The 61,536-nt window shown below is 34.9% G+C and overlaps 4 protein-coding genes across 6 annotated transcripts in view; 2 read left to right on the forward strand and 2 right to left on the reverse strand.

Moving 5' to 3' along the window:
* The window catches only part of LOC126965794 (broad-complex core protein isoforms 1/2/3/4/5-like), a 9,938-nt gene extending 7,431 nt beyond the window's left edge, over positions 1-2,507 (forward strand). Inside the window, exon 4 of the mRNA XM_050809563.1 lies at positions 1,405-2,507. Within this exon, the coding sequence (XP_050665520.1) occupies positions 1,405-1,706 (302 nt within the window). The 3' untranslated portion in view covers positions 1,707-2,507. The remainder of the gene's footprint in view (positions 1-1,404) is intronic.
* Positions 2,499-14,443, reverse strand: LOC126965790 (probable ATP-dependent RNA helicase pitchoune). Its single transcript, XM_050809558.1, has 9 exons — positions 14,015-14,443; positions 13,792-13,944; positions 13,352-13,513; positions 11,372-11,513; positions 11,128-11,290; positions 9,420-9,572; positions 7,650-7,817; positions 6,083-6,257; positions 2,499-2,677 (listed from the first exon to the last, which is right to left on the reverse strand). Exons 1-9 carry the CDS (start codon positions 14,247-14,249, stop codon positions 2,598-2,600), a joined length of 1,431 nt encoding a protein of 476 aa, XP_050665515.1. The 5' UTR covers positions 14,250-14,443; the 3' UTR covers positions 2,499-2,597.
* An 11,397-nt stretch (positions 14,444-25,840) lies between these two features.
* On the forward strand, positions 25,841-40,380 carry LOC126965785 (probable ATP-dependent RNA helicase pitchoune). 2 transcript variants are annotated; one of them, XM_050809550.1, is made up of 11 exons: positions 25,841-26,033; positions 26,189-26,272; positions 27,115-27,249; positions 30,112-30,372; positions 31,789-31,938; positions 33,571-33,735; positions 35,659-35,800; positions 36,915-37,074; positions 38,450-38,602; positions 39,467-39,637; positions 40,009-40,380. In XM_050809550.1, the coding sequence occupies exons 1-11, from the start codon at positions 25,934-25,936 to the stop codon at positions 40,327-40,329; spliced, it is 1,842 nt and encodes a 613-aa protein (XP_050665507.1). In that variant the 5' UTR covers positions 25,841-25,933; the 3' UTR covers positions 40,330-40,380. The 2 variants fall into 2 exon arrangements, with proteins under 2 accessions (XP_050665507.1, XP_050665508.1); XM_050809551.1 differs by lacking the exon at positions 40,009-40,380 and having other exon boundaries at positions 39,467-39,643.
* Positions 40,381-43,326: 2,946 nt separating this feature from the next.
* On the reverse strand, positions 43,327-55,934 carry LOC126965792 (ATP-dependent RNA helicase DDX18-like). 2 transcript variants are annotated; one of them, XM_050809560.1, is made up of 9 exons: positions 55,475-55,934; positions 54,125-54,274; positions 50,694-50,858; positions 49,104-49,242; positions 47,782-47,944; positions 46,290-46,442; positions 45,916-46,083; positions 44,676-44,853; positions 43,327-43,412 (listed from the first exon to the last, which is right to left on the reverse strand). In XM_050809560.1, the coding sequence occupies exons 1-9, from the start codon at positions 55,722-55,724 to the stop codon at positions 43,381-43,383; spliced, it is 1,398 nt and encodes a 465-aa protein (XP_050665517.1). In that variant the 5' UTR covers positions 55,725-55,934; the 3' UTR covers positions 43,327-43,380. The 2 variants fall into 2 exon arrangements, with proteins under 2 accessions (XP_050665517.1, XP_050665518.1); XM_050809561.1 differs by lacking the exons at positions 54,125-54,274; positions 55,475-55,934 and adding an exon at positions 49,413-50,530 and having other exon boundaries at positions 50,694-50,814.
* Between the last annotated feature and the right edge of the window lie 5,602 nt (positions 55,935-61,536).

Below are 61,536 nucleotides of genomic sequence, written 5' to 3' on the forward strand. Positions count from 1 at the left end.
AAAATATTGTTTTTTAAGAATTTGTCAATAATATTTCATTACACCAAGAATTAATTTGTAAAATATGCTCCCTGTCAATGACGTTCTATATTATGTATAGAACGTCAATGCTCCCTGTTGTTAACTATAATGAAATTGTTTCACAGCTGAACTGTCAAACCGTGCGTCAATAAATTCTCTCAAAGAAAATAATATGTCCATAGAAAACAAATATTGGAGATAAAAATAATTATGGGTCCCAAATCGAAATGATAACTATCCTATCTCTCAAGTTGGACCAAACTGCACTCCATGAAGTAATCCCCATTAAAATCTGTTCATTAGTTTAGGAGTCTCACGTAATTTATATATTGTATTAAGATATTATGTATTACATTCTACGTACGTTCAAGGAACGTACAACAAATATAGATCCAGCTTATTATTTAAAATAGGTTCTACTACAGCCGAAATATGTTTTAAAATACCGTCAAAATAGAGATTTCCGCGCCGTTTTTTACTGTTTTACCACAAAAACACCTTTACAATTGAACTTTAAATTAAGCCTGCTAGACTAATAAAGTATTTTGATTAAACTAAACAAGATAATAATATATTATCTCTCTTTTCTCTCTCTCTCACACACATTTACCTCTATCCTTTGGAATTTCAAGCCTTTTAGTCACTGTGTAAGTGGAATCCTGGTGACCAGTAATACAGGTATTTTATTACCTACCACAGGCACCAGCGATCCACGACCAAAATTTATGTATCCCCTGTATTTTTAAGTTTTCGCTATATTGTAATTTTGGTTGTTGGTGAGAAATAAAAGTTATATTATTATATTCACTCAATTATTGTAATAACAAAATATGTAAAATCGGTTACCTATATGACGCTTACATAGTTTGCTTTTGGATAACAATTTCATAAACTTGCTGGCTCAATTACTTAGCAAGTTAAGCCACGCCCATTTTCATGCGTTTTACTTAGGAGACGGGCTTAACAAGAGATAAAACAACCGTAGAAAATTGTTTTCACGGGACTCTAATAGCCGTTCCCAATATACTATCTACAGATAGATAAATTACTACCTTCTACTGTCAGTAATTAGCTGTCAATAATCTAAAGCTGTTCCAATATACCCGATAGGTCATTCTTATCGCCTTATATGGGGACGCGTGAATTGCAATAACTTCTTTCGCTGGTAAGCTATACATCGACCCATTGACAGACAGCGTGTACGGACAAGGTGAGTTACCGTCCATAAGTTTATTGGGACAGAAAAGTCAACGATAGTTACGATTTTTATCTCAAGTAAGAGATAGATTGAATATTGGGAACGGCCGTAAATCATTATTATTTATTTAATTTAATAAGCATATACCTATTATAGGCAAAGATAACGGTTATTTTTAATTCCAGGTGCCCTGTCGTTAGTCATCAATGGCAACGAAAATCAGTTACCAGTTCGATATAAATACATATATAGTAGGAAAGGACACAAGCAGTTGGTTCATAGGAACTTTGTTTACACGAAACATTCAACAAGTCATGGTAAAACTAGCTGGAGATGTGTTCAATACTTCTCATTGAACAGGTGTCCAGCGACTGTGGAAACTATAGACTCCATGATATATTCTGTCAATCATCAGCACAATCATGAGAACTGCTTCGATAAACTGGCTAAAAATAATATCTATGAAATGGAAAATACTGACAATTAATAAATGGATTAACCGTAAAGCACTCGAATGTCTGTTTAATAGAATATTTTTAATATTTAGCCATTACCAGATCCTACAGATTGGTTCGATACTCCCAATTGATTGGAGCATCTCTGGACACTTAAATTTCATTTGAACCCAAAGGAAGAACTTATATTTGAGAAATGGCTTGTTTTTTATATTATAATATGTTGATGAAGAAAATGTCTAAAATATAGATACTTTAAACGGTTCGCCTATGTAGTGCCAATGAAACAGACTTATATAAACACCACTAGTGGGAGGCTTTTGCAGCGGCTAGATTATGAGTACCACAACGGCGCCTTTTTCTGCCGTGAAGCAGTAATGTGTAAACATAACTTTGTTTCGGTCGAAAGGGCGCCGTAGCTATTGAAATTACTGGACAAATGAGACTTAACATCTTATGTCTCAAGGTGACGAGCGCAATTGTAGTACCGTTCAGAATTTTTAGTTTTATCAAAAATCTTTAGCGGCACTGCATTGTAATGGGCATGGCATATCAATTACCATCAGCTGAACGTCCTGCTCGTCTCGTCCCTTATTTTCATTAAAAAAAAACAAGTAAATTAACATGTTTAAAGTTCCTAATCAATAATTAAATTAAATGTAAATAATACTACTTAATTAATAGTAAGGTTTGTAAATAGTGTAATGTATTACAATAATTTCATTGATTTGCCTTTTCTAGTCACAAAAGTAACTTTGTCATAGTTCTTATACTTTTAATATATTTAAAAGGAAACATGTTTATATATATTAATAAAGAATAAATTTCTTAAAGCATGTTTTATTTTTATCCCAAAAAATATATAATATTTTGATACATATTTACATTACATTTACATTTTGCTAATTAAGTTACGCTTTTAATTACTTAGTTGACCCTACAGTTGTGGAAAGTAAAGCCGCTTTTCTTTTTCGTGCTCTGTGCTTTTTACTGAAGCCAATATCTGAAAATAAAAAATAAATTAGTATTATAAATTTTCACAACATGTGGTTGCCTCGATCTTTCATGGTCTTCAACACAGGATGTATCGGTACGTATATCTTTCGATATCGATAGTACGGTATACGATCATAGTATCTTGAAAATTACAGACGGCTCCATACCCACTTTGTGCAAGTCAATCACTGTAATTCTGACTTTGATTAACACCACATCCATTCGTTTTCCGTGTATTTATACTTTAAGAATCAACGTAATAAAGTAAAATTTTTTTTTGTAAATAGTTTTTCCACCATATGCCGATGTTTGCTGAGGTTGTCATCACTAGTTTTAGTACCGCAGACTCTCGCTACATGGCCACCAGCGCCAAAATGGCGAATATCAAACAGGCACAAATGCACTTTCACAGCCGCCAGTCCAGTGGTATACACAGGGTTACAGGAAAAGTCGACCTAGATCCGTTAAGGGCGTGTAGTACACATCATTTCTGGATTTCACTATGGAACCCCCCATCCTAAACTTAACCGTTTTCGAGATATTCGAGTTTTATTTTTTTTATGAAAATGCCCAATTTTTCGGCTATTGAATTGAATATTTTGAATTTTTTTGACTCTTATGATTATTTTTTTGGTTTTTTACATGAAGAATGAGATGCTTAATGACCTCAATGACTAAAATTGCACGTAAGTTAACTAAATAAGTCATTGTAGACGATGAAACTTAAGAAAATAAGTACAAATTATAAAGAAATATTTTTCTTTTCTGGACATCTCAAAAAAATATTATGGCACTTGCTCTGCAGCTTAAAAACATCTACATTTTATCAGCTATCCAACGAGGTATAACACTCTAGGGTATTTATTAACCTCAAAGGTGAAACTTAGTTTCTAAGGCTACATGGCAGTCAGAATAAATAGCGCTTATTTAATCTAATTAATTTGACTTAAGTTCAGCATCCTCATTTCAGCCTACTGGCTTCCACTACTGAACATAGGCCTCCCTCGGCTAGGTACAACCTTCATGCATCCATCGATGTCCCGCTATCCTGACCTAGGATATCATTCAGTTTTTATAGCATTTTTTTTCGTTCAGATCGTCGATCGTACAAATAATGACCGTACGCCAACTATTAGTTGAGCGTAAGTGACTAGATACTGGCTTTTGTTTGGAAAATAACGTAATCGGTGCGTTGTTAACGCTAGTTCGCATACAAAGTCACTCACGCTCAACTCATAGTTGGCGTACAGATCCTCGGTGATTGTAGTAAGCTAAATGAAACAATAAATCAGTTCAAAATAACATTTATTCACCTAATGTTTTTGAAGTTCATGTTCTACGTGTCCGCCTCTATTTCGCACACATTTTCTCATTCTTTCATGTAGTCCACTTTTCACTACACCAATGGTTAATGATCTTCTTATGTCGTTAATAGCATTAATTAGGTTGGTTGGGCTCACTGTAAACGAGGCTATTCATGTGCCCCCATACATAAAAATCCATGGGGGTCAGGTCGGGACATCTGGCTGGCCAGGGTAAAGGCCCACCTTGTCCAATCCATTTGTTAGGATAGTTTCTGTCCAACCATTCCCTAACGCTTCTTTTGAAATGAGCAGGGCAGCCATCATGTTGAAAACACATGTCCCGCAGTAATTATAATGGGAGATCATCTAGTGAGTCACCTAAGTCACCTCTTAAGAAATTTTCATAAGTTTCACCATTCAGATTGTCTGGAAGAAAGTAAGGCCCAATCAAATGGTTGGACATGATGCCCATCCACACATTTACACTAAATCGTCGTTGTGACCCCTTTACTCTTTTCTTATTTGCGTTATGGTAATTAGTAATCCCGTCCTTATCGAATTTGGATTCATCTGTCCACAATATGAATTTTAGGAAATTCGGGTCCTCGATATCTGCATTGAGCATGAATCTGCAGAAGTCCATGCGCCTCGCGGGATCTCCTTCTTCAATTACATGTACCGGCGTGTAGTGGTATGGATACAGGCCTGCCGTATGAACCGTAAATCACACTTTCCACTGACTTAGGCCCAGTTCGAGGGCAACAATATTGGTCGAAGTGGTTGGGTCTCTTCTGAACCGTTGTACGATTTCGTTGTCTTGTTCCTCGTCGTCATCAATGACACGTGGTCTTCCTAAGTCCGTACGTCGTCGCGAAACAGAGCCAGTTTCACGAAGTCGTCGGTAAACTCCGTCGAAAACGCTCACATCAGGTACCCGACGGTCGGGATAGCGTCGTATGTACTCAGTCCGAGCTTGTGCGGACACGCAATTGCAGTATCCGTAGCAGATAAGCATATCCGCATATTCTTCGTTCGAGTATGTTGCCATTTTCAACAGTCCAGTATCACAAGCACAAATCAGAGTCCAGTAAACAAGCACAGTAGTCACGGTTAGAAAAATCAGTCCAGAAGCACGATAGCACAATAATTCGCATCTACCATGGACGAATCGTTGTCGTGGACGAATTGTTTTTTTCTATGAGTTTAAATACAACCCTAGGTTGTTATACCTGGTTGGATAGCTGATAAAATGTAGATGTTTTTAAGCACATCTGCCATAATAATTTTTTGAGATATCCAGAAAAGAAAAATATTTTATATTTTGTACTTATTTTCTTAAGTTTCGATCGTCTACAATGACTTATTTAGTTAGCTTACGTGCAATTTTAGTCATTGAGGTCATTAAGCATCTCATTCTTCATGTAAAAAACCAAAAAAATAATCATAAGAGTCAAAAAAATTCAAAATATTCAATTCAATAGCCGAAAAATTGGGCATTTTCATAAAAAAAATTAAAACTCGAATATCTCGAAAACGGTTACGTTTAGGATGGGGGGTTCCATAGTGAAATCATACAGAAATGATGTGTACTACACGCCCTTAACGGATCTAGGTCGACTTTTCCTGTAACCCTGTATATAGTAGAGGTCAGTGAGACTAGTTAATAAACGTGTTCCAAATTTGAAATAAAAAAAAATAATTAGAAGTTTTTAAGTTGTAACAATATTTATAGTTATACTAGTTATAATCCAAAGTTATCAGAATGATATATAAGATTGGTATATCAGCAATATACATATGTACCTAGAAGAAATAAAAAATCATCTCCAAAGATATTTCGAATCATCCCAACATATTGGCCTGATCAACAGCGACTGTGTTCAGTTCACCCGACTAAGGAGATATAGTGTGACTAGCTTGATAACACGTTTTGAATAGAACAACCAACAATCGAGGCACGTGGCCAATGGGTCACTCTCAAGTAAAAAATAAAATCCCAGCGCAAGCAGACAAGAGTGTTGTTCATTGTTGGAAATTACCAACAGATCGCTACAAGTGCAATAAAGAGAAAAGAACAAAAAAAAACTAGTTATAATCAAAACACTTACGAATATCAACGTCCGGTTTTTCTTTGAGACCAAAAGACTTGGCTACAAGATCCATATCCATGCTAAGTACATTGAACACGTGTTTTAATCTCTTCACTTCTAATGCCCTTATGTACCCTTCAAAGGCATCCACAGCCATTTTGTGAAATTCTGGATCTGTCATGGCTGCTTCCAACTATATTCAGAAAAATATTTTTACTACTTTTTTCCTTGTATCTATTTGACGTGGTTTTATAGCTTGGTTGGCATCTTTATGTGACATAAGTACATATTTTTTGTAGTTAAAAATTAAGCGGCCTTACAAATATACTTGGTATAAAGTTATAACTGATGATAAACAGAGAAACAACACTGTCAATACAATGATAATTCTGAAGTTTTCCAAATGACAAGCTGCCTTGCAAATAAACGCGGGAAACGTTATACGTCCGAACTCCGAACAAACCTATCGTAAGCAAAATGTCTATTTGTAAACATTTTACATATTCTTGGTTTATGCTTGGTTATAACTTTATGCCCATTTTATTTGTAAGGCCGTATGTGTTTTAAATTGTATTTTAATCTATGTATTATTATATGTTTATACATCCCTGAAAATGGACAAAAACATGTGTTGCGAAAATTTGAAGAAAAGTTATAAATGTTTGTGTGGTAAATGTTACTACTTATTGCTTAAATTACTTTGTAAATGATACCACAGCTGTGGAATGGACCACCACCAGGCACCATAAATTATATCAAACTGGCTCCATTCATTTTCTAGCCTAATTTGTAATTATATAATATAAATAGCCTATGTTGACTCGACACGGTGTCTCCAGTTTAATGTTTTTGTATTTCAAGTTCATATGTACGTTTATTTGACGCTCTAAGTATATTCAATAAGGTTGGCAATGCTCTTGTGATGGTTATAATGGTCGTATGGGTTGCAGTGATCACTTGCCATCAGGTGACGTGTATGTATGCTCGTTTGTCCTCCTCTCCCATAAAAAAGTGACGACAATAATGGTAGGGTTTGTTAGAACGGGCTATACAAAAATATTGATCCTTAGTACATAAACCACAACATATATTTTATACCAAAAAATGTGCAATTTTGAATATTTTGGTATGCTTAGGGAATAATTTCGCACGAATTGTTTTATTTATCGAGTACGAGTTATATTACATAAAAAAATTAACACTTCAGAAATATAACAGTTATTATTACATTAAAAAGTTTATCATTCATCCATAATAAACTGTAAAAATATTTCACGGCTCAGATTTGATCCCTCGACCTCGCGGGGTTTCGACTTTGCAATCACAAAGATCCAACCACAGTCACAGTCCAATGACGGAATGACATTTAGTTGAAATAGCCGCACTCTAATTAGAGGTATAAATCTTTCATCCATAATTTTAACGACTGTCTTACGAATTTTCGGTCAGGCCACGAGTCCTGAGGCGAGTTTAACATTTTATACCCATCCCAAGAAAAGTGCTCGACGCCGCTAACGAAGATTTCACTCCAAAAAATTAGTGTAACCAAGTGAAACCGCGGGAAACAATTATAATCAATAAATACCTTTGGCTGCAAGTTGCTGTATTGGTTCCAGCCCTCGTACTTATCCAAATATATCATAGCTTCCTTCAAATAATCAACAAACTCAACCTCTTCGGGCCGCAGCAATAAAACAGCGCTGCCCTCCGCGCCAGATCCTCTAGCAGTTCTTCCAACTCTGTGGATGTACTCCTGCAAAATATATTTCGTGAGCATTTTATATTATACACATATTTTTTGTTATTCGAGTCGAGTTCCCGTGGCAGGTCTCGCATTGCTGTCATTGGTTGTTGACTAGAATCTACACCCATGAAAATACAATTTTTACCTTAATTTGGCCTTGTATACCAACCAGGATAGTAACAAAAATTGTAACACGAATAGCATATATCGAGCCTCTCATTATATCGTCATTAAAGCGAATTGTAATTTTATTTTAAGGAAATAGGAAGTGTACCTAAAAATTGGGCAGCGATTAGCCAATTTAAATTAGCCTTCTTTTAATATATTTTGCTAAGCATGCTAGACATAGTTTTGAAAGATAAAGGTCTACTTAGGTGCCTTTCGTTCAATATAAAGTTAGGTATTTAAAATTTAAAAAGAGTTACTAAATTTTGTTAATGGTTCAACTTACTAATAAAAACTTTATTCGCGCTATTTTCAAAAAGGTGTGAGCATTGAATTAGTGTTTTATAATGATACCGCGCCGTAAAAAAAGTGCGCCATAAAAATAACACGTTCGGGTCAACACGCGCTAACGCAGACGACGCTCACGCATCACTTTAGTCTGTAGCAAAGAGTATAATAATATATATATTATTAGGTCTGTAGTCCACACTTGCTAGTGCTTGACGTGTATCATGGCGCTAGACATCGATGTATCGATGATTCAAGAAATTGAAAACAGACCAGCACTGTATGATACATCTTTGGCCAAGTATCATGACAGAAGTTTAAAAAGAAAATTGTGGGATGAAATGTGTAAATTTATTTGGATATAGTTTTAGAACTGAATGTTTAATATGAAACAGTCCCTTTAATAATCTTTCTGAAAGAATAGGATGTACCCAAAATTCTCTATTTCTTCTTCTTATTTTATATCTCAAGTACGAAATAATAAAGCGTCTATAAAAAATCTCTGTACTTCCATTGCGTGTTCCTTATAGTTGTGCTGACAAAATGACCGAAAATGTACGACGTGTGCGTTGAGTCTGTGTAATATCTGCCAAAGACATTTTGCGTGCAATGCAATGACTTTGTGTGCCGTTGATTCGATAGCACAACAAATGCGTCATCTGCGATAGGCCTTATACGCGGGCAAATGGCTTATTGTAAGGTTTACAATATCTTAATATATATATATTTCTTGTGTGCGTGTGTATGTCACTGAACTCCTAGGTGGATTCGAAAATGGTTTAGATTCACAATTGAAGTACCTTCTAAACGGCTAGACTGATTTTAATGTTTTTTTTTTGTGTATTCCAGTCAATTTGAGATTAGGTTAGATTCTCAATTCCGTCCATATAATATAATTCTTATGCTCATGTGTATGTTAGTGAACTCCTCCTAACGGCTGGACCGATTTTTCAAGTTTAAGACGTGTGTACAGGACGTCTGTCGGTTCCACTAGTAAAATAATAAATTTTTGATAAAAAAATTACCTACGATAAATGATATAATAATTTCACTAGCTACATCACCCATCAATCGACACACAATAATATTTGCACATCACTGCTTCACTAAGCCACGAAGCCACACACAAAAGTAGAAGAAACATAAAAAGTTCCTTACATTAGTATCGGATGGTGGATCGAACTGCACTATCCAATCAACAGCTGGTATATCTAATCCTCTGGCAGCCAAGTCTGTACAGAAGAGTGCAATTTTCGCGGAGTTATAGAATTGTGTCATGGTACAGGTTCGTTCATCTTGGTTCATCTTACCCTATAATGATTATCTGTGGATTAATAAACATACAAATGCTAAAAATACTAGAAAATTAATTTTGTTATCTTGGGGCACAGTAAGTACAAAAGGTATTTTTTACTAACATTCCACCTACTAGCATTGAAGCTGATCGAATTTTTCAGCTAATAGGTTCTAAGCAATGTTATTTTTTTAAAGTGATAAAACTCTCACTTCTGGGAGACATCATTCATAAATTATATTATATAATAAATAATATTTCAAATTTAATTTGAAAAATTTATTAATTTTAAAGCTACCTGTAAGGTGGTCATTATTTTTTATTACGACACGCGAATATCCACAATTACATACAAGTATTAAATTGGTCTAAACCATGATAATGATTGAATTAGAACCCTTTAGATTTGATAAAACATACACAACATGTGAAAAACGCCAAAATATTTATATAGTAAATTGGAATGGCTAGGTCAGCGCAGCCAGTTAAATTTTGAAACAAGGTTCACATTCAATGTCCTGTCAGTCCCACTCCATCATTCCGCCTCTTTTAGAGGAAGTTTTAGGTACAGTGCCACCAAGTGCTGGAATGATATACCACCACCGTTTCGCAATCTGAAGACTGTTGGAACTTTCCAGAAAAAAGTTAAAAATCTCATCCTTACGTCTATTTAAATTATTAAGTATCTGCTTACAAATTATGTGCATAAGTCCTACATTATAAGATTTATCTTATTAATAATACATAATGAGATCGAAGTTTTAGTTTGTTTCTGCAAATATTTCTAAAATTGCTGTTATTTTAATATTTATGTATGTATGTATATTTATGTAATATTCTGAACAAGTAGAAGCTAATTTCAAATTATCATCTTTAAAAATAATATGATGGAACCTTTAATAAAACTAAATTTATTTTTTAACATTAATAGTTACTCAATGGGTCACCTGGGGGCTGCTGAAAATCAGCGCTGTGTTGGTATTATTCCAATGCAGCATGACGCTGAGTCAGTTCCTTTTGATAACAATGACTGCTACACAGTACTTTTAAATTAAGATAATCACTATAATATTAAGCATACATTTGTTTCATTTTTTTTTTTATCATTTGTATATTTTTATGCTAAGTATAAGTTTTTAATTATTATTTTTTTAACTCTAAGTCTTTCTTAGTTGTATTATTCTGTGTGGTTTGTGTTTGTTATTAATAAAGTTTTCATTCATTCATTCAAAAGCCAAGCAATATCGACATTTTTGTTGATGAACTCTCAAATATACACTATCATGATCTTTATAAAGTACCTACTTATACTTCTTCCATGTACTACAAAGCTGTGGAATGAACTTCCTTGCGCGGTGTTACGGGACGATATGACATGGGTACCTTTAAAAAAAAGCGTGTACACCTTCCTTAAAGGCCGGCAACGCTCCTGTGATTCCTCTGGTGTTGCAGGAGATTGTGGGCGGCGGTGATCACTTAACAAAAGGTGACCCGTACACTCGTTTGTCCTCATATTCCATAAAAAAAAATATATACTAAAATCAAAGTGAAAGAAAAAAAACACATTCTTACGTGAATACACAGTACATCCAGATTACAATATCTGGTCATAAATTCATGATGAAACACAACAGATTTACAACTCGAGAAAAATACCATGACCTTTTGCTTTTGTGACTTCTTTAACATTTTATGTAACCAATGTAATCTGTATTCAGTCTCACAAACAACATAGCTGTAATAGAAATATTATCACTTTCATTATCAAAGTAAAATACTTAAGTTAATTTGAAAAAAACAATTTTTTTTATGTTACCCTTGTTTAAGACCATCAACTGTCGCCTTATCATTATCCTCATTAGTATTAATTATATGTACATCTTCTTTCATAGCAGACTCTATTAGTGCTTCTGTAGTCTCTGATTTTGTTGCACTAAATAACATTGTTTGTCTGTCCTCTGTAAATTATATAAATTTTATTGAATAGACCCATTTTTTATGTATCTGATCTCCTAAAGGGCTTCACACACTGCAGCTATAATGTATAATAATGTACATTAACACAAAAGGTAATATAATGAAGCTTTTCCTTCATTCCATTGGTATACGACCCGAGATAATTGAGATTTTTAAAGATGTATCAAAATATAAATGTATATTTTCATATCACTCTGTATCTGTATGAAGATGTGAAAAAGCATATTATAGCTGCTGTGTGTGGAAAGCCTAAACCACATCACAAGTAGGTACATAAACTGTTTGAACAGGCTAAATGTTAAAAAAAAAAGTATAACCAATCAGAGTTTAAAATCTTTTAACTCATGTAGTTCTGCTTTGTTTGAACATGTAGACTTCAATCTATTTATCTCTATCACTAATCACTTTATCATATTTTTTTTGTCTTTGACTATCTATAATAAAAAAACATTTAAATGTCAAAATTTAAATGATAAAAAATGTTCCTTCACTAAAGGTAAATAGGGGAACCCTGGTCACAGTAAAAGAATATTATTAACACAATAATAAGTATAAAGAGGTGAAAATGTGAAGGTTTTGTAACCACAATATGGACTAATTTTTTTTTGCATGTGTTGTGCTATATGTTGTGTCAACTTTATTTTATCTTTGATATTTTCTAAAGAATGCATTAGAATGATACATAATATGATATAGATGAGGCAAATTTTATTCTACATCAAAAAATTACCATTTTTAATCAGATTTGGGTTACTTAGTTATAAATAAGAGTTTATTTACTATATAGAGAATAGCATAACAACTCACAAGAAACGGAATTAATTAGTTTTAAATAAAAGAAATGTTGACTGTGTGTTCACTAAAACTGATTTGCAATTGCGATGTTTTCTATAAGATTTCAGAAGAACTGCTAATCCTTTTGTACATCATTTTTATATGTATCTCTTAGAGCAGGGGTGCTCAAACGGTCAATCGGGATCAACTGGTCGATGGCAGGTGCTTTTTGAGTCGATCTCGAGAAAAAAATCCGGTATGATAAACTAAAATCGGTAATTACATACCATCTTATGAAAAGTATGCTCAGGACATGCAGTGTCAACATCCAAAGTCGCTCAGCTTAGAACTTTAGAACGTGTTTGTTTTGTAAGAACCAATAAACTCGCAATTTTGAATAATAATTATAAGTTTTTTAAGTAAGAGCAGACCTACACTTACCTTGACTAAAAAAATTGATATTTTGCGCAAAACTAATATCTATGTCATTGTGACACTCTACCTAGACGACAATCCTTCATCACACATACTTGAAGCTATTAATTTTAAGCTAATATATTTTTGGGCAACTTGGTTCTAAAATATTGTTTTTTCCAGTTGTATGAAAACTTAACCTTCCCAAATTGGCAGTACCCCAGGTCACTAGTTTTTTCTCATACATTAAAACTGAGTGTGCTGTACCGCAATCTACTCCCTCACCAAGTTCTGACCTTTATTTTGTTTATAGGATGGTTTATTTCGCATGGTCTTATAGCTTGTTTCAATAGTTTTCAGAAACATTCACTCAAATCATACTAATTATAAGCCAATCTATTGCTACACATCAAATAATACACAGTGACAGAATGCTTCTGCGACCGCCACAATCAGAGGCATACCACAAGATCAAAGTTTCCCGGAATGAAAAGGTTAATTATTAGGTTATTATTATTTGAAAACCTTATCAAGATACATGGTTTATGAGGAGTTTGAAGTTATACAAACAGACTTTGTTTTATGCTGTATAAAGATGATGGGGTAAATTAAAATATTTGACATGACTTACTAGGAAGTCTGGTGATAATCTGTTTTAAATCTTCCTCAAACCCATATTGATATATCTTATCAGCTTCATCTAGCACCAAACAGGAGACATTTTTATAATCAAACTCTTTGGTTCTCATGTGATCAAAAAGTCTTCCAGGAGTAGCAACAACAATGTGAACACCTAAAAATATAACATAATTTTTATTCTTATTGTATACAAAGAAATATCTAAGTGCAAACATAATATGAAGTTTTTATTTATTCGTTTTCACAGCATAGTTTTTGCAGAACAACCTGCTAAGTCACCTGAAAATGTTTATTAGAGGAATATTGCTATTGCTCTCTTGTAGCTAGCTAAATTTAACATTGATGACAACCTCTTATGATACAGCCGAGCACTAGCATATACATGAAAATATAAGTAAATTAATGTGATATAAAAATATTTTGATCACTTACCATTGAATAAATGTTCACTTTGTTTCTTTCTGCTTTCACCACCAATAATTAATGTTGAACTTATATTATTGTAAAAACTGATAATATCTTTCAGTACTGTGTAAGTCTGAATAGCTAACTCTCTTGTAGGTGATATAATAATACATAGAGTCACTGAAACATAAACTATTTAGTTCTCAGATATAATTGGAAAAAAAAGGAATGTAAAATTCAATAGAATCACCTGGAATTTGATCATTCAAATTTCTTACAACAACCTCCACTACTGGAATTAGAAATGCTAATGTTTTTCCTGAGCCAGTTTTAGCTGTGGCTACAATATCATCACCAGATAGCGCCTTAGGTAGAACAGCAGTTTGAATATCAGTCATTTGGCTTAATCCCATCTTTTTTAAGGCCTTCAATGTTGGTTTTGATATATTAAGTTCTTTAAAGTTTGGATTTAGATTTTCATTCATTGTCAAAACGTTTTAAATTCTATCAAATTTTTGATAAAAGGATTTGGAGGTTTAGATAATGTCACAATTTACACCGGATCGTTATGTAAAAATCGGAGTATTTAAGATTAGTTAGCTTCTTGTATAAAACATTCAATAATTCCAATTATTAAAAATAACAAACTCCATGTGTAATTTAAAACGCATTGTTTACAAAACAAAATGCGCACGCTGTCTGCTGACACGCACAGTGCCATGCCACATGTCAAATTTGACCGATGACGTTAATTTTTTTTTTTTTTTAATTAATTCGTTCTTTCGAACAGGCTATAGCCAGGGGCCTTACTGCCTTGTCGTTAGTATTTTCATTTCTTTGGTATTTATTATTTTCACTATTTTGTTTTACAAAAAGTCCAATCCAGTTTTCTCATTTCATCTTACATTATTTCCATTTTCCTTTTCCAATTATGTATATTCGATAGCGAATATTTATAGTAGTTTCTTTCATCAAATCCAATCCAGTCTTAAAGTCATCAGTTATTTTACCATTTCCGTTAATGTATAATTCTCTAAAGAATATTTTCCATATTTTCCTTTTAGTAAGTCCAAATCCAGTAATATAGTCTCTAATAATTTTCCCCTTTTCTTAAAGTCAAATCCAGTGTAATTTGCATAACTTTTTAGAATAATACCTACCTATTTACATTATCTGTTCAGTTCGCGAATTGCGCTATGCTATTACTAGTTGTATATGTACAAGTTATAACGTATTTACATAATTATAAACAAATTTACAACGTATGTATCTACAAATTACAATGTATTTACAGTACTACATACAAATTTATACAAGGACATATAAGTTGATGTGTCCTTTAATAGATCTATTACTGAGAGCGGGATTATATTGGGTGCACCATATATTTCCAGTAGCTCATCCATCAGCACAAGGCGCTGTATGCCAAAGGACGAACAATCAAAAAAGATGTGATCCAGAGACTGATCTTGTTGCTTATTACAATGGTCACAAAAAGGAGAGGAGACAATTTTTTTGCGATGAAACTTTCTGTGAGCGTTATTTTTAAACTTACAAAACCAGGGTGTGCTATTAACGGGATTATCTAACAAAGTATACGAATGAGCCTTATTTTCAACTTCTGTACAATTGTACCAATATCTTCCCCAAAGAAGAGTCATACGCTGTTTTAGATTACTTATTATATCTGTATATGGTATGTTAATGTCTAGATCTTTGCAATCAGGATATAGGGATAGATCGGATATATTAATGATAGTTCTAGCTAGAAAATCAGCGCTTTCGTTTCCTGCTACTCCTATATGGGACGGGACCCAAACGAAATCCACTTTAATATCGATTAAACATAGTTCGAACCACAATTCCTTTATAGCAAAAATGATGTAATTGATGTTAGCACTCATTTTGTTATTTGACAAACTTTTTAACACACTCATACTATCACTAACTATTACCCACTTCTTATTAAGTTGATTTTGTTTCTTAATATGCTTTAAAGCAAAAAGAATAGCGACGGCTTCAGCAGTAAAAATACTGGCATATCTATTAATCTTAAAGCCAATACCCTTCCTAATTTCAGGAAGGTAGATTGCAAAAGAAACATTATTATTGTTTTTTGCGCCATCCGTATAAACAAATTTACAATTAGACCATTCTGACAATAATACATGAACCTCCTCTTTTGAAGTTAAATTTGGATCTATTACAACATTAATTGCAGAATATTTACATCGAAAAGAACCTGCATGGCAGGGAAGTATATCATTATTCCGATGAATATTTAAATCTTGTAGAAATTTAAAAAATGAAGAAAAATCTTGCAAGATAAACAACTGTCTCGGAAATGAAGACGATTGATAAGCAATAAGATTCTTAAGAAGATTGTTCGTCGGCAAGCTATAGAGCTTTAAAATAAATCTTTCTTTAAGATAACTAAATCTAATACACAAAGGAGGAAGGTTGGCCTCGATTTGCATAGCAGCTATTGGGCTAGTTTTAAGTGCACCCAATATTGTACGCATACATTTATTTTGTATTTTATCCAGACTATTAACAATTTTGCTGTCTGCGGCGAAACAATGAAAGCCATATTCAAAATGACTACGAATAAGCGATTTATACAAAATTAACAATATTTTAGGGTCCGCTCCCCACGACGTTGCACACAAAGATTTTAATACATTATAAGCTTTATTCGCTTTAATTATAACAATATCTGTATATTTTTTCCAAGAAAGTTTTGGAGTAAATGTTACACCTAGAAATTTTATGTCACATGAAATAGGCAGTGGAATGCCATTGTATAAAATGGGAGGCAATATGATGCGTTTACGACCAATCACAAAGACTTTTGATTTGGTTGGATTTACATTTAAATTAAGATAAGAAAAGTATTGATATAAATTTACAAGTGCTTTATTAATAGTAGCGGCTAAATTAATCAGATCAACTCCCGATACATAGACGACTAAGTCATCTGCGTACTGTAGGTTTACTATATTTGGCCCCAAAATAAGGTTCAATCGTCTTATGTACATAATAAAAATTAAAGGAGACAATATTCCCCCCTGACAAACACCTAGAGAAGAAAGTCGTGGTCCATACAAATGTTTATTAAATTTTACATATACTTTTCTGTCAGTCAAAAAGGATTGCATCCAATTTATTATTTTACCTGGTATCCCTAACATTGATAACTCGTCACAAAGCACGGCAATATTTACACTATTGAAGGCACCTGAGATGTCAAAAAATACAGACAAAAGATACTGATTACTTGCTAAACATTGATGCGCATCAAGCTGTAACTGCGCTATACTCTCCCTAGAAGACCGACCTTTGCGAAAACCAAACTGATTATTAGGCAAAAGACAATTTTGTTCTATAAAGAACTCGAGACGTTGTTTTAGAAGCTGCTCAAATATCTTCCCAACACAAGACGTGAGAGCTATAGGTCTATAAGAGTCAGGTAACATTTTATTTTTGTCTGGCTTTAAAACTGGGATTAAACAGTCTGTTTTCCATTCTGCAGGAATAGTATTCTCCTTCCATAGGCGATTAAGATTATTTAAAAAGATGTTGAGACTGTGGCAATTAAGTTTTTTGAGTAAAATATATGGAATGGTATCAAGACCGAAAGATGTATCTCTTCTAGTAAATAAAGCGGATTTTAGTTCTTGTAAAGAAAAAGGCTCTATCAAATATTTATTACTATCATTAACAACATTTACATAGTTAGTTAACTCATTTGATACAAAGTCAGAAGTATACTTTTGTAGAAAATCTGGAATCCAACTATCATTCAACACACTGTCAGGAATGTAAGTTTTGTTAAATTTGCGCATGTATTTCCAAATTGAAGACAAAGGAGTACAACGATTAAATGAATTGCACAAGCCTATCCAGCTATTTCTTCTTTCACTTTTTAAGATAAGTTTTTTTAAAGCCCGCAATCTCTTAAACTCCACATAATTTTCATCAGTGGAGTTGTTTTTAAAATTAATGTAACCATTTTTAGCATTTAAAACTGCTTCTGTACACCTCTGATTCCACCAAGGCAACCAAGGATATTTAAAAGATTGTTGTGAACAAGAACTAGTAACATTATTACTATTAGAACTTTTGGAAAACAGACAGCTAGGGATTGACTGCTTGGCAGCAGAAAGTAAAATATTACAAAAGGAATTAAAAGCATCTATTGAAGATAAAGTGTCAAATTTAACATCATCCAAATAAGAAACAACTAAGTTACTATACATATTCCAATTCACCTGCTTATAATTAGGGTGAGTGGGCAAATGTAGATTATTACATAATGTGTTTTGCAAACTACTACTATCACTACTTACTGCCATTTTTATTATTACAGGGAGATGATAACTACTGCCCAGAGGACTGTCAATAACTGACCAGTCACATAAAAGAGCCAATGATGGAGTTACCAAAGTCAAGTCAAGAGCATTAGGACGCCAAGATGGAGATCCTATTGTGGTAGCTTGACCATTATTCAGAATAACAAGACCATTCTCATCTATAACCTCTAAAACATCTTTACCTCGAGGCAATGTATCAACACATCCCCACAACATGTGATGAGCATTGAAATCACCTGCAAATATCATTGGCTCTGGAATGGACTTAATTAAACTGTTTAAATTGTTTTTATTAAATGGAGGATTTGAATTGGAAGGACTGTAAAAACTTACAATACTCAGTTCTTTGTTATTAATTTTAATTTTAATGCAAACATTTTGTAGAGCACTATCAAAATATGTATTTATGTTAGAAAATGTGATATTATTATGAATAAAAATTGCTACACCATTGTGTTTATTACCACAATCATTCCTTATTGTGTTATAGCCTTTTATTAAAAAATACTGATGTGGTTTTAACCAAGTTTCCGAAATTATAGCAATATGAATATGATTTTCATATAAAAACCTTGTAAAAATAAGCCTATTACTAATAATACTTTGAGCGTTCCACTGCACTATATTCAATGTATCCATAATAACAATTAACTAGATGTCTTTTTTCTAAAAGTGTTATTCAGAATTTCCTTAATACTATTTGAATTTATAGTTAACTTATCTTTATTCGTACAAATTTGTAAAACTGCTTCAACCAAGAGGTTCATAAATTTGTCAGATTTTATAAGATTGCTCAGGTGTGTGTCAATATACTTTGAGTTTAATTGAGGGAAAGCAGATTCATTGAAGAGATCTGAGTATCTAACACTACGGGACTTCACTTTGTTTTCTTCAATTTTTTGTTTTTTCAGAGGACAGGTAGATGAGATAGCTATGTGATCTCCACCACAGTTGGCACATTTTGTTAAAGTTTTTGGACACATTTTAAAATTGTGATTGTCAGAACATATGGAACAAACTTCATTGTTTCTACAAAATTTAGCAATATGGCCAAATTTCATACAGCGTAGACACTGTTTAATAGGGGGTACATATACATTAACCTCATGCCTCCAGTGATCAAGTGTTACATACTCAGGTAACAACGTTGATGCAAATGTGACTGCAACAGTTTGCGTTGGAACAAAGGAGACAACACCCTGTGGGTCCTTTACTCGCCGCATGAACCTTCTCACAGCAATAACTTTTTTACTCGATGCAATTAATTGATGAATTTTTTTGTTGGAGTAATCAGTGGGAACAGAAGTAAGAACTCCAGTGACCTCCGTTTCAGAAGCCGGAATTGAGGCAACCATCTCCAACTCGCTAAGTAACTTTTCATTTTTTAAAAATACATTCGCATTGTTAGGCAGGTCAAAGGTAACACCAACTTTAAAAGCATTAACGGACCTCAGGTGCAACACACCCGATACGCAATGCCTCCTGATTCCATTTGACAGACCCAACCTGTCCTTGTCTGATATTTTGACTTCACCCTGCTTGCGATTGAGAAATACAATAAATTCCTTCTTATTTGAATTTTCGTCGTATAACCTATAATAATTTGTCGCTCTATAAGGGGTATACTTCTCTTTATCCTTTCTTCTTACAATGAGACGTTCAGTCACCTCCGCGTCAGATACCGAGGATTCGGATAGGGGAAGTTCGTCTGCTGGTTCTGCGTCGCTCTGGCCGTTCTTCGGCCTTTTACCTGTACGCTTCCCCATGGCGATGGGGAAGCGCACTTAACAATTTATATATACAAAAATCGAATATTTATAAACCAGGATAAACAATTTACAAGTATGAAAAATATATGCACTATGAACAATAATTTAAACAATTTTTTTTTTGTATAAGCGCGCCTTCCTTCGTTCACTCGTTCCCGCCAAAAAAACCCGATGACGTTAAATAGTTTTATTTATTTATTTTATTTGCCGTAGAAACAACTCTGGTAGGTACTACTATCTAATTTGTGGTGGCTTTTCTGCAAAAGCCACAATAAGAAGAGAATAGAACTTTCACGTAGTACAAGAAGCACTGCGCTCTCGTAGTAGACTTGAATCCAGGGCCGTAAAACATGCTATTCTATTCTATTCTTTCTAGTGGCTTCTGTGGAAGGGGCACCACAACTTGCCAATGTCACGTTTCAGTAGACCAACAAGCTTAGAGTGTGTCATTTGATCGGTGTAAACGAATTTATAAGTGATTATAGTAATGACCGGTGCCCAGAATCAAAACAGATTTATTTTCTTATTATACCTGAAACAAATAAACATGCTGTTAGATTATAATGGACAAACACTGATAATATTACTTATATAAAACATTTATTGTGTTAGTTATAACTTAATATTATTCTGTTTAATATATTTACATAAAGTATTTACAAAAGGAGTGAAAACAAAGGTGAAGAGGCATTTCATGGAGGTGGGGCGGGGGATTTCAGGAGGTATAAAGTTGTACAAGGAAGACTTCATTAAAGGGCAATTAAAGAATAAATGGTCTACATTTCCCTCATCAAGTCCACAGTCACATATAGAATGGTCTCTAATTCTTAATTTGGCTAGGAATACTGGAGTGCAAGAGTGGTTTAAGCGTAACCGGCAAACTGTTGATATTATTGATTTATGGGGAATCTAAATTTCGAGAACCACGGTTTTAAAGGGATTACAGGTTGTATATCACCATAAAAGACGCCTTTAGCAGTTTTGGAAACCTGCCAGATGTTTGACCACCTCTCAAACATACTTATTTTCAAGGTGGAGCACAAGTCATGAGAGACGATTTGAGAATGTTGTTGGGAACCTGTATGAGCAGCTGACCTGGCACAAGTATCAGCATTTTCATTGCCGATTATACCTGCATGGCCTGGTATCCATGCTAGAACTATGTTGATGTTGAGATCATAGCACTCTTTCAAGTTTTCTCTTATCTTAAGTATAATTGGAATCCTACTTTTTGAGCGAAATGGATTTGAGAGGATGGATTGAAGGCAGCTTTTGGGGTCTGATAATATAATAGAATTGTTTAGGCCATGGGACTTAATAAATAAAATAGCTTCAAGTATAGCAATTGCTTCCCCTGTGAATACCGAAGTGACAGTTGGGCAACTATAACTTAATACAATTCTTGTGGAGGGTATCCATACTGCAACACCAACTGGGCTCATGTGAGTTTTAGAAGCATCAGTGAAAATCTTATGCCAATTTTGGAAATCTGAATGCATAACATGAGAAAATGTTTTGTTAGCCTCTATGGTGAATTTATTAATACCCAGATCTAAAATTATTAAGGGTTGGAAGGTGAGTGCATTGAAAGGCATTGAGAATAGGGGTAATTTCGAAAGTTGAAAAAAGGGGTTAGGGAGTTGAGAGTACAATGGGTAACTATGGGCAAGACATGATCTCTTATCTTGAGAAATTTGTTTATTGTTGTATAGGCCAACTAATTGATCTAATTTATGCAGGGATCACCCTTTGATCCCGGAATTCCGCTAATTTAAAAAACAGTTTATTAGCGAGGAACTGTCGACGAAGCGAGAGGGGAGGTTCTACACACTCGACCTGCATAGCATTAATAGGACTAGATTTCATAGCTCCTAATATAATGCGCAAACATTTTGCCTGTAATTTGTCTAACTTATCTAAACCTGCCTTATTGCCTGGAATCAAAAGTAACGTGCCATAATCCATGTGGCTACGAATTATGGCATTGTAAAGCAATCTTTGGGTGAAGGGGTGAGCCCCCCACCAAACGCCAGATAATGAGCGAAGGATATTAATATTTTTTTCACACTTTTGGGAGATGTAGTTAAAGTGCTTTACACCTGTCAATTTTTGATCCAACCATACACCCAAGAACTTAACACTATCGACAAAAGGAACTTCAATATTGTAAATTTTGACTTTGTACAGGGAGACGTCTTTTGTTGGTGAATAAAACTACCCTACTTTTGGAAGGTGATAGTGTTAGCCCATGTTGCAAGAGGTATGATGAGAGATATTCTAGAGCATGACTCAAACGATTAGAAGAAACCTGTATAGACTTATCAGAAGTATATAGAACAATATCATCTGCATATTGCAAGATTTGGCAAAAGGGGGTAACTGTACTAGAAATATCAGAGGTATACAGGTTGTATAGTAAAGGACTGAGAACAGAACTTTGAGGTAAACCTTTCCAAACTGATTTAGGAGGTAGGTATGAGGATGGGCCTTTAATGGTAATTGTTCGCTCCATTAGCATATTGCATATGAATCGAGTTAACTTCGCTGGAATACTCAGCTGAATCAGTTTGCTCCGGAGCAGAGGAAGAGACACATTATCATATGCGGATTCTATATCTAGAAAAACTGCCAAAAGAGGTTCTTTTTGGAAAAGTGCTAATCTTATATCAGTGGTAAAGCTACCCAAGCTATAGTCGATGTTTGATCATATGTTCACATATTTTTGCAAGACCAGATGATAGGGCAATTGGTCTATAACTGGTGGCTTTAGATGGACTCTGACCTGGTTTGAGTATAGGAATGATCACTTGATTTTTCCAAGATGGAGGTATGGCACCGACATCAAATAGGTTATTGATAATTTTGAGATAGTATTCTTGGGATCTGATTGAAGATTGTTTAAGGAAAGAATAGGGGATGTCATCGGCCCCGGGAGAAGTGTCAACTAAGCCATCCAATGCCAGAAAAAGTTCTGAAAAAGAGGAAGGGGAGTCTAAACTATGAGTTGATGAGAGAGGGATTGGAGGTGAAGGGAGATAGTCTTCATTAGGAACTGAAGGGGGTGGCAACCTATCTGCAAAGGCTTCAAGCCATACAGATGGATCTACACTTGAGTCATGCTCCGAAGGATTGTAAGAACCCCTAAATTTTTTAACTTGTTTCCATACAATTGTAGATGGAGTACAGGGAGATAAGCTCTGGCAAAAATTGATCCAACCTTGTTTTTTCTTTTTGGCAAATAAATTAGTGGCCTTGGCAGCAGCTTTTTTATAATTAATGAAATTGGTCAAAGTCATGCTCCTATTATATGTTTTTTCTGCTAATTTTCTATCGTTAGCAGCCTTGGTGCAATCTGAATCCCACCAAGGAGTTGAAATTTTACTATTGGATGGTTTTTTTATGGGAAAATTTTGGTCAGCACTAAATAGCATGGCCTCTGCTAATTTATTATAATTTTGAACAGCATTTGAGTGGTTAGGATTGGGAAAGCTTAAAATTTTTTCACCAAGGCAAGTGGAAAATTGCTGCCAATTAGCATTTGTTGATCTGTATTTGAGAGAAGGGGAAAAATTTTGAGCAGGGATTACTTTATCAGGTAGTGAAATGATAATAGGATAGTGATCACTGCCATTGGAATTTTGAAGGATGTTCCAAGAAATAAGAGAAGCAAGACAAGAAGAACATAGGGTCAGGTCAACTGCACTTTTTGGATTTTGAGAAGGAGCAACCTTGCGGGTTGGTGAGCCATCATTTATTATGCAGAGATTACATTCATCAAAAATATCAAGAAGGGAAAGAGAAAAATAATCAGTAGGTCTAGAGCCCCAAGACATGTGATGTGCATTAAAATCTCCCATTAGAATCATAGGAGAGGGAATAGACGAGATCAAATGGAGGATGTCTACAATCATAGTTGAATGAGGCTGAGGGATGTATATAGAGACCATGGAGATGTTCAAAACTTTTGCAGCAACAATATTTATACCAGGATGTTGGTTTGGAAGGATTATTGGGGAAAAGGGAAGGGTGCGTCTTATAAATAAGGCACAGCCTGCGCCAACACCATCTGCTCGATCATCCCTGAGGCATGCATAGCCCGGGACCCTGAAGTGTGATCCAGGGGCCAGCCATGTCTCAGATATGGCGATGGCAGAGGGAATGTATTTATTTATTAGATGAATAAGGCTTGGTTTCCTAGGACGTAGGCTTCTGGTGTTCCATTGAAGAATGGTCACTGGGGCCATGATTGTTACAAAGGGATAAGATGTGAGATAGTTTATGGGCAACGTTGGACGGTGGAGTGTTACTTGATATGAGAGTTAGAATGAGTGAAAGGAGAACCTCCAGGAGGTTTTCATTCTGTACTGTAGAGGAGGGAATAGACTGATGCATTAATGCTGAGCCATTGGGGAACACTGAAGGTACCTCAGTAATAATGGCCTGATGAGCAGCTTTATCATAGGACTTGCTTAATGGGGCTCTAGAGTGTGGAAGAGAAGTAACAGTTTTCCTATATGAGGTAGTGGGAGCAGAAGGAATACTAGTCTGGCTCATGTGGGTTGTAGGGGCATTATGGGATGAGGAAGGATTACTGAGAATTTCTGTGAATGGCCTTGTAGATTTTGGGCAACGCTTTGCTGCCTCTACATAAGAGATGTTCTCTTGCGACATTATTATTTTAATTGTTCTTTGCCTACCATGTTCAGGACAACCTTTATTGGTGGAAAAATGTTGTCCAGAACAATTAATACAATTTGCATCTTTTTCTAGTATATTACATGAGTCACCAGAGTGGGATTGGGCACATTTATAACACCTTGATTTGGACCTGCATGTAGTTTTAATGTGTCCAAATCTGCAGCAGTCCTGACATTGAATGGTGGGGAAAAGGTAACTTTCTACTGTAAGGGAGTTATGAAATAGGAATATTCTGGTAGGGAGTGATTGTCCTTGGAAAGTAATAACTATAGTTTGGGTTGGGATCCAAGAAACTTTATTATCCTCAATAACTTTTCTATTGAGTCTGCGAGCTTTTAAAATCTTTCCACAACCTGAAAAGATCAACTGACTCGACAAACTCATTCATGGATAAGTCCACCGGAACCTGGCGGACAATACCCATCTTTGTAATATTATAATTAGAAATATTTGCTTCATATTTGTTTGCAGTTAAAAGTGGGTTATCTAAAAATTTGTTTGCATCTGAAGCTGATTTGAAGATATCTGCTATTTTATTCCTACCAACTTTTTTAATACCATCCGGGCATATATTGGCAACTTTATGTCTGTGTAAAAGTTGACCAAATTTTATAGGTCTTATTGTTAAACCTGAAGAGGGATCTTCTTCAGTGCGGGAAACATGAATAATAAATGGACCTTTATCTAATGAGGTGTATTCTTTAATCCCCACAACTAAAGTTGGGTGATTATATATATTCTGTATGGATGCAGAAGCCATATCGGTATCAATAATTGTCTTTTTAGAGACTGCATTTACGTTATGTGTCGCCGTGTCCTGTAAACGACGTTTCGATCCAGGTAATGGAATATCCGGAGGATCCGGAGGTTCTGGGGGGGTTATATCCATAATGGATAAGTTGGTAGTAAGTATAAGTTAGTGCTTACTAACTTTCGTTTTACGCAATTAGATATCTATGTTAAATTGTTAATAAATACTTACTAGTAAAAAATACTCCACCACCAATAAGATAATAAAAACTGCTATACACAAGTTATTAATAGGCACTGTAAGAAAATGTAATTATAAACTGTAATAACACTCGACTCACGCGTGTTAGCTACCCAACCGATACACGTGAATAAATAACCACCTGATTCTCGTAAAACAAGTAATTTAAAAATAAAAATCTATAACTGTCAAGTGTCAATTGTTATTGTCCCAACTGCCAGTGCCAAGTGCCATAAAAATATTATTTGATAGTTGATACCGCATACCACGTGTTTTACTTTGTAAGAGTACATATTAAATAAATACGATAATATAACATTTTAAATTAATTTTTAGCAATGGTTATGCCTGACAAAATATTAATGAGAAAAATAAAAAAACGAGAGAAGAAAAAATTGACACTAATAGCTCAAAAATCTAATGTTAACAATAAAGAAGGTAACCCTATTATTATAGTGTTTTTCAACAAGTCAACATTTGCAATTTATGTATCATTTTATTAATTTGATACAAAATCATACTATTGGAAAGCACATTTTACGTAAATAAATATCTTAAGTATGTATTTAAATAATAACGTATGTATTTTTTAGATTTAGAAGAGAAAGAAAGCATAAAACAGGAGGCAATCAAAAGAACACATGTTGAAAATAACAATGAAATGCTACCCAAAAAGAGTAAGTGTTTAAAAGTGTACTGCACTACAGTTTTATAAGAACAATATGAATGGGGAGTACTTTGGTTCTAACTTCTACAGCAATACACATCAATTTGTTCAACAATTTACATATAAAATTGAAAGAAAAAAATACTGACTGCCTGCGTAATGAAAAAATAAGAATGAATCTCAACCTCTTTATGTCAAATCAAAATCCGCCTGATTCGAAATTCTCTACAACTTATTTTTTTGGTGTCTTCCTTGATTTTCGGCTTATAGAGGTTCAACTGTAATATATGTTTAGTCAATCATCCCTTATAAGTTAAAGAAGATGATATATTGAGTTCAGGGATTACATAGATAGATTCCTGAATTGTAATGAACAAATTTCACAATATATGTCAAAGGTGGATCACAAATTTATACCATCATCATTCTTTAGTTTCGGCACAATGACATTTCGTTTTATGTGGGTGTATAATTCCAACCATCTGACCTAATCAAATAATTATTTTTAAAGTTACTTTTCACTGCAACATATACCTTCTTAAATTAACTTAAGTTTATAACCACTGGTAAATTGAACAATGACCAGTGTGTTTATCAGTGAGCTCAAATAAAACCTTTGCTTAACTTTAAAGTATTCTCCCATAGGCATTGTGATGTGTTTTAATTATCATTACAGGTTTAGCTGAGTTTTTCTGATATTTTGAATAAGTTATCTCTAACCAAAATTTTCATCAGTCCACTATATTCTCTTACCTATACTTAATGGTCTGGCCATTAAAATTTAAAGATCCTGCTGCATAAAGATATTTTACAAATTATTCTGCGAGATAATCATTTTAAATATTTTAACAGAAAAGAAAAAAAAGAAGCCAAAAACAGAATGTAATTCAGATGAACCTGTACCAGAAATAAAGGAAGAACCTGATGATAACAATTCAGAAGCTGATGTGGATAACAATATTGATGAAAAAAAGCAGGATGCTGAGTGTAAGTGTCTGTCAAAAGCATAAGGGTTAGAGGGATAATATGTTACAAGTATACATATACATGAAAAACAAATGGTAGTATTAATCTCTCCTCTCCTCGGTCATTCACTCTTCTTGAGAGTTTTGAGTGGTTATGAGATTGTACTTTCTGCTGTTAATGCAGCTATGAAATAATTTTGTAAACTGTTACTTTTTCATAATATTCTAAATGCTGCTCCTTACAAATGAATATAATGTAACATCTTTCAATCTCACTGCTCGGGCTGATTCTTTGGCAATGTGTAGATTGTTGGTTCTTTCTTCATCCAATGGTAATGGTATAGGGCTCCTGTTTCCGCAATTAAACCACTAGCATGGGTCCATTTTGCGTGCAGTAATGGCCGGTTACTCCAACCAGCCCAGCTCCTTCCAGAAGTTCAGAACATTCCTGGGGTGTTCACAGACTTCTTGGAGCGACCTTGTATTGGTTAAGGTTTTTGCCCGTTGGTTGGCCACCCCCGCACATTCCAGGATTACGTGAGCGACCGTTTCGTCTTCGGTCAGACAACCTCTGCACTTAGGGCTGTCCGTTACGCCGATTGTGAAAAGGTGTTTGTTTAGTGATGTGTGACCCGTTAGGGTGCCCACCATTATACGGATGTCATGTCTGTTGAGGCTCATAAGTCTACGTGTCAGTTTGGGCGATAGTGCAGGTATCGCCACCTTCGACTGTCTACAGCTTGAGACATTCATCCATCGGGTGTTGTGTAGGTCGTTGGTGAGAGAGCGTATCCATGAGCGCATTTGGCTGAAGGGCAGTGGCAGAAGTGGCAATGGACCAGACACTGTATTTGCCGATGCCCGCCTTGCAAGCTCATCCGCTGCATCATTACCCAACGAACCACTATGTCCCTTGATCCATTGCAGAGTTACCTGGTTATAAGAGGCAACTTGCTCCAGGGTTTGGTGACATTCGTGTATTAGTGCTGAGTTGTGTGTGGTACCCTTCAGCGCTGTTAGTACCGCCATACTGTCAGAAAGAAATCTGATGTTGTGGCCATGTACCTTTCTTCTTAATATAGCGCTGGCGGCTTCCTTGATGGCTACGCACTCACATTGGAAGATGGAGCTGTGTGTGCCCAAGGGTATGGAAATGTGTATGTTTAGTTCCTGTGAGAATATGCCGGCACCAGTTCCAGTAGCCATTTTCGAGCCGTCTGTGTAAATTCTTAGTTCGTTTACACCTGACTGGTCAGCATCTTTCTCATATAGCTGTATGTGATAGTTTTTATGGAAGGTATTTGTTTTAGTTATCTTATCACATGGTGCCTCACAGAGTGGATAATCCTTTGTTACCCTATTCCAGAGCTTATCTGTTAGGCCGTCTTCATTCTTCCATACACCCAACAGCTTTAGACGTAGAGTCGCCATTGTCGCTTCTTGTTGAAAGTGTATGTCGAGTGGTGTTAGCCCTAGAATAGTTTCAAGGGCCGAGGAAGGCGTGGTGCGCATGCATCCTGTTATGGCTGTGCAGGCAAGCCGCTGGAAACGCTGCAGCTTGGTTTGTACTGTCACAAGCTCTGTCCTGGGCCACCACGCTATTGCTCCGTAGGAGATAATTGGTCTGATGTCTGCTGTATAGAGCCATCTGCTTATCTTTGGAGCAAGACCCCAGGTTCTGCCTATGAGTCTTCTGCACTGCCAAAAGATGATGCATGCTTTTTCCAGCTTGTTTTCAAGGTGTTTGTTCCAAAGCAACTTACTATCCAGTATAACCCCCAGGTATTTAACTTCTTTAGTAAGGCTTAGTTCGGTGTTGAACAGCTTTGGTAATGTTAGATTACCAAGGGTGCGTTTGTTAGTGAATAGTATTAGTTCCGTCTTTGACGGATTAGCTGTGAGTTTGTGTTGCGCGCACCATTCTTCCAAAATCTTAAAAGCAGATCTCATGAGGCTACATAAGACGTTCTCGACTGGTCCTGTTATTAGAATGGCGAGGTCGTCAGCATAGCCCACCGTGTACAGTTTCTTTTTGTTTAGCCTTGTGATGAGCTCATCTACCACAAGGTTCCAGAGCAGCGGCGAGAGTACCCCTCCTTGTGGGCAGCCCGTTGCCACCACACATCTAGTACTGGTGTTCACAGTAAATCGTATCGCCCTATGCCTCAACATGCTGTCTATCCACCCGGCAATTGTAGGATCTACATCATGAGCGGCTAGCGCTCGGCCTATGCTAGTGAAAGGGGTTTTGTCGAAGGCGCCTTCGATATCAATAAAAGCACCTTATGTTGATTGTTTACGTGATAATCCTTTCATTGCGAGAGATGTTACGCAATAGAGTGCGGATTCGGTTGATCTGCCCTGAGTATAGGCGTGTTGGTTGTCATGTAGCGGTTTTTGTATGAGGGCATTTTCCCTAATATCCCTATCGCAGAGTCTCTCTAGAGTCTTCTTTCTTCATCCATCTGCCATTTTTATTCTTGCTCAGACAAGTTGTTTGGGATTTTGTGTTAAAATGCAAAATTCCAGTTGCATCTCAGGGACCTTCAAGCATATAGCATACTCCGAACTAAAAGGCCGGCAACACATCTCTTTGCCCCTGGGGTTTCGGACATCCATGGGTTGCCTCACCAGTTCCCATTATGTGCATTACTTGCCCATTTGCTCCCTCTTATATAAAAAAAGAGATTTCTGACATTGTATGAATATTTGGAGATTAGAGTGGCCAGTAATTTTTTGGATGTTGATTCAATGGGCCACACTTTAATACTCAAATATTCAATACATTATTGTAGTTTGTATTTAATAGTTTTTAGTCTCTGCTTATGACCTATGGGAATAAATGATATAATTTGATTGAATTTGGTGTTATTCAAAATTTCAGTGCCTGGATCAAGTTTGTGTCTTGGCATCCTATCAGATCAGAAATTTACGTCATTGGAAGGCAAAGTTTGTGAACCCACTCTAATGGGTATCAAAGATATGGGTTTTACAACAATGACTGAAATCCAAGCAAAAGCTATACCACCTCTATTAGAAGGCCGGGATCTTGTTGGTGCTGCTAGAACTGGATCTGGCAAAACATTGGCATTCCTCATACCTGTTATTGAACTCATTTACAAATTACAGTTCAAACCTAGGAATGGTAAGCATGAAAAACATAATTAGGTTAGTTTGTAGAGTTGCATATCGAAAGTGTAACCAATGAGAGCCCTGTTTATTACATAAGACTGTCTGTCAGTAGGCTGTACCCCATATACTGTAATACTTATACAGCTGAAATATTGCCACTATCATCACCATCATCATCAGTCGAAAGACATCCACTGCTGGACAAAGGCCTCCCCCATGGATATCCACGAAAATCGGTCCTGTGCTGCCCTCATCCAACATATTCCGGCAATCTTGACAAGGTCGTCGGTCAATCTTGTGAACGGCCTACCAACTGCATCTTCCGGTATGTGGTCGCCATTCAAGGACTTTACACTATAACCACAAAGTAAATTAAGATGACAAATTCCAAAATGGCTAATTTGATGCATATTAAGAAAAATATTTCTTGTACAAAAGTATTAAATTCCGGTTTAAAGAACTTTATTTCTCATTAAGACAGTTGTAACTTACATGAGAACATAAAATCAGCGAATGAGAGGCGAATTTACTCACTGCTGCAGTCTTATATCTGAACCTGTTTTGAAAAATCCATATTATAATTTTCCATATTTTTTTTTTGGCTCACCTAGAGCTACTGATCTTCTCGCTCTACCATAGAGGTACTGATTTTGTATTTGTACCTGATAAAATGATCTTGGATAAACAGATGTCACTCCTTCCCAATGATCAATTGTGATACATGTAACTGAATGGATGTATCAGCTAGAAGTACATTAATAAAATATGAATACAACATGCATGTAAAAATTCCTAAGAGATGCACTGCTAAAAGTTTTACATGATATAGAATCACTGGAAGTACATTGATACATTCTATCTACTATTTACTTTTATTGTTAATATTGAGGGTATTCGTAAATTATTTGGCTTGTAACATAATTCATATGTCCTTACGCACCAAAAATATGCTATATGTTTGTTATGTTTAGCTATATGCTTTTGTTATGTTTTTTTTACATAATTAATATGAGTATATAGTTTTAAGTTGTTTTCTTTTTCTTTTATAATATGTAGTTAAACTTTAAAATTAAATAATATTATGTGTATCTACGACATTTTGTACATGGTAAAACTTGAATGAGTTTATATTGTATGTATATGAATTATGATTTTTATATGTAATTTGTTAATAATAAAAAGGATTAAGAAATACAATGATGATCAAAAGGCGAATGTGAAATGAACTCCACTTGTCATAATATTTGATGTGAGTAAATCGAGTCTCCAGTGCAAAACTGTTGAGGCATGTTTACATTCATATCAAAATAATGGAAGTGTTTAGAGTACTTTCATGAACACAGAATGGATATCTGAGTTTTATTTTTTAATTAAAGATTTTTAATTATTTCAACTTATTCTTACTGACATTGACTTCATAATATTTTAGGCACAGGTGTCATTATTTTGTCCCCAACACGAGAGTTGTCGATGCAAACGTTTGGAGTATTGATGGAGTTGATGAAATACCATCATCATACATATGGCTTGGTTATGGGCGGTGCTAATAGAAGTACAGAAGCTCAAAAATTATCAAAAGGTAATATAAATACTACAAAATGTTGAGTCCATCTTTTCCCTCCACATTATAATTATTTTTGTTTATATATATGTTAGAAATAGAAATACTCATCCTTTCATATATTGGTTCTCAGTCTCTCTATTTATACCTGAGGGCCTACCATCAACTTTTAATAAGCGATGCGATTCCGATGCAGTTCAGTTTAGGTACCTAAACTGAATCGCTAAAATTCGTACCATGAAGTGCATCTTACTGAATGGCGTTTGGATCGTTTATGAAGAATGAACGAAATAAATTTGTCTGTGGTTTGCGATGTGAGAAAGAGATGACGCTCTACAGTCGTTGCATAGGTTTGTCTCTCTTACTCAAACCATATGCGTTGCGTTTCGAAACCTAAAGTGATATGATTTTAGCGCTTTTTTTGCGTAGAAAATACTAAAAATACATTTTAAAATGCGCTTTATAGCGTCAAATTATAAACCATTAAGCCCTTTTTTGTATATTTGAATTACAATTTAAATGTTTGCTTAAATTAGGTGTTTTCGTTAAAATAACGAGTTATGAACGCACCTCCATTGATGTTTGATTTGACAGGAGCACGGAGTCCTTTTTTTTTAATTAGTTCTTGCAGTTCTCTTACTGCCTCGTCTTAAGTATTGTCATTTTTGGTATTTATTTTCAGTATTTTGCTTTACAAAAAAGTATTCAAATCTCATTTCTCATCAATTTTTTTTTAAATATGAGAGGGGGCAAAAGGGCAAGAGGCTGGGGAGGGATGGGAGGACGGGATGGGGAGAGGTGAGGCAACCGCCCATGGACATCCGCAACAACAGGTGTGTCAAGAAATGCGTTGCCGGCCTTTAAGGTGGGAGTATGCTTTATTCTTGAAGGTCCCTAAGTCGTATCTGTTCGGGAAGACCGCTGCCGGTAGTTGATTCCACAAAATGGCTGTGCGAGGCAAGAAATTTCGAACAAAACGCGCGGTTGTCGAATGTCAGACGTCTACGTGATGCGGATGGTACTTTGCACGTAATGTCCGATGGTGGAATTCGGCCGCTGGAATCAACCCCTTGGTGTCCGTGAGGACCTAACATGGCACTACCACTCCTAAAAATTTTCCTTTTCTGTATGTTTTCACTATTTTTTAAAAGTTATTTACAACACAATTCACTTTCCTCTAAGGAAGTAGCAACTTTTTTCGAATCGCTTACTTTGACACGTAAGCTATCCAGTTTAGGTTGAAATATTACCTCATGGTACGATTGAATGAACGAACTAAATCAGTTTGCGATTCAATTGACATCATTGCGATTTAATCAGTTGATTTGATGTCAACCTAAATTAGATATATCTAATCACGTCATGGTATGAAATAGCAAAGTAGTTCATTTTAGGTTGTCAATTGAATCGCAATAAGAATTTATGGTAGGCCCGCTGATCCCTTTCCCATATATCCCCAATTCGATTGTAGAAGAATATACATTGCAAAGGTATATACATTTTTTCCATCCATCCTGTCTATATGGCGAAACCATCTTAACATTCATCTTTGAGTATCTGTGACTACAGCTTCCCATGTCAACATTAAAGTACAAATATTAATTACTATTACCCATAATATGTCTAACACTCTTAATTTTGCCCAATCAGGTATAAACATATTAGTAGCCACTCCAGGCAGGCTTTTGGATCACTTACAGAATACTCCTGACTTTTTGTTCAAGAATTTACAATGCCTGGTAATAGATGAAGCTGATAGAATTTTAGAAATTGGATTTGAAGAGGAAGTCAAACAGATTATAAAATTATTGCCTAGTAAGTAGTATCTAAAATTATTATATATTATATTTATGGTGTATGTGGATGATGCAGCTACTGTACTTAATAACTTTTGTATTAATTTACATTTACTTTTTTGACTTACTCGTGTAAGACATTGCCTATTTGACGTTTGAGTGTGTTTGTTGCATCATTTTACATTTTACATATATAATTGAAATGATCTGTAAATCTTGATATAAAAGAGTGGCGATGAGTTTCTTGCTACTTCTTCTCATTAGCTCAATCCTTTACAAAGTAGCGGTAGATTCAATAAGATTTCTTTTTATTTTTTTTGACATTCATAAGTGTCATTTCCGTGACCTACGTGAATAAACGTGATTTTGATTTGATTTGATATATCACCATGTATTTTTTTCTGCCATAACCATACTTATAATAAGAAGAGCAGTAAGTAATTATTAAATTCGATACCCGCGTCTTCGTCCAAGTACATACATGTCTGAGCACTTACGGCCATTCCCAATATATCTACTATTTACAAATAGAGATAAATTAATACCTTCTACTGTCAGTTATTAGCTGTCAATAATCTGAAGCTGTCCATATAGCCGATAAGCCATTCTTATCGCCTTATATTGGGACGCGTGAATTGCTATTTCTATACAAACTTCTATCGCTGGTAAGCTATACTTCGTCCGCATTGACAGACAGCGTGTACGGATAAGGTGAGTTACCGTCGATAACTTTATTGGGACAGAAAAGTCAACGATAGTTCCGATTTTTATCTCAAGTAAGAGATAGACTGAATATTGGGAACCGCCGTTAGTGCTTATAATATCGTTGATTGTTAAACTTTATTAATTTTTTATTAAACTAGCCGTTCCAGCTAGGCAAATTTTAAAAGGAAGGACCGTTTGAATTCGAATAATAAATAGCCATAAACCATCTAGGATAAATTTCGCATCGAATGGTGGTAGTTTCATGTCGATACGATCAGTGGTTTAGCGTGATTGAGGCTCAAACAAAGACCATTGTCATTATATATAATATATATACAGGATGTCCCAAAGTTATGGGACATGAAGGGAAAGTACCTTAAATATCGAAGATAGGCTATTTTACTGAATAAGACTTTGTGTTATTTTTAACAGTTAGTAATTCTGCCTTCAAAGATTTTCTAAAAATTACTTGCCTCGTCTGGGAATCGAACCGACTGAAATGTAAAAAAACACACCCCTACTCTTATGATGCCAATCGAAAGAATGGTCAATAATAATGGTCAGGAATAAAACTTAAAAGATTTATTTGAAATCTATCCAACAGTTTTTTCGTGATGTAATACAAATGAAAACAATAATTTTATTAATGTAGATTCTCATTTAAATATTATAACATTATTCTCAGAATGCCTTTGTTTATAGTGTCACGACTAATCGCATTATAATCTAATATATAAAATTCTCGTGTCATGGTGTTAAACATTGAACTCCTCATAAACGGCTTGACCTATTCTCATGAAATTTTGAGTGCATATTGGGTAGGTCTGAGAATCGGACAACATCTATTTTTCATCACCCTAAATGTTAAGGGTGGTCCACACGATTTTTTTTTACATTTTTTTTTAATTTGTTTGATTATGAGTCAGCATTCAAATTTTCACCCATCTACGATCAACAGTTACTTTTGTATCGCGATTTTAATATCGGCAATACCACGTTTGCTGGGTCAGCTAGTATTATATATAAAAACATATAGAATTATAAAAACACATACAATCACAAGTCAATAGGTAGGCTTATGTAAGTTGTCGCTCTAGGCTACAGCCACATATTGCTCTCATCTCTTGAAACACCAGAGTGGTCCAGTGTCTGTTCACACTATTTTCGAAAAGTATTTCTTTTTTTATTAGAGCTTGTATTTCATTGCTAGCATGTTAATGAGATAATAAACTTATAGAAAGGCGTCAAACAATGCTATTCAGTGCGACTCAAACGAAGAAAACTGAAGCATTGACTGCATTAGCTGTGAAGCATGAACCAGTGTATGTTGGTGTTGATGACCACAGGGAACAGGCAACTGTTGACTCTTTGGAGCAAGGGTATGATTTACTAATTAAATTTGATTTTCAAATATAATAATAATCTTTTTTAATGAAAATAAGGGACGAGAGGTGCAGGACGTTCAGCTGATGGTAATTGATACGCCCTGCCCATTACAATAATAATAATAATAATATCATTTATTTCATCCCATATAATGTTAGTTGAATCTTATTCTATTACTAAATAACACATTAAATGCATTTATTTGAACACTTTAATTTTAACAGCCAATGTCTATTCATTATATTTTCAAAATTATTCATTACATTTAAAACAATATTGGAACTTTTACTAATGCGGTCTCTAATAGAAAAAATCTTTTTTCTAATTACTGCATATAAATCATTAACCCTATACAATGCAAACATTAAGGAAGCGCTACAATAACGCGGCAGGCCCATAAACATTCTAAATGCGTTGTTATATTGAACTCTTAAGATGTTCATGTCCTTACGCGTATAATTAACCCAAAGATTGCTTGAATAAAAAGACTGGCAATATGAGGTAAACAGAAGCTTTTTAACATTTTTACTACACTGCTTAAATCTTCTTATAATCATATTAGATCTTACGGATAAACTTCGCCTTTCTCTCTCTATGTCAACGTCGTCGCTTAAGGTACTTGTGACAAAATATTTAAATTTTTCTGCTATTGCTAGTTTCGTTCCGTTCAAATAAATAGGCGGTATGTAATCCGGGCCTGAGCGAAATACCATGACATTACTTTTCTTTTCGTTATACAGTAACCCGTGTTCGCCAACAAAACAATACAGTGCCACTTAGGATTATTGAAAAACAGAAAGATTCTGAGCGGCACTACAATTGCGCTCGTCACCTTGAGACATAATATGTTAAGTCTGGGCAAATCGCAATAATTTCACTAGCTACGGCGCATTTCAGAACGAAACACAATAATGCTTACACATTACGCTTCGCGGCAGAAATGGGCGCCGTAGTGGTATCTATAATCTAGCCGGCATCCTGTGCAAAGGAGCCTCCCACTGATAAGGGGAGTGATGTTTTCTGTAATTCTGTTTGCAATATGACAAATAATTTTGTATTTTAAGTAATTTGTGAGTAAAAATTGTCATTATCATTTAATATTTTTAGGTACATAGTATGCCCCTCTGAGAAACGGTTGATGGTTTTGTTTACATTCCTCAAGAAGAACAGGAAGAAGAAAGTGATGGTGTTCCTGTCCACGTGTATGTCTGTCAAGTATCACCATGAGTTGTTCAATTATATTGACCTGCCAGTCATGTCTATACATGTAAGTAAAATTTTTATGATACCATTATTTTCACTGTGATAGATGGAGGTGTGAAATAAGTATGGTGCCATATATATTCTGGTTTTTCGGAGCTTGACTATGTTTTCTATAGTTATGGTATAGCAGGATTAGTTTTTTTAGATTGTATGTTTTTAAATCAATATTTAATATATTTTAGGAAAAGTGTAAATTATAAGTGTACATAATTTTTGTCCTCGCTAGAAGCCCTCAAACGAATCGCCATCATATTATAAAAAGCGTCGGTGGAACCTTAGATCGTGAAAACGTCGAAAAAATTGAGTTTAGAACTAATCTCTATTTTGAGCAATTCACGCACATTACACACAAAGTGTCTTACAAATTGCGAGTGTAAGACGTAACTTGTCTAATACACGCGCACACTAAACTAATATTCCTGGACTGTTTTTATCGGTTGTCTAACAGCAAGAGACTCTATCTAGACATATAAATTATCTATGGGTAGAACCATCATGTCTCACCATGGTGCAGATTTATCCTCACCCGCCACGTTTCAATGTGTTTTCGGTTATCGAATGCATATGTATGTTAATTCAAAGCTTTGTAAGGTCAGCAAAGTTCTTTCTCTGGTGTTACAAGTGAGTATCCGCCGCTGTGCTGACATTAGGGCTTCCAATCGAGATGCGGGATTACGGGGGCGGGATTTGCGGGACTAGAAAAAAGTGTGCCTGCGATGCAAAACAGGATAATCTGCGTGAATTATTATTCTTAATAACTCAAGTTATTAACTGTTTCGTATTTTCGTGATGTTTATTGATACATCCTTTTAGAATAGAATAAAAATTTAAGGGTGTACGTGAATGAAAGATTCATTCACGTACAAGCCCTTAAAAGGAATACCGCCCACAAGTGTGGAACCAGAAAGGCATTTTCTGGCCAGGCAATAGAGTAAAATACGCAGTAGTTTGGCAGACGACAGTTTGGAAATGTTGTATTTCCTTCGCAAACATTTTCAGTTAATATTAAAAGCTGAAAAACTCAATAATTAAGTAATCATTTATCAGTTTAAAATGTGTTTTTAATAATAGTAATATGTACGTAAATAAAATACCGAGATCCCGCGGGATTGAAAATTCGTAGTCCCGCAAATGCCGAGATTGAGTACAGGCCGCGGGATTGGAAGCCCTAGCTCACATACAACCAGGTAACCCTCATGTCTGCTTGTTTGTCCTCCTCTACCATAAAGAATACTATGCATTCAACAAAGACCTGAATACTAATGAAACTAACTACGACTACTGGGTACATAAACGAAGGCAACACACCTACAATATGCCCTTTGAACCTTGCCCTGGCCCATAATTTGTTATATTATAGTGAGTTTACTTATTAACAGGGCAAACAACAACAATCAAAACGTACTACTACTTTCTTCCAATTCTGCAATGCAGAGACTGGTATACTGCTGTGTACAGATGTGGCTGCCAGAGGACTTGATATACCCGCTGTCGACTGGATTGTTCAGTATGACCCACCTGATGATCCCAAGGTAATAAGAATTCTTCAATATAAGTTTTATTTCAGAAAGAAATCGACTTTGTGAATTATTTAATATGTAAATTTATATTAATTACACGACTTTAATAAGAGCCATACAACAATACTAAACCGTAAACAGTTGTCCGAGATATCGCAGATTCGCTAAAATGTTCCTTTTATTAAAATGAAGGCGGATTCGCAGCAGTCACTTATATACTTCTTACTTGATACAGTACGTAAAGTCCACTTACGGCTGTTCCCAATGTACTATCTACAGATAGAGATAAATTACTACCTTCTACTGTCAGCAATTAGCTGTCAATAATCTGAAGCTGCCCCAATATACTCGATAAGTCATTCTTATCACCTTATATTGGGACGCGTGAATTGCAATTTCCACACAAACTTCTATCGCTGGTAAGCTATAAGTCGTCCCATTGACAGACAGCGTGTACGGATAAGGTGAGTTACCATCGACAATTTATTGGGACAGAAAAGTCAACGATAGTTACGATTTTTAAGTAGGCCACAACCGGAGATAGACTGAATATTGGGAACAACTGTTAATGTTCACTTTATCGCTCAGTTAGTCAATAACTAATTGAATTTGAATATTCTCGAATGATAGCGAACAGAATTAATATTAAACAAGAAATTAAAACAAGTTGTTTACAAAAGCGTTAGGTGGTTCAAGGTCGTGATTCCTTTACGTCGGTAGATACGTATTGAATGGTATGACTCGCAAAAATTCGACGTAACAGAATAAATCTAGTATAAATAAGAGCATATGTAGTCCAATAGTTATAGAATAAACCAACGTTTACGACAAAAGCACGATATGTATTTTGATTGTAATTTTTTTTCTCATTTTCAGGAATACATTCACAGAGTTGGTCGTACTGCTAGAGGTCTTGGTACCAGCGGCCATGCTCTATTGTTCCTGAGACCTGAGGAACTAGGATTCCTCAGATATTTAAAGCAGTCCAAAGTAACTTTAAACGAATTCGAATTTTCATGGAACAAAGTTGCTGATATTCAATTGCAGGTATAAATTTCTTGAAATATTAATAATGAAAGCAGTTTTATTCATTTTATCATCCTTTGATCCTGACTTTAAACAATATCTATAAATTGTGTTATGACGAATTGCACTCAAGACACAAATAAATTCCAGAAATGTAGAAACTTTTTTGCACCTGCCTTAATAAATCGATAGTATTGGCAAAATTTTTATTTTCTAATTGTCTCATAATCAAGACGGTATATCAGCTACCCTGGCTAAAATGAGTCTGCCGTTGGTTGGCGACACAACTTATGGAACTACGGAATTAAGTGCTTTAACTCAATAAATATTAAAGATACGCCGATATTGCAACCGAAAGATAATTATAAAATAAATTCGTTTTATTATTTCAGCTTGAGAAGTTAATATCCAGAAATTATTTCTTGAACCAATCAGCGAAGGAAGCATTTAAGAGCTACTTACGCGCCTATGATTCGCATCATTTGAAAACCATATTTGATATTGATACTATTGATTTAGCAAAAGTATCAAAGTCATTCGGCTTCACTGTTCCACCGGCTGTAGAGCTCAAAGTAGCACCAAAAGGTCCGATGCAAAAGCGAAAAGGTGGCGGTGGCTTTGGATACTTCAAGTCACTTAATGCTCCGAATAAAAGGGTTGAGAAAACAAAGGTGTACCGGCAAAAGGGTGAAAACAGAAGGCCGAGAAGTTGATGTTGTAATAACTGTACTGTTATATTTGATAAAATAAATTATGTAATGAAAGTGTCTTGGCTCTTATTTTACTCGTTATGCGTCTTTTAAATATTTACGATGATGTACATGTAAAATTATCACGGAGATATATTTAACTTAATTTCTGCGGCCCGATAACACGTTAAAGGCCGGAACGCATTACCGCGGCGCTGCACTAAGCGTCAAAATATAGTTTCAATTATTTTGTATGGAGCAGGTCGCACTAGAACGATGCTGTATTGCGCGTCGCGGCATAGTTGCCTCCGAGAGAATATTTTTGACGCGCTGCGACGCGACGCGCAGTGCAGCAGCGACCCTGAGTGCGACACAGCAAGCGACGCGTCTGCATACTGTTAATTGTTGAGTTTATAGTTTTGTCGTCAACATTCTGAAGTAAGTGTGAAATCGTGTAGATTCATTAATAAGTCGAGGAAATAAATAGTGATATTTGCCTTCTTGATAGCGTGCCCTTGGTATTAAGCGATCAATTTCTTCTTATTTTTTTCTCTTCCATAATTCGTTTTTTTACTGCACACAATAAATATAATTACCAAATCCTCGTCACTATCGCTCATCTTGTAATGTTGCTCGCACGCAAACTGGTATATCGATATATATCTATACGACGCGCAGCGCAGCGCCGCTCTAATGCGGTCCGGCCTTTATTGATAAGTGGAATATCATTGTGTGGTGTTTGTAGAGAAGCTTCCTTCCTAATTTTTTCGTCCTCTCTAATTTTAATTTACCTCACTCATAGAATTATTATTTCATACTCTTTCATTCATACTAATAATATATATTATTGTTGTAGGAACTATATAGGTATTAATAATTTCCTAATATAAGTACACATTTAATCAAGTCATCCACTCAGACTCTAGTTTCGTAGTAACTATAGATTCACATACTTTAAGGAGTAGGGGGGAGGGTATGACGTTTGTATTTCAGATCCACCATAAGAAACCTCTTAATTTTTACACGCTTTTTATTACCTTCACCTGTATGTGTGTTTGTTTGTGACCGACTTATTTGGGCACGATTTTGACCCATTTTCAATGGCCAGAATTCGTCCAAACTTCGTAGATTAATCGAGGACCGTCGATAATATGTTAATTTGATAAATTTTTCAATTTGCAAAACAAGATTTTTGTTAACTTATATAATTTTCATTTATAAGGCAGTAATTAATGTTTATTTTAATTTTATTTCTATAAAAAGCGTGTTTTTTAGTTTTCTTTAACTACTATTTATATTGGTTCTGTAATACGTAATTAGTAAGAGTTATTCAAAGGTTTGCTTACAGGTTATACAAACATTTTTTTTTACTTGTTTTCAATCGTCTTTTGTGATTCCTGCACACTTATATAGCGGAAATAGTCATACATCATCAAATAGTCGTACATGCCCTGTACTTTCCCCGGGGCGTAAAAAGAATAGGGGAGTCCAAGGCCCATGGGTGCGTAAGAGGCGACTAAGGGCTTTTTAGAAGTGGTAGAGTCACGCTGCCGTCTTATGACGTCAGCATAATCGGGCCAGACTCGTCCGGGTTAATTACCACATTCGCACAGAATACCGGCGTGAAGTAGCGGCCTAGCGCCGCTATGTTTCCCATAGGTTAGTGTCGAGGACCGGTGGCCATTTACGTTTCGGCCACTATGGAAACTATGCACATAATATAATAGATTGGGGGAAAAGTTTCTTCGCACTTCATATGAATTCAAAGACGTTCTTTTCAAAGTTTATTTGCATTTAGTAATAGTAAAGTGGTTTAAATTTTTTGCCATCAGTCATTTAAAAGACTATAGGGTTTGCTTTAAGCAAAACAAAAGCTTTATAAAATATAGCGAATTTTAGCAAGTGTCTGTATCTCTTTTACTCGCTTCGCAACACACACTGTTCTCTTTTGTCTCATTATATCTGAACAAGGCCTAACACCAAATATAATATACTAGCGACCCGCCCCGCTTCGCTCATATAGTATAACATCAGTGTCGCATCAGCTTCTTGCATAGAGTTTTCAGTTAAATCGAATACACATGTATTCGATTTAACTGAAAACATGTATTATAACATTAACTTGAAGTATTTTAAAATTCTTTATATATTATGTTTCATTATTACTGCTATTACACCTGGGCCCTGTTTTGCATTAGGTTACCCGTAAATTCCCTCCTCTTCCATAAACATTAAAATAAAAGTGTGTGTGTTTACTCCTCAAGACCGATTGTCTTTGAACAGGTACTAAACAAAATCAAGTCCAATCGAGTCGGTTACAAACAGACATACAGCAGAAGCTAATAAAAGCGTATTAATTAAATAAATCCTTACAAAATATGTCAGGAACTGCCCAAACACAACTCCTGTTAAAAGCGGAATTCGATATTACAATTTTAAAAGGTCCATCAAGGATGTTACATTTTGGCACACCCTAATAGGTATATGATACTACATGCGTAAGCTACCACGCAGTATACTGTGTATGCTAGCTACACACACAACTGAAAAGTGAAAGGTGCGCGAGAAATGTTACTATGCCATTTGAAGAGTAGGTTTTACTCTTCATATTTTTCTCATACCGGGCGCCTTATATGAAAATCGATTCTTAGGGAGTAAACTGCAAAAAATTCAGAATAGGATATGGTTGTTGTTTTTTTTTTCGTTACGATCGCATAGAAATAGCTTATCGCGGCTGCGCTCTCGGGCGCCCTTATAATAGCACATCTATTTGTGTCTATATTTCTTGCCGTTACCTTCAGTCAAGCACACGCACTGTATGCCTAAATCGTGGATATAAATGCATTTAATTGATAGTAAAAATAAATGGACACAAAGTAACTTATCTTTATTTTACATCTGACATTTAGAGCTACTAAATAATTAATATGAGATTTGAAAAAGACTAGATTACATCTGCCTCATGCTTATGCCAAATATTTTAGGTACTTTAAAATTTTTAGTCAAACAAATAAAACGAAGTTATTTGTAAATCATATATTTATTAAATTTTTGTTCTTCATTCTTCACATTATGTCACCTGCTTCTCTTTTTGTCTTTCGTGGATACTGATATCTTGGTTAGGAAAATTATCTAAGAGGACGCTGTAGTACCTACATTGTAATACAAGGGTGGAAAGTAGGTTATTGCAAACGAGCTGTTATTAACAAACCCGAGCCGAAGGCGAGGGTTTTGAATATCACGAGTTTGCAATAACCTACACACCCGTGTATCATGCGACATTTTATTATTACAGTTGTGGGAAATAGTAAATAAAATAAAGAAATATGTTATTACAATATTTTTTCAAAAAATGGCGCTTTTATGCAGCTGGATTTTTTTTACAAAGAAACTAGGCATCGTGATCAAACGCGTTTACAGCCTTGATATTAAAATAAAACTCGTCATTGAATATAATAAACAGATAAAAGAATTCAATGTTTAAGACATACCGACTCATTCATTTATCCTTGTATAAAATCTACTACTACTACTTGCTACTAAACATTTTAAATTGATTCATAAATTTAAAACTAACCTGCAAAAGTAATATTGAACTCGTAAAAATCACGCCCATGTAAAAAATGACCGCTCAGGCTATTAAATAATAAGTTTAATTGTACAATATTGCTTTGTAAAAATAGCCCGCTGAGTTTGTTATGCCCGTTCTCCTCAAGTCAGGAGGCAATCTTTTTGGAATGGGTGGTAGTTTTTAACTTTCAATAAGTGATGTCACATCCTATCTTTATACATAAAATTGAATTGCTGTTCGTTAGTCTCGCTAAAACTCGAGAACGGCTGGACCGATTTGGCTAATTTTGGTCCTGAATTATTTGTGGAAGTCCAGAGAAGGTTTAAAAGGTAAATAAATAGGAAAACGCTATAGATTAAATAAAAACAACAAATTTGTTTTTGCTTTGATGTGTCCATACATAATTTCTATGAGAGAATTTATTGACGCACGGTTTGACAGTTCTGCTGTGAAACAATTTCATTACGACAGCTGCGTGCATATTTTACGAAGTAATTTTTGATTTTATGATATATTATTGACAAATTCATATAAAAATATTTTATTTATATATATATACAGAACAACGTCTGTCGGGTCAGCTAGTTTTAAATAAAAATATTTGAAATTGAATTTGATGCCTATGAAAAGAATTTAATTTTCGAATCATATCGATAGCCTCTGAAAATACGCAATGTTTAACAACTGTATAGATGGATAGTTGTTATCCGATATCTACAATCCACATTGCATTACCAAGTGAATCTGCTTACTATTATCAACAAGAGATTATAGATACCTATAAATATTAAAAGGATACAAAAATCTATGTCGGGTTGCTTCAGGAAACCGAATGCTTTTGCTGCCAGCGCTAAATCCATGTTTTCTATATTGAATACGCTTTTAAGCTTATGTTTAGTGTAACATCGGATGTATGACAGATAGGCTTTCCGTGCTAAAGATTTCATTACACCATTATTTTCTATGACATCTTCTAACTGAAACACTCGGAATTATAAATAAACATAAATAAATTATAAACATAAAGAACGACGGTGAAAGAACCAGCTAAGGGTCTGGCTCATCTTACAATCGCCTCAATACATTTCTTTCTATTTATTTGCCCTGGTAATAAGGACTGGTGGATAAGGACATCTATCAGTCGTTATTTATATTTTATTTTATGAAGAAAATAAGGGACGAGACGAGCAGGACGTTCAGCTCATGGTAATTGATGCGCCCTGCCCATTACAATGCAGTGCCGCTCAGGATTCTTGAAAAACCCCAAAAATTCTCGTCACCTTGAGACATAAGATGTTAAGTCTCATTTGCCCAGTAATTACACTAACTACGGCGCCCTTCAGACCGAAACACAGTAATGTCTACACATTACTGCTTCACGGCAGAAATAGGCGCCGTTGTGGTATTCATAACCTAGCCGGCATCCTGTGCAAAGGAGCCTCCCACTGTCTTATATGTAGAAGTGGCCTTACAAGTCACTTAGTCCAAAGTTCACTACATAAGCTTTGTTAATATGATGGAGATTGGACCCCATATAAACCAATTAATGAATAAAACATACATAGGTACAACAGGAGAGTACAAACTGTTTTATAAAAAATTATACAGCATGGCGCTCCAATGGCGACATTTAATAAACACACGGAATGAGCTACTTAAGCGTAACCATAAAAAAATGAATTCTAAAATAAAAATACATAATTCACCAAAATAAATCATATTTTCATAACATTATTTCGGTACATCCTGTAAGTAATCTAGTAGCCGCGAGCTAACGTAGCGTCTGACACTTACTTCTTCCACGCTATGCCGTAGCTGTAGAAGTACGTCCATAGCGCACACGTAAGGGTGATTAAAAATTTTGTTTTTAAAATGGATTATTTCATTGCTTGAAACTAAAAAAAAATCAATTATTTACTTTTTTTTTTTTTATGATTAAGGTTAAGTTGCTCTATCTACCCGTGTATTTATTTAATGTCGCCACCGTAGCGCCACCTGTATATAAAATATAAAAAATATATGATACAAGAGATCCTCACCATGGTCTGGACTGCTTCTGTTGGTGTCTCAAACGTATATTTATCCAAAAATACTTTTTCAATTTTCAAAAACTCCACAAAACATTCCTCCTCAGGCCGTAATAATATAACAGCATTCCCTGTGTTTTGTAAACCTCTTGCGGTCCGACCCACTCTATGAATATATTCCTGAAACATAATATTTTGGATTGGATAATGTGTAATGTAGTATGACCGTTATTTAAGAAGCTAGCATTAAGTAATATAATGCAATAGTAAATTATATGAAGATCTTGTAGTGGAAAAAGTAGTAAAAGGCGTCTCTTGACGTTGACAGGAAAATATAGATATAATACTCCCAGTGATCGGAGTAGATACTAATGATTATTGCTTACCTTAACATCAGTGGGCGGGTCAAACTGTACAACCCAGTCGACTGAAGGAATGTCCAACCCCCGTGCTGCAATATCTGTACAGAACAACACTCCGCATGTTGCTTCCACAAAACTTTCAAATGTCTCCTTTCTCCTCGCTTGACTCAATTTGCCCTAAAATAATATTGTGTCACAAACCTTGTTTTATAACAATATTTTTTTTCTGCTGCATATGGCTTATTGATTTACTTGTAAGTAATTTGCGAACTCTTTCTGATAGTGTGCTACATCATATTGTGCAAGTTTGCCTTAAATTGTATTATTCATATTTGTATTGCCAATAAAATCGGTCTTTTTTACCAAGTTTTTACTAATGTGATGATTTTTTACGAATGTGATAATAGGGCGGTGAACACTTAACACCACGAGCGTAACGGTTCACCTGGTGTTAAGTTCACCGCCGACCACATTCTCTTGCAACACCAAAGGAATCACAGGAGTGTTGCCGGCCTTTAAGGAAGCTGTACGCGTTTATTCGAGGATACCCATGTCGTTTCGTCCCGGAAACACCGCACAAGGAAGTTCATTCCACAGCTTTGTAGTAAGTGGAAGAAAGCTCCTTGAAATGCGCACTGTGGAGGACCGCCACACATCCAGATGGCGGGGATGATATCCTAACTTGTCGCCACAAGACTAGACACAATCCTAACTTGATGTGCGAAGGTGGAATTCGGCGGCGGAAATCAGGTTAAACAACTCTTCGGAACACTCCTCGTGATAAATACGGTAGAAGACACACAATGAAGTGACGTCTCTACGCAATGCCAAGTGAACCAGCCGTTCACAGAGCACTGGGTCTCCGACAATTCGAGCTGCTCTGCGTTGCACGCGGTCAAATGGATCGAGCTGTTACTAATAATACTGCTACTAATAATACTGTAATACTCCATGTTTGGCCGGGCCTGCGCTTAAATTTACAACCGATATCCAAAATATTTATTTGTGAATAGTTCAACACAGGTAACTCAATGGGTATATAGGTAGGGTAGGGCGGGGCTAGTTGAGCAATTTTTCACTTAAGCGGCTATAGCTCCTCAACGATAACTCTTAATGGCTTTTTCTGCACACCGATGAATTACTTATGTTCTCCTCTGGCGACGCTTTCTTTTCGCTATTTGAATTTTTCTGTGTGCGGTGTAAAGTTTCCGAGATATTTCGATTGCCCAACTTGCCCCTATGCTCAACTAGCCCCGCCCTTCCCTACTTAGCCGTCAGAATGACACATTATGCATAAATATTAGCCAACGAAAAATGAGCAATGCAAGCCAAGCCGGCATCGAACCCACAATCCGTTCCTCAAAAGACACACGCTATACGACTCGAGGAATGAGCTCACCAAATCAAATTTTACATTAAAAAAATATGTTCTAACACCATTAAATAATCAAGCCAAATGTTGAGTCACGGCGAAAATCTTATTGTTTACTAAAACAATGATGATTTACCTACTTACATGAATATGCAAAACAGGAGCCTTGCAGTATACTTTGAAGAACTCATAATGAAAATCGACCGACTTACATGAAGAGAAAAACACAATCACTTTCAACTTTTTCGCTTTCTTCAACATTTTATACAACCAGGATATTCTTCTTTCAAGGGGACATGTGAAATAACTGTAATAAGTGAAAAACCATATAAGTAGACGATAAAATACCACCTATTGTGGCTTATATAATATGAGTAACAGGCTTAAGGTATACAAGTTAAGTTACATCAAATAGAAGTAGTACAACGTATTTACATATCACTACTAGTGTAAGATACAAATAGTGGGTCAATCTTTGTTGTGTCACTAAAACACTATGTTATGTCCAATTTGACAGGAGACTAACGGACACTAAATTGTATCAAAACGGTTTCATGCTTTCATCCATTCCCTCTCTTTCTCCAGCTTGATTTTTATGGAAGCATAGTAATCTCTCTATTTACGCAGGGTTCGTCTATTACGCTAGTATACTAAGTTATGCTTCAGTGGCCGAGTTTAGTCACTATCCCCAGTGCAAGTTACTTACTTCACAAATATTAATATTTAGGGCTCTCTGAGAGCCAAAACCTTTACTATTTCTCTTCAATCTGGTCATCATATACCAAAATAATTATCTAAATGCGTTAACTAGATCCACAGGGTGTGCATCAACAAACCTGTTTCGCTTTATAGTACCTAGATATTAATATAGATTTCTGCAAACAGGAGTGGATTATTGGGTTACGGTTTGAAGTGTGATATCCCATCTTACGTCTCCCGGTGACGGCCAGATTGTGATAGAATCGTGGTCGCATTAGGTACATTTATCTAATGCGATATTAGCGATGCGTGAGCAGACTGCTGTTAAAGATCAGGTCAGATGATCTCCTCACTTCGTCAGTAACTACCATGAATAATAATTAGGAACAAGGAAAATAAAATCCAGAAACACACCACAAATATCATCCAGTTGTCACGAGATATGTGTTCTCGTTCTTGCACAGTGAGGTTTCAAGATTTTGTGAAAGTGGGAAAAAGTGCCTTCCGCAGTGTTTTCTGGACAGTATGCAGTACATTATGATTATCTTTAACTACACTAGATATATTAAAGGTATCTATTACTTTTTAAAAAGAGTAAAAAGTGAAAGTTTCTGGCGTACCTACGATGGCGGTGTGCAATGGAAAATATATTTCCCTTCTGACAACAGGATCAAGATAGCACAACAATTTGTTTATGATTAATGAGGCATCACCCTCAATATCTTAATTGTGCCATCATAAGGGTAGTAAAACCCAGTATTACTTACCCTTGCTTAAGGCCTGTTACTGTAGCCTGTTTTTCATCCTTAATGGCAATTAGGACAGGGTTACGTCTTAATGCTAATTTGGCAAGATTTTTAACTTTGTCGTCAATTGTAGCACTAAACAAACCAGTTTGTCGGTCTTCTGAAAAACAAAGGTATTCAACTATTGATATGACTTAAGATTCTGGTATACTTTTACATTTGACATATGATTCTTGTGATATTTCTCATTATATTTATATATTATATATATTTATAGTAATCGCTTAGTTGTTAACTCATAAACATCCCCACCGAGGGACTCAAGCCTACCCTGTACGTGATCCAAATTTAAGACAGCCATTCTGGCCCAGTGTGATTTGGGTTAAATACTCCCACAACTTGTAACTTATTAACAGTTGTATATAGGTTTCTTCGCAATGCTTTGAAGATAAGAGCGCCGAATAAACTTATCTATAAATTCGAAAACACATTCGAACTTATATTGAACTGGCGCCTTCGGGATGAGAAATAACTGTCTAAGCCTATGCACAAAGGACGTTCTAAAACATTGAAACGAGAATTTGAGTGAGGCTCCATTGTGACCCCTGCTAGCGCATGAGTTCAGCTCTGCGTACCTTCGTAGGTGTCGAAATCGAGGCTATTAATTAGAGACAGTGTGCCCGTGCTTTGCCATAACTTTTTAGAAGAGTATCCGAGGAAGCGTGGATCCGCAGAGGATCTCGTTCTAACAACCTACACTGCCTTATTTCAAGAAGACTATTTTGGATGCAGTAGTGATTAAAAATGTGCGTAGAACCTAAGAATATGTAATAGTACAAGAACAAAAGTCTCACTCCGCAAAATCAATTAAGGAAATACAGACTCTTGTGGTCAAATAATAAGGTGTAATTCAGATCGCACAGCGCTATTAATCTACATTTTTATACCTAGAAGTTGCCTCTCTTTTCATCGCGTGACTCTTACCTCTTCTGGCGACATTAGGGTTGTCTTTTTTTTTCCTAAAACTGTACGTACCTAGCATTAGGTCAACTTATAAAAATAGCTCAGTTTTTTCTATAGTATAAATAGGTATGTAATCGTAATTTTAAATCAATATTCTTTCGTTGTCAAACCTTGGAAGACCACGTAGTCATACCTAGGAAATAAATAGGTAGCTATCATAAATGGTAATTTCATTATAATTATAATAATCACTTTAAATTAGATTGTCTCAGCGTCTTTAGGAGGATCTCATTGACCTTTAAAGCTATGCTTTTTTTATATTTCTCCATTTTTAAATGATCAATAAGACCGGTGAAGTAGGTGACGAAGAGAGCTCGCGCGTACGTCACTGTTCGCTCGTGAGTCCTTACTTGATAGCCTCTCTGTAGAGGCCGCCGCGCGTAGGTACTTGTAATTTCGATACCCACAGGGAGAGTGAGACAGGCCTGGTAGAACATAAGACAAGCTTGTTATCTCTCTATATCTAATTGATCTATATAAAGAGGTTGAGGTTTATTGTTTTTCACAACATTTTTAGAAATAATTTATAGTGATTAGATAAATTATTTGGAATGGCTTTGAAACCATCACTATTATAACTATACTCACTGGGCAAATGCATGATTATTCGCGCAATATGCTTCTCAAAACCGGCCTCAAGTAACTTATCAGCTTCATCCAATATTAAATATTTCAAGTTATCACAGTGAAAGTCCTTTGTATTATCCAAGTGGTCCAACAAACGACCGGGTGTGCCAACAATTATATTAACACCTAAAACATAAATATGAACCATCAACCTTAAAGTAGCCCACCATTTTTTTTTTAAATATAGGATGAGACAAATGGCCAGAATGACCACATGATGAAATATGAAAAAACAGCCGCAGGCCAAGAGATAATAACATCCCTTTTCTTCTTACTTTATGCCATTCCCGTTTCATAAAGATTCTTTACAAATTTATTTCCCGCAATAATATTAAATTGTAATTTCTATCCTCCATACTTTCTACGCTTCTATTAGGCACATATTCCCGCTTACATTCACACATTTCTTCCTTAAACTTAGATTAGATACTAACAAGGTAGTTAATATTATGGGTGTTTATAACTAACCGTACTAACTCTTGTTGCCTATTCTTCAGTTCACAAAAAAAAACCACAGCTATTTCAACCGATCATTTCCTTTTAAACCAGCTCTTTACATACTTCAATCAGCTAAATTAAAATAAAAAATCTCTCCACCTTGACGTTGGCCGAATCGTCGACATTCAGTCGACGGAGCCAGTTAACTAAAAAAAAAGGGCATTTTGACGTATTGTCCGATTTATCAACATGCCTCACATATCTGAGTAACCCCAAAAAATCAACCCGATCGGAAACTACTTGATTGGTCGATTATTCGAGCTACTTTTTGTTGTACTTTGCGATCAAATAGAAGGAGTTGCTGAAGAGTTCCTACCCAGAAGTGGGGACACTACATTTCTTCAGGCCGGATTCCTTATTTTGTGTAACTGCTAGTGGTGGTGAAACACTATCTGAACTTACTGAGCATACCTTTTTACTCCATTCTCAACCAAGAATGCAGGCTTTACTACTTAGGGAAGTTTTCTCCAATTGAGCAGATTCAACCAAGGGGGACTTTTATCAGTGAATACAAAAACCTCAATTCTTTGTGTTATCATGGCCTAATTTTAACAAAAACTATTCAGATACTTTGTATAAGACAGTATCAATTTTATTTCAATTCTAATATATTTTTATTATACCTAACACAAATCAAATAAAAAATAAATTTTTTTCGTGGGTAAATTAACTTGAAATATATATTTTTTTATACTACAGCTCATTCGGAAGGCAGATTTCCTCAGAGAAGAATGAGCATGAAACTCTTAAGGTTTCTCTTTTGCTCTTTTAAAATAGATTGTTTCAAATTCAGTAAAAAAATATATTTACAAAAACCAAACAAGAGGCTGGAAATGACAGTTCACTGGAATTGATGTGTTGTGTTGATTTAAGTCATTGAAGAAACATATGGTTTCTTGCTGAATCTGTTTTTGTTAGAATACTTTGGAATAATAAATTCTACATTCTTCAAGTCATAATCAAAATTATGTGTGTTATCTTAATGGTGTGTTTCTGGTGTTAAAAGAATGCATGGGTTCACTAACCATATGTATTTTATAAAACTAAAAAAAAAAATCAACAGCAATAATTATATACACATATTATGCAGATTATAAATGTTTCCCCGAGTTGCAACCATTTACTCAGTGGCTTGCACGGCTGATACATTTCTTCCATATTGCATAAAAATCCAAATATTTTTATTCAAAATAGGATTAATATCATATATGTATTACTTATTGAATGTCTAACTACCCATTCGAGAATTTATGCCTCAGACCTGAGAAGAACCTGTGCAACCAGCTCAGCGGAATATCTTTACAATCAAATTTATGATTTAAATAACCTGAGGGATGTCACTTTATTCCTAATCTATGATACAAGAAAGTCATTTATGTTATAGTAAGCTTTACCATATAAAAATCAATTTTTCGGAATTTCATTAAGAAATTCAAACATTTTCTATGATGATGTTGCAAAGCATATATAATATATAGAGACCGGATTATATGCATTTGCATAATATTTAAGCCATCATCAATGCTTATTGCATATTTTCCGGATTCAGCGGCTATGTTTTGATGCAATAAAATAATAGTTTTATTAATAGGTCCCAGTTTCAAATATTGCCCAGTTACCAGTGGCTCTAGGAGTGGGAGATTATAGGTATCACAATGGCGCCTATTTCTGCCGTAAAGCAGTGATGTGTAAGCATTATTGTGTTTCGATATGAATTGCACCGTAGCTAGTGAAATTACTGGGCAAAGGAGACTTAACATCTTATGTCTCGAGGTGACGAGCGCAATTGTAGTATAACTTAGAATTTTTGGAGAAGTTTTTCGAGAATCATAAGTGGCACTTCATTGTAATGGGCAGGGCGTATAAATTACCATCAGCTGAACGTCCTGCTCGTCTAGTCTCTTACTGTAATAAATAAAAAGTTACCTCAGTGGGTGTGGAGTTAGGAGTTATTAAAATATTTAGAATGATTGACGATACAATCTTACTATGGAACATTTGGAAGACAAGTATTCTTGTATTTACAAAAATATTTAATAATGTTACACATAATTGTCTATCAATGGATAGTTGCACTAATTTTATGCTGATTTTGAAATAAAAAAAACAAACTTATTTTTTTTCTCTTTGTTCCTAGAACTTATCATTTAATGTTGCATATTCTGTCAGTTTTCGTGCATATAGTTTTCAAACATTATTCATGCATATTTTAAGCTTTTTATGTTGCATATAATCTGGTCTCTAATAATGTATAACGCCACATAAACTTAACCAAGTAGTAGGCATTATTAGATTAAAGTTTATATTTATTCCTGTAGTTAACATTATAATTATCAGTAAAAAAAAATCACTTATGTGCCTATGTAGGTACATGTACAACATTATCAAGAATATATAAAGGGGCAAAAGTTAAAATTATTCTTTCTTTAAATTCTTCTCTTTATCACTTATTCTAAGCACTTCTTGTCCTGGAATAGGTGTACCCTTTCCAACACTTCCAGCCAATCTTATTTGTTCAACCCAGCAAATAATTTCATCTACACATTCACCATTACATTACCATAAACCATTTCAAGGAAGCAGCCTTCATAGTTTCGTTTAAAAACACTTGGATGTGTGGCGGTCCTCCACAGTGCGGTTTTCAAGGAGCTTTCTTCCACATACTACAAAGCTGTGGATTGAGCTTCCTTGTGCGGTGTTTCCGGGACGCACGCACAAAAAAACGCAAAAAAAGCATGCACCTTACTTAAAGGCCAGCAACACTCTTGTGATTCCCCTGTCGTTGCAAGAGAATGTGGGGGGCGGTGATCACTTAACATCAGGTGACACGTACACTCGTTTGTCCTCCTATTCCATAAAAAAAAACATTAAAATTGGATAAATAAATGCCTTACCTTTTTGCAGAGATGATAATTCCTTTAATTTTTTAACTCCACCAACAATCAAACTATGTGTTAGATCTATATCCTCTAGAAATTTTCTTAGAATTTTATATGTTTGTAAAGCTAACTCTCTTGTTGGGGAAATGATAATACATCCAACTCCTGAAACATAAAAAAAAACTTATACTTGTGCAATAATATCCCAATTATTATTATTCCACACTTTTATTCACCGAAGTGTGTGAGAGAATCTATTATTGTTATGCATATTTATGCATCCTCGTGTGAAAAGATTACAGTAAATACATTTGTGAAAAAAATACAAAGTTTATACTGCTATCAAAGTACTTGGCGTAAGTAGATCAATCTATATTCAAATTCAAATATTTCTATTCCAAATAGGATTTAAAATCACTTATTGAACATCAAAAACTACCACCCATTCAAAAGAGACTGCCTCAGGCCTGAGAAGAATGGGCGCAAGAAACTCAGCGGGCTTTTTTTTAAATATAAAATATGGATTTCAATGTGATATCATACAATAAACATTTATAATTAAAGAGACTGAAGGTGTTTGCTTTATTCCCAGTCCGTGGTGTCATTAAGAAATTGTTAATGCTATAGTAACCTTTCCCACACAAACATTTTTTAACAATTCTTTTAAATTTTGTAACACATTTATTTTATACATTTTCTGGGATCATATTGTAGAAGCATATACATCGACAACAAAAGACTTACTAACTTGACCCAACCGAGTAGTAGGCATAACAAGTTTATGTTTGTTTGTTATAATATTGTAGTCTATATCTATAGCAGTACATCTTCCCTACTAGTATTGTTCACAAAGCTGTAGTGTGAGATGTATGTAGGTATGTTGACAACACATCTACAAGTAAATCTTATATATTGATATTATTTAATAGCTTGGATAACATTAAATTTAGTACCTTTTTACTAATGAGTTACCAACCCATCAAATATAAACATGTACACCTACCCACCCACATTAAAGAAAATAATGATATTGAAAACATTTTGAATGGAACTACAATTTTACCAACCAAGTAAATGAATATACTAATTATGAGTGTATACCAAGTATTACAAATAGGTACCTGGATATTAAGGAGTTGCCCATGTCCAATGAGTACCTTGAAACATTCTTTTCAAAGGCTCTACTTATTTCAAAATTTATTTATGGTGTTTATTGGTATAACTGTTGGTTCAAAACCTTAAAAAATTGTAATGATGCTAACACTTTTCTACTAATATACACTTTTGTAAAAGGCCAGCACCATTACGTGACCCATACCCATTTTTTTCACTTATATAATATAAAAGTTCAAAAGTAAGGCTTACCAAACTTTTTATTCACATTATGTTTGAGCAGGCAATCTACTATTGGTATAAGAAATGCTAAGGTTTTACCACTTCCTGTTTTGGCAGCACCAATTACATCTGCTCCGTACAACATATGAGGCAAAACTTTGGCTTGAATTTCTGTAGGCTTCTCAAATCCCATCTTCTCTAGAGATTGTAGTATTCTATCGCCAACCTTTCCTTTTAGCATTAAAAAATTTGAATTTGTTATTAGGTAATCTATTTCCATCTTGATGTTTAATTATATTAACTAACAATATTTTAGGCTTTTATCACATTCACATCACTAATTTCAATTTTAATTAAACTAATAATAACCACTAAACACCATAAATATTATTATTTGGAAATTCTACTTTTTTGACAGTTATCAGATTTTTTTTATATATATTTAAGCATTGGTAACAAGACCATCAGCAAACCAAAATACAAAATTAAATATAAGAAGAATATTTAAATCATTTTCAATTAAGGTTAAGAAAAACCCCGATTATATTTCAAGCATCAAAAATTTAAGCATGAATGCTTCGTGATTAGAATTTTCACACTAGCGTTTAAATTCTCTTTGGTTCACACCAGCTCACAGTTTGAGTCTGAAACAAAATACATAGTTATGGTCAGAAATTGAAAAAAATAAGAGTACAAAAGGTTTATATTATTTAGGTATTATAATATCTTGTTCATTTTATCAATATTTTATGACAGCCAATGCCCTTGAAGTTTCGTTAAAATTTCATACAAGTAATATTATTGTATTTAATGGACGGGTACCACCAGGCTAGCGAATCTCTTTGAGAAAAAAGCGAATCCATCGATTGTATGAAACGTGCAGTCATTGGAAATTGACAGATGATGGCTATAATCTTCTAAAAAGGAGAAATCCGAAATCCACGACGTTTTATGCAACTGATAGCATTCAAACTTAGCCGGATTTTACTTCGTGGCCCATCGGGATAAAAAACTAGTAGAAGTCGTATCATGTCTTTTTACTAAGTCGCCAAACTCACAGATTCATCTATTAAACTAGTGGACCCAACAGACGTTGTCCTGTACACACGTCTTAAATTTGAAAAATCTGTCCAGCCGTTAGGAGGAGTTCACTAACATACACATGAGCAGGAGAATTATATTATATGGACGTAATTGAGAATCTAAACCAATCTCAAATTCACTGAAACAAACAAAAAGTCATCAAAATCGGTCCAGCCGTTTAGGAGGTAGTTTAATTGGGAATCTAAACCATTCTTGAATCCACCCGAAGACACACATCAATCACAAATTCACTGGAACACACAAAAATCTCATCAAAATCGGTCCAGCCGTTCAGGAGGTAGTTCAATTGTGAATCTAAACCATTCTCGAATCCACCTGAAGATACTCAGAAAGTTTCAATAAAATCGGTCCAGCCGTCTAGGAGGAGTTCAGTGACATACACACGCACACAAGAATTATGTATAAAGATATGTAATACACACACTAAATTATTCCTGCTTTATTTATTTATTTATTAGCATCGCCAACACAATAATCACTAGCCAATTACATTAAATATAAATCTAAATAAGTCTAAGTCTAAGTGTTATTGCACTTACAGGCAACGACCACATGCAAGTATAACATACATAATTTTTGAATTTTATCAACAAAAGAACTAATACTAAGATACAATATAATACAATCTTATTATATAAAAGATACATTACAATTATAAATAAAAACGAAGAAAACTAATTTTATTTAAATACGGCAGAACTAAAATATTACAATAAATGAATAATTTTTGTTGAGCAGCAAATTATATTCCTGTCTAGCAACATATCAATTTCTGAAGTTTATACCGAAAAGCAGAGAGCTTATCATTAAAAATGCCTATAGTTCGATCAACTTTCGGAAGGCTATTATAAGTGCGAACAATTCTATTAAGAGTACGAAAGTGATCTAGGTTAGACTTTGCAGTATTTGTTGAAAATGTATCATGTTTGCTAATTAACGAGAGAATTTCGGGGCAGTCAATTCCACTGTTAACAATTTTATATAAAAAGAGACAATCCAATATATTCCTCCTATCAGTCAGTGTGTGCATCTTAAAATATCGCAAACGTTCTGAGTAGTTTTCTAGTAGAATGCATAGATTTAATTGATAAGAAAGATGCCATATAAAACGTTTTTGGATTTTTTCTAATCTACTTTTATATATTTGGTAGTGAGGACTCCATACTACAGAACAATACTCTAAGATACTGCGAACAAATGCATTATAAATTGTTATTTTAGCATGATAAGAATTAAATTCTTTGCAATTCTTAATGACAAAACCTAATGTTTTTAATGCTTTGTTAGCGATGGTATCTATGTGTTTATAGAATTTCAGCTCTCTGTCTAATGTTACGCCTAAATCGCGAATAAAGTCCACTTGAGTTAATACCGTTCCATTGATTTTATACAAAGAATCTAAATTGATTTATTTTCGTGAGAACTTCATCACCACACATTTTGAGGTATTTAGAGTGATTCTATTATAATTACACCAGTCTACCAATCTGTTTAAATCTTCTTGTACTAAAATAGAATCTTGAGGAGATTTTATAGGTCTAAAAAATTTCAAATCGTCAGCAAATAAATAATATGTGGAATTCAAAAAACATTCACCAATGACGCTTATGAAAATATTAAAGAGAAGGGGGCCTAAATGAGATCCCTGTGGAACACCAGACGTCGCCTCAAAGGACGCAGATGTGAAACCATTAACCACAACTCTGCACGTGCGACTAGAAAGATATGATCTAAACCATTCAAGAACAGTTCCATATATTCCATTCCTTGAAAGCTTATTTAATAAGATACTGTGCTCTACCCTGTCAAATGCCTTCTGGAAGTCGGTATAAATAGCGTCAGCACAAAATCTATTATCATGACTGGAGATTTCATTTACAAATGAAAGAAGGTTTGAGGTTGTTGATTTACCAGCAGAAAATCCATGTTGGTTGGGGTCCATTGAGTGTTTTAAATGCCAAAGGATTTTAGGGTACACTAATTTTTCAAATAATTTTGCAAATATGGGCAAGATTGATATTGGTCTGTAGTTTTTGACAAGATTGCAAGAACCGTTTTTAAACAATGGTAAAATCAAAGATTTCTTCCAGAGCGAAGGAAAGACACCAGTATCGAGGGACTTATTAAAAACAATAAAAAGAGGATGAACGAGAGCATCTGCACATTTAACGGCGAAAACAGAAGGGATATCATCAGAACCTGCACCCTTAAACTAATCAAGTCTTTTTAAGCCTGTCAGAATTTCCGTTTTGCTGATCATAATTGAAGAAATTGATTTGTTGGAAAGACTGTTTGCATTACTGCCTGGAGGAAATGTAAGATTTCCATTACTGTTATAAACAAAAGAAAAATGAGAGGCAAAGAGCTCACAAATGCTATTTCCATTTGAAACGCTATATGTGTCTAAATGAAATTGGGAAGGATAGTAGTTGCAGCTGGAATTCTTTTTATTTTTTATAAAAGACCAAAATAGCTTAGGGTTAGATTTCAGATTTTCTTCTAATTGCCTTATATAATTTTTATAACATGTGTTAATTAGTAATTGACAACGTTTTTTTAATAAGTTTAAAACCAATACATCCCTAGGGTTATTAAAGTTGCGTACGCGTAACCTATACCTATACTTTTCTTTTATGAGATGCTTAAGAGCCGCAGAAAACCATACCGGTTGTTTAGATCGACAAACATATTTTGGAACATACTTAGAGATAACTAAATTAAGTATATCATAAAACCGGGATAGCACAGAGTCCACGTTGTCATTAACTTTTAAAATTTTATCCCAATCGGTACTGTTCAATTCTTTGATAATGTTATCATAATCAGCTTTGTGAAATTTTAATTTTATGTTATTATTATGGTCAAGCTTAGAATAAGAGCGAAAAGGAAGACTGAAGTTAAGAGGGGGATGTGCTGGGTCAACAACCGAGAGAGGTTGAGGAGATGGTGATAACTCTAATATTGTTTTATTACAAAAAACTAGATCTAAGATTCGATTTTTGTCATTAGTTAAATAATTAAATTGTTTAAGGGAATTGAGAGAACTATAATCGACGAGCAAATTGTTTAGTGTACTATTAGAAGGATTAGCAATAAGATGTGGTTCATTGGGAACTTTTGACCAAGACAAAGAACCGAGATTGAAGTCTCCAACTATTAAAATATTATTAATACAAGTGGATGCTATATTGCGAGTTGAATTGTTGATAAATTCTTCAATTATATGAAATTGTATCGGTGGTGGCAGATAAACACCACAGATGGCGAGCGTGTCATTATTATCTTTTTTACAATCAGTCGATTTGATCTCCACCCATACATCTTCGCATTTGGATTCAAGATGCGTTAATCTTTGCGATTGCAATGACGTAGAGACTGTGATAAGGACCCCTCCTCCATTCTTTTTACTATGAAACCCTGTGGATTCGCGATCTCTCCGATAGACTACGAATTGATTGACATCAAATAATTCACTGTCATAAATACCGGTAATAAGCCATGTTTCCGACAAGATAATTACATCATAGTCGCAACAAGATACATTCTTGAAAAAATCAATAGTTTTAGTTCTAAGACCTCTAACATTCTGATAATATATTTTTAAGGAATTGAATTTAAAATGATAAATATCAAACTAGAACACCAAGCGTATTATTACAAAACTAACATTAACCTAAACGAGATAAAGTCTGTATATCACGAACAAAAATATAATTAGTATTTTCATCTTTTCTCATAAATATCTTTCCACTGCGAACCCAAACAAATTTGTATCCCAGTTCCTTCGCTTTTGATCTCGCAGCTCCGTGCAATTGTTTGTTTTCAGGAGTAAAGTGTTCCGTAACGAAGACTGGCTGTTTATTAGTTTCTCCTAATCCAAAATGACTAGCGTTCAATTTTTCAGTTTTGTGCTTCTTATTAAATTTGACAACTCCAGCTAGAAAGTTATCTCGTGTGCGTGGACTATTTAGCTTAACTAAGATCGAACGAGGACGGTTGCTGTTTGGGTCTGATTTAGCAAGCCTAGACACATAAAAAATATCACTGTCAGAGACGGGGACATTAATAGTTTGACTGAGCTGTTTTATTATGGAGAGAAGATTTTCATTTTTACGTTCAGGCAAGCACTGAATTTCTACGTTTGCATTTCTTGACAGTTGATCTACTTGCCGTAATCGAGATGAGAGATCATTATTGCACAGCCGCAGTGAGTCGAGTTCTTTCTGAATTTCTATGGTTTTCTTTTTGAGGGTCTCATTCTCGGCAGAAATACTATCAAATTTATTACTTAGAAAAGATAGCGAATCTTCAAAAGTATTCAGTTTCTCTTTTATTTCCTGCAGTTAGGGTAGTAGCGCACTTTGCAATTCTTCCCTTATTATATCACGTATATGCTTGGAGGACACACAATTACAGTTTGATTTTTTAGAACGTAGTGTAATGTTGTTCTGTGAAACACACTCATCACTCTCTTGAGTGAGTGTTGCATGCGTTCTAACTGGAGTATTGTTGTTATCTCCCGTAGGTTCCTTGCTTTGGCATAGAGGGCATATCCATGAATCCTTAAAGGATTTAGATAATCCTAAATAATCCTCTCTATTAAAGTTTACACATGAATAATGATATTTATCCCGACACTTAGAACAATTTAGCAATGCAATGTTTTTTAAAACATTAGGGCATCCGGAGCATTTTTTATCCATATTTTAGATTAAAGAATATGTATTACAAAAAAAATCACTAGAGTTCCACCAGAAAAAAAAAACGGCAGCACACAAATTCCCTAGGATCGAACCCCAGACCTCGAGTTACTCTAACCACTCAAAGTTCCGTGACATCATACATTCTTATTCTAGTAGATTGAAATATTCTCACTAATGTCTGTATCGGTTGATCAGTCAAACAACAGCACTTGTCACGTTGCTTGCAGTAATAGGAACTCTGTAACCATAGATTTGACTTCTGTCAAAATACCTATCGTAAAAACG

Source organism: Leptidea sinapis, chromosome 8, assembly GCF_905404315.1.
Source record: "Leptidea sinapis chromosome 8, ilLepSina1.1, whole genome shotgun sequence".
In the NCBI taxonomy this organism is placed as follows: domain Eukaryota; kingdom Metazoa; phylum Arthropoda; class Insecta; order Lepidoptera; family Pieridae; genus Leptidea; species Leptidea sinapis.

What these genes read in the sequence shown, in the direction of transcription:
- LOC126965790 (XM_050809558.1), bottom strand. Translation starts at nt 14,249, where the DNA reads ATGAATGAAAATCTAAATCCAAACTTTAAAGAACTTAATATATCAAAA. An exon ending in AAGTGAACATTTATTCAATG is followed by an intron (nt 13,514 to 13,791) that starts GTAAGTGATCAA and finishes TTATATTTTTAG; the next exon opens with GTGTTCACATTGTTGTTGCT. An exon ending in AAAACCGGACGTTGATATTC is followed by an intron (nt 2,678 to 6,082) that starts GTAAGTGTTTTG and finishes TTTTATTTTCAG; the next exon opens with ATATTGGCTTCAGTAAAAAG.
- LOC126965792 (XM_050809560.1), bottom strand. Translation starts at nt 55,724, where the DNA reads ATGGAAATAGATTACCTAATAACAAATTCAAATTTTTTAATGCTAAAA. An exon ending in CTCCTGTTTTGCATATTCAT is followed by an intron (nt 46,443 to 47,781) that starts GTAAGTAGGTAA and finishes ATATTATTTTAG; the next exon opens with GGCAAATTGAGTCAAGCGAG. An exon ending in ACCCGCCCACTGATGTTAAG is followed by an intron (nt 46,084 to 46,289) that starts GTAAGCAATAAT and finishes ATTATGTTTCAG; the next exon opens with GAATATATTCATAGAGTGGG.
- LOC126965785 (XM_050809550.1), top strand. Translation starts at nt 25,934, where the DNA reads ATGGTTATGCCTGACAAAATATTAATGAGAAAAATAAAAAAACGAGAG. An exon ending in AGCTCAAAAATTATCAAAAG is followed by an intron (nt 31,939 to 33,570) that starts GTAATATAAATA and finishes TTGCCCAATCAG; the next exon opens with GTATAAACATATTAGTAGCC. An exon ending in GTTGACTCTTTGGAGCAAGG is followed by an intron (nt 35,801 to 36,914) that starts GTATGATTTACT and finishes TAATATTTTTAG; the next exon opens with GTACATAGTATGCCCCTCTG.